Here is a 67,310-nt window from a genome sequence, read left to right as displayed (position 1 = left end):
GCTAACTGCAGGGGGTTGGAAGTTGATCCTTGAGGTCCTTTCCAACCCGAGCCATCCTACGCTCCTATGATGCTGACAGTGAGAGCAGTTGATGCTGTGTGAAAGCTTAGGGGCCGTGGCTTGGGCTGGGCCTTGTCTGCCTTCTGCAGTGTGCAAAGCCTGCTGAGATGATCAGCTGCCCCCAGAGAGCTCCCAGCCTGCAGAAATGATGCTTTTGTCGCTACTCCTGAGGCTGAATACTTCAACTAGCATTTTGATTACGCTCCATCTCGTTCCATCATGCGATGGAAGGTAAATCCAGGATTAAGTCTTTTGTGTCTCTAATTTGTAATTATGAATTTCTACAGATATTGCTCAGATCCTTTCCTGAACATTCCTTTAATCCCTTCTAGTTCCTGCAGTGTTTGTGGCTTGCAGCTCACATCAGGGCTGGCCTTCATGGGCACTGGATCTCCGTGTGTTGAACTCTTCAGGAGTCAAGGTTCCAAAGGCTGAAAATCCAGACCAAAGTCCCCAGCTGCCCTGTGTACTCTTCTACAGTTCACCATTTCTATGCTAGAAGAATGTTTGTTGGCTTGGGTTTAGTTGTTTTTTATTTCTTGCAAATCTTGTGCTCAAAGCGTGGCAGGGCTTAGTGTTTCCCATGATTTTGCACATTCTAGATTTGTTGTCCTCTGCCTTTCAAGCCCCATCTCCTTTGCAGCACATATTGTGGTGGGATGTTGCTGCCCTGGGGTTTTGTAGCAGGCAGGTGCTGCTGGAACCAACACTGCATGGCTCTGAGCTCAGGGATTCCTGCACACAGCGACCCAAGACTGGTGATCTGTTGAGATGAACCTTTTCCTGATAGGAATTAAGATAAGGAGATCATTACTCACACAGAAGAGTTAGAAAGCTGAAAAGTGTCTGTTGGGGGAAAAAAACAAAAAAAAAACAAAAACAAAAACAAAAAAAAATCAAAGAAAGAACTACAAGGATATGAAGCATGCCAACAGAGGAACGTTTTCATATGGAAGCAAAATAAATGCTGAGTAGATGTCACAGAACTACGTGGGTTAGCGCGTTTCATTCTGCTCCTCTTAACCACTTTCTCAGTTTTACTGTAGTGCAAGGATTCCCAAACTCGGATGTGCTCGGGGTTGGCCAGCAGTGGCAGCAGCAGTGAGTACCTGCAGCGTGAGCTCAGGGGCAGCCGCGCCAGCAGCAGGCTGGGCTGCAGGCAGCAGCGGTGCCCACAGGGGAGGGCTGTGCCCCGCAGGCTCCCCCTGGGCCAGGAGGGTCTCCCAGCTCAGCTGCCCTGGGAGGTGAGCTCCCCTGGAGAGCCGGGGCTGCGGGTTGGGGCCGAGCTGATCGCTAAGCGTGATGCACCCACTGCGCACGGTGCTGATGTGGCTGCGCTGCCTCTGTGCTGCCCTGCGGCTCTGCTCCCTGTCCTCCTCGTTCACGCTGCTGCAAGCCCTCTCTTCCATACGAAGGCAGCTCCTGTCTTTACACAGGGTGAGGAAAAAGTCAGCGGGGAAGTGCTGGGCACTGCGTGCCGTGCTCACTGCCCAGACATGCGTTCCCTGTTTCCTCCAGGTCAGCAGAGAATCAGGATCTGCCACCGCCATGTCCTTGGCAGAGAGCAGCACGTGTACCGCATTTAAGTGGTTTGCATATCACCAGTGGTACACCACAGTTTGGGAACCCCTGGTATAGTATAATTATATTTCTACAATCACGTGGCCTCTCATTTTTGTATAATACATAAGCAAAAGGGATCAAGTGGAGGTTTTCTGCTTTAACTTTCGCATTTCCTGACCTTTGAGTGCTTAGCTGTGCAACCGTAATATTGCATTAAAATGTCCTGAAGCTCTGAATTTCCAGGACAAAGAGCAGAAATAGAAGATTAGAGGGGACTGATACGTGGCTTATGGGAGAAAAAAAAGTAATGCAAAGCAAGATATAGCAGAAAATAATTGTTTCTTCTTACTCACATGCCAGAGGGTAGATTTAAGAGCGGGCAGGTGGTGGTGAGATACCCAGTTCAGTCAAGTCAGATGAGTTCAGGGTATGGAGTTGGCATAAAGTGGGTGAGAAGAGAACCGTAAATACTTAAAACTCGTGCACTGTTTTTACATTTGAAAACCACTGCAGTTAAGAGATGTTCATACCTGGAATTAAGGAATGATAAACCAAAATGTCAGTTCTGGAGCTAGAAGTGTGGGGCAGCCCAGCTGCGGAGGGTGGCCTGGGGAAGCACCAGCATGTCCTTGGCTCTGTTCTTGTCCTGGTCCACAGAAAGAGATTGAAATTAGCGCACGCACAGACGCTACTCCTGAAAGAAACCCTCGGACTTGGGGGGTTGCCAATGTGCTACTGCAGAGCCAGAAAAAAATAAAAGGATATTGGCACAGCTGAGGATATTGGATGTTGGAGCTGAGGGTGGCTGGGGTCAGGCTGGGCTGCGGGGAGGGGCTGCGCATCGCCCCGTGCTCCAGCAGTGCTGCCCTGCGTTCCAAGGGTTGACCTGAGTCCCCTGTGGAGGTGCTGGCCTAAACTTGCCTTGGGGCGGCGCCACGGCTGCCTGTTTGTGAGGGCAGTTCCCTGTAGGGATAAGTGAAGCACGTGGAACACGTAACGCTGCTTCTCCTGGCAGCCGTCACTGTGGTTGACTGTCAATTTGAATGCCTAAACGTTTCTTTCTGGCGGTTTTGATATCCGTGTAGAAAATATTCATTCTCAGTCGCTTCCCGTTCAAGTTGATTTGCTGAATTGAATTGAACTTTTACATGCAATATTGTGCTTTTTATTTGCTAGGTTCTCTCCTATGGGTGTAGATCACATGAGTGGGCTTTCTGGTGTAAATGTTCCAGGAAACGCATCTTCTGGCTGGTGTATCTTCATCTACAACCTTGGTCAAGATGCTGATGAGGGAATCCTCTGGCAGATGTTTGGCCCCTTTGGTGCGGTTACCAATGTGAAAGTTATTCGGGATTTCAACACCAACAAGTGCAAAGGTTTTGGTTTTGTGACCATGACAAACTATGAAGAAGCTGCAATGGCCATAGCAAGTCTTAATGGCTACCGCCTGGGGGACAAAATCTTACAGGTTTCCTTCAAAACCAACAAGTCCCACAAATAACTTGCTCGTGCTTTTTGTATGGAATAGATAATGGAGTGACAGAAGTTGAAACATTTTTGTTAGTGTAAAACTCATTTTGCGCCAATTTTCACAAGTGTTTGTCTTAGTCTAAATGAGAAGTGGAAAAGGTTTTATATTCTGGGATGCAACTGACATGTTCAAATGTTTGAAATCCCACAATGTTAGACCAATTTTAAGTTGCTTTAAGTTATTTCATTTAAAAACCTGTTAAAAAAAAATAATAATAATAACAACCCCCTGAAATCTGAAGTAGATTGCATTTAACTAGACCCTCTGGATGGTGGTAAAATTGAAGCATGCTTTCACTTATGAGACTAACATTTGTTCCATTGAATGTTGTCTGCAAAAACTGGAATCTCTTCTAAAAACTATCAGGCTGAATTAATGGATTTGCTTGTTTCTCATGTTGTTGTTTTTCTCACCCATTCTCCTGACCCCTCTGCCCCCCCCCGACTCGCTAGTATGGAAGAAAAGTTGAGAAATACTAATGTTTTAGTTGACAGTAAATTTGTTTTGCCGATTAATACTCATTGCTACGTGTCGTTGAGGATTACGCTTTATAAAGTCGAGGTCTTGTAAGTAGTAGCATGCCAGCATAACTTTTAACACCATTGATGAGGTAAGTTGCACACCGAGCAGTGGCCCAGCTGTCAAATTGAAAGGTTTTAGCAACATTTCCTTTTAAAGCCCAACATTTTTAATAGGAACGGACCAAAGAGTTTCAAAGAAACTCCGGGAAGATTTCAGAGTCAAAATGAAACTCCACAAAAGTGTGAATATGTGTCGCTACGTTATCAAACTGAATCTCTTCTGTCCAGATATTTAATGCATGGTGCACTACTTACTGGTACATTATAACGCAGCAAGATACTCGTTTTCAAAGATCATTATAGTCTGAATTCCTTTGGTAGTTCTATTTTGTAAAGAAAAAAAAATTGTAAACATTTGAGCATTGTATTTCTCGCATCCCTTCTAATGAGTGCTAGATTTTTCTATTTGAATAGGATTTTGTTTTGACAACTAGCTTTACTTATTGAACACTCAGCAGAAAAGTACTTACGACTTGCAAGTTAGATATTAACAAAGAAAACCCTTTGATTTGTAGATTTAAAGATTAATTCCCCAAGTTTTCTGCAGACTGCCTTGAAACTTTGAGTTGTTCTGTTTCTGTTAATTTTCTTTTGCTTTTTTGTGTTTTTTGTTTGTTTTTACTTTTGCATTTAAGAACATTAAATTTGATTTTGTTTTGCTCAAATTTTGTTTTGTTTTTTATTTTCTGTTATTTTTTTGCTTAAGTATTGCACGAAACGTCCAGCTTTCAAGAAAGTGTTGTTTTATAAAGAGCGTAGTTCCTCTTAAAGAGTCTTAATTTCGTCCTTTGACAGATGAGTAGAAGAAAAAGGGATGTGAAATGAGGGCACTGCAGTCCATCTGTCACATAGAGCCTGTGTTCCCCGGGCTGACGTAACCCTGCGGTGCTCCTTGGTAGGAGGCCGGGGACGGATTTGGGGTACAGGCTGTGTGAGGATGCTGTGCGTGGTAGAGACGTGCTCTGTGCGACCTCCAGGTAGGTTCAGTTGCCAAAAAATTAGGGCAGATGGGAAAGCTGGGTCAGTTCTGTTGCAGTGTCTCCTTTTCGTGTGAACCTCTGCCGGTCCCAAGCTGCGTTCCTGTGCCAGAGGCTGATCCTGGCTGCCTGCAGCGCTCCCATCCCCTGCTGACCTTGCCTTGCGCTGGAGAACCTCACTTTCCTTCTTGCAGCAGGACTAGCAGTCACCCCAGGAAACCTGCACTTCATCTCTGCACAGCGCAGCCTGAGAGCAGCTGAACGCACTGCCCAGCTCCAGTGCTTGCTCTCAGCACTGCCTGGGATCTGCTGCTGCTGGTAGCTGTGGGGTACAGATAGGGCGCAGCGAGCGTCTCCCGCTGCCTTTGAGCAACACAGGCAGTGTTTGCCCTTTGCACGTTCTGCCTCGCCAGTCCTGCCCGTCCTGCTTGCTCTCTTCTGAGAAGCCCAATACAAGGTACAGCGTTCCAGGACAGGGAATGGAAGCCCACTTTGGCACAGTGGTGCTTTGTAAGGCAGTGGCTGTGCCGGAGCAGTCCCCGTTCCCAAGCGTGCTGTCTGCCATCCACTTCTGGCTGTCTCTTCCGGCATCTATTCCAGATGTTTCTGTGTTTATCATCCATTTATCACTTCAACAAAACCTTTTCTGGTGTGCAGGAGGAGGTTTAGAAGTGCTGTTGGGATTTCTCCCAGATCACAGCTGCGCAGTGCAGAGCAGTCTTTGACTGTGTCCCGTCACCTCACTACTTCACTGTTCCACTGGAGCGAACCTCAAGTGGTTTCCAGTTTCCTCTGATTCTCTCTTGCCTTGTTTCATGTAAGATTTTTGTAAACAAAAGGCAGCTGCTGCTTTACCAGTGGATCATGCTGAGATCCACTCTTCCCAAATCCGACTTTGCATCCATTACCATTACAGGCATGCTGCTCTTCACACCACTGCTTGCTCACCAACAACCTCATTCTCTTTTAACTTTTCTTGGAGGCTTTTTGGCACAACTGTCATCCAACTGCTTCCTTATTTCCCCCTCTCCTATTCTTTACTAAATAAGAAGGAAATTCAGGATATTGTTTCAGTAGTGCTATGGAAGTTTCCCCTAAGAGGTGTCTGATCCTGGACTTGTGTGGTAGTTGCTCTGAGAACAGTTACTGGGCAGTTCAGCCAAGCAAAGCGTTGCCTCTTGAGTCAGGAAAGGAGGAAGAAAGTGTCCCACTAAAACACCAAGAGCTGATGGTGGCAGAAGCGCTTGGTCTGTTGGCTGTGCTGTTCTCACAGTCAGTGTTTGGCTTTAGCAGCTGAGCTCAAGAAATTAAGCATATGTATTCTTGATGCTTTTGGTCCTAAACTGTAACCTACACATCGCACTGGTAAAGGGCAAAAGGAAGCTGCTGGAAGTGGAAGCTGGCTTGTAAGGCCAGAAAGGTGCAAAGAGCTGGCCGTCCTTCCCACATCATCCACACCCCTCTCTTTCAGGCTGACCCCTGATTTCACCTCTTTCCAAAGCAGTCTTGGCCTCATAGCTCTCAGGGACTTGAAGGTAAGAAAGGTTATCTGCAGTTTTCATCCTTTCATTCGAGGTGTTGTGGTTCCTTTCAGGTGACCCTTCTGTCTCTGGGATCACAAGGTCTTACAAGAACATGACTGGAGCTTGGTCGTGTTGCTCAGCAGTCCCATCCTATTGCTGGTTAGGGTGTTAGGATGGGATTTTAAGGAACTGGGTTCGGTAGACCATCCAGGAGATGTTTTATATGGTGTCAGGACCCTGAATGTGGAACGCTCTCCTTTTCTTACTCAACACCCATCCATTTCTCTGCTGCTGCTTTTCCAACACCTGCTGTGCTTGGCAGCCCCAAGGGATGGCTGCGCTGTTTGGGACTGCCCCAGCCCTGCAGGGTGGGCTGTGTTCTTCAGGGACTGCAGGGTTTCACTCTAAAATGAGACAGTGCTGAGCAGAGAGCTGTCCTGAGGGTGGCTCAGAGCTGCCCCTAAACTTCTCTGAAAATGTTCTGGAGTTGAGCTGCGTTGTGCAGAACTTAAACAAACAAACCCACTAAAATGCAGGGGGTTTTTTAGGTTGAAAAATTAAAAAAAAAAAAAAAAAAAAAAAAAAAAAAGTTTTAACAGAGTTTCCTTGCAGGCTTTGTTCAGGCTGATCTTTTCTGATCTGTTGGTTTATTAATGAGCTTTTATTCCCACCCAGTACCTGACCTTTACTTACCAGATCCCTGGTAGGAATGGGCTGCAGCCCCTGCACAGGCATCCTGTTCACCATCTGCAGAGAGGGCCGTTGCACAGTAAATACAGAGCAGGGAGCTCCGATGTTGCTGTGTGCCGTATGCAAGCTGGCAGAGGCGAGTACAGCCCCTTCAGGAGAAGAAATCAGAACCATCAGGAGGGTTCTGACCAGGGGCAGAACCAAAGCAGCGTAGCGTTCTGTTTCCTCGTGGTTTCATTTTGGATTGTGTCTGGATGCTCAAGCGTTGAGTTTTTGTCCTTTGAGCCGCGCTGCTTTTCTGCAGTGTCTGTGCCGCACTCTGCTATGTAGAGGAGGGGAGCTGAGCCCCCCATTGCCCCCAGCCCCTTCCTATGCTGGGGGGGAGGTCTGTCCCGTAGGGTGGAAGGAGCAGGAGCTGTCATAGCACAGCTCTGACGCTGCCCTCTGGTGCTGGTGTCCTTTGAACCTCTGTGTCGCGATAGCATGGACCCCAGTGAACATGGAGAGGTACCCGAGTCGCTGAGGCAGGGTGAGCCATGCGGCTGTCAGGCTCCCGTCCTGGCAGAGGCACAGCGCGCTGTGGGCAGATTGGTACAAAGCAATTAAAAGTGGGCACAACGGCACCGATAGCAGGAGGGGTCTGCAGCTGCGAGGAGGTGATGGAGTAACTGGAGAGGTAATGCAGATTTCGGATGCTAAGTTTCGGAAGCGAGTGGTCCCTAGGGTCCTTAAATAGTTGTTCTCATGTTCTTTTGTTTTAATGTTTGGGTAAGATCAATAAAACGAAGATTCTTCACATATTTCAGGAATTTTTTTTTTTTTTTCCCCCAGTATATTCTAAACTGGAATAACTGAAGCTGTTTTTTAGGTTTAGTTTATCATTATGTATGTGCTTAAGAAACAAAAAAAAAAACCCCAACTGTTGAGAGCATCCCCTCGTGAGCTTTTCTACCCAAAGCAGCAGCTGAGTGGTAGAACAAACTGCTTATTGAAGCGAGGTCCTCCAGGAGACAAAACCCTCTGAGAACCGGTAGGATTTGGGGGTGGGTTTATTTTTCTATGTGAGACACGGCTTTTTGTGAACCACTGACGGCTCCCCGTGGCTCAGCTGCTGGAGCTCATAGGTGTATCTGTGTTTGTACAGATGGATGTGTTTGTCCATGCTGTGCAGGACGGGGCGCCTTGCACTGAAGCTCAGGGCACAAGTGCTGTGGAGAAGGGACCAAATTCACACCTGGCACAGGAGAACACCGCTCCCTTTTTGCTCACCTCGTGGTTTTGTCAGCCCCATGCTTTGGTACGATGTTGGGCAGCAGATCTCGTCTTATTCTGTGCCCTTTGCCGTAGCTCCGCACTTGGCAGTGCTGGTGCTGAGCACCGCGCGGATCCTTACAGCAACCAGAAGCTTAGCGCTCCTCTCACACGGTTATTGCACCCGATTTGTTTTCTACTTTAAAAAGAAAGCGGTGAAAGTAAATAGCAAAACTGAGCCCGGCCTTCCTGCTCCCAGCGCGGCCGCAGACCCGGCGCAGCATTCGACTCCAAGCATTTTTCTGTGCGGGTGGAATTTCCACCACAAACACCACAAAAGTTGGCGTTGGCCACGGGAGGTGGGTAGGAGTAGGGCTGCACGTGGGACCTGGAGAAATGGCCGCTGCCTTCGGAGCCTTGATTCTCCCTGTTCCTCATTTCCAAAGGGGTTGGGGCGGCTGCGCGGCCGAACGTCCTCAGTTGTTGGGAAGAACTCGAGAGCAGTCAGGACAAACCTTGGTCTGCCAGTATGAATCACACTGTACTCCTTTTCTTGATTTGGTTTCCCTTATCTTCTGTAATCTTTTGTTTATAAATTAACCTGTTTGTGGGACAGAAGGTTTTACCGATTGTTTTCCGTTCTGTACAGTACACGGTGAAACATTTTGTATATTTAGCGTGTTTTTAAGTTATTGGTTTGTTTTATATCAAATAATTTATTTTTCAGGTACCATTTTCATTTACGCTTTGTTTTTACATGGGTTTATTTTAAATAAAGTATGACACTGCTTTCCAAATGTCTGAAACGAAGTGCAATCCCATTGTGTTATTTTGAGAGTACTGATGTGAAAACCGTATTTTAGAAAGAGTTGCACAAATGCACCAATTCCTCCCCTTTGTCCTGCAGTTCGAGTGCTTGGGAATTCTCCGCTGTTCATTTCTTTTCTTTTCAAGTGGCTTGAAAATGTTGGGATTCTCATATTGAAACGGTTGAAAGGTGGGTTGAACGCAGCAGCGCTTTGGTGGAATCCTGTGGACGGAGTGTCGTTTTCTTATGGTGTTTTCAAAATTAAAGGAAACAAAGCCTCGATCCCTCATCCTCGTTTTAATATAAACTCTGATTTAATTTAATATGAAAAAGGCTTGGTTTTCTTTTTTGTTATTTGTTGGCCAACACGTTCCTTGCTGGTTTCGTTAGCTCCTTATTGATGTCGTGTTTGTCATGTGCTGAAATGAGCTGTGGTGGAAGCTGATGTGTCGCGGAACGGTCTCGAGCTTTTACTTAATGGTTCCTCCTTGGTTCTTCTCCTGCAGGAATTGGGGTTTCTTTGTGCAATTTGGAATTCTGATGTTTTTCTCAGAGCAATACAAACTGTGTTTGCAATTGGGTGGATCGAGCTCCGCTAAAGCTTTTGTTACGCGTAACACCATGAGAACGATGGGATTAAAAGGAGGCACAGGGCTGACGTTTTACCTTTCAGGAAGAGTTGTTCTCTCCGTCTTAGGACGCTTATCCCGCCTGATTAAAAAAAGTGAATAAAATAATAATTAAAAAAGAGCACCGACACCAAACCAGGCCCCAGCCATAGGCCATTGCTCAGAAATTTGGGGTTGGTTGGTTGGTTTGTTTGCAACTTTTGGAGAAAGCCCTTGGGATGCAGTGCTCCTCCATGAAAGGGCAGGACCCGGTTGCTCTGGTCTGGGAAGGGTTGGCCCAGTGGGGGTTTGCAAAGCGCTCATGGAGCTGCGCTGGAGGGGCTGCTGCTGTCCTGCCCACAGCTGTGTGCCCCATGCCTGGAGATGCACGAGGCCACACAGAGCCTGGGAGCCCTGAGCTGGTAGTGTGTCCCTGCCTGGGCTCAGAACTGAAGGGCCCCTCTCCTCCCTTCCACCCCAACCACCCTACGGACGGCGCAGTGCTGCCAGCTCAGCTCGGAGCTTTGCAGAGCTGTGTTTCCAGTTCTTGCTGCTACAGAAATGGCCTGGCCTCCCAGTGCTTACCACATTGAAATTGTTCTTCCTGCTAGATCTGAAAGAGCAGAAATGAGTATTTTTGGTTACTGCCTATCAAACAGGTTACGGGATGTGCAATATCTATTGCAAACAGGAGCTCAGAACCCCCAGCACAGAATTTTAGACCTTTCCTGGCTTCTTTGCGGCAGAACTGCAGCACCTCCAGTGTGATTCCTCCCAAAGGACATCACCCCAATGGGATTGCTTTGCCCTGGTTCATACCAGCCACCTTTGTATCTTTCAATTCCATGAGAAGCAATAAGAGAAAACACACACAGACAACCAGAAGGTTTTGCTGCGAGACGTGCCCATCAGGTTTGTCCCCCCTGTCAGAAATGCCCATTTTTACCAAGAGAAAAAAAATCCCAATTAGTCTGGCCACATTGAGCCTCGGGTGGAGATAACTCGGGGTGGAGGTTCCTGCAGCTCTCCTGTTGGCTGCGGGCTGTGCCAGAGGCTGTTGGTGGCTCATAGTGCTGTGCCTGTCTGCTGTCACCCCCAGATCTCCCAGGACAGTGATAGATGACACTGACTGCTGTCTCATTGGTACTCTGCTCTTTATAATATAAATATATTTTTTTCCACTTGAATGGTACCTCTGTTACATAATGCAGTTAATGTTATTTTTTTCGGATTGATTGACTTCTCTCTGCAGAGCTGCAGCTGGGTGCTCCTCACGTCCATGCAGGGGCTGACGCAGAGCTTCACCACCTGGCGTAAAGATAGCTGAGACTCTTCGTGCATTCTGAGTAACCAGCAGACTTCTGACACATCCTTTAACTCAACTTCTGTTTGAATGTGTTGGAACAGATCCTGCTCCCAAGCTCAGCCTGTGCTTGCTGCAGAGAGCAGAGGAGAGCAGAGCAGGAATGGTTTGGCTTGGGAGCAGTGTGGGGTCGGTGTGAGCGGTGCTGGGCTGCAGCTCATGTGCCACAGGAGGAGTGTGTGCTCACACTCTCCAGACCTCAGCGCGGTGCTGCAGTTCACGTTGGCTCTGGTAAGTCAGTCCCCGTGCTTTTTTGAAAGCAAACAGGTTTGGTCTTGGCCCAACCAGAAGTGTAAAATTGGGGTGAAGTGTTTCTGTGAGCACATATCCTACCTGACACCTCTTTGTCTCAGTTTGTTCCCTCTGTTTTGCATCTGTCAGGCGATGAGTCTTCATGTGTGTGTGTGTATGCATGTGTTGAAGTGTAGGCTGTAGTTATGGATGGTTTATTTATAACATGCATTTATCTCAGTTGCATATATTGATGTGTCCTGTGCTCTGTGTGCACACGTACACTGTTCCACATGCATACACACTGTGAAGGTAACTTGCAAATCATGTACATCATCCTTTTTTAACAGAAAACTTGAAGTAAAAATACTTGTTTTTTATACAGTGAACTCGTACGAAGATGTATCCCTAAAAATCTGAGCTTTTGCCAGACTTCAGTGTCACGAAGATGTTTTGTAACAGCAGTGCAGTAATGTGACAAGCAGGAGACAGAGCTTTAAGAGAACACGATATCCACATTTCTCTAAAACTCCCCGAAATACCTTCAGACACCTCCATCTCGTGCATCATCTGGTAACACAGCATCGCTGCTCTTCAGGGATTGCTTCCCATTTGCTTCTCCCTGGGATCAGAATGCTGTCACCTCTTTGTGAACTGGCAATTAGGAAATGATGCTTGCTTCTTTTTGGGCCAGCTTTTCTATTTTATTCCCTGTTATTACAATATTTTCTGGACCTTAATACTCTCATTCTTTCTTACTACAGGAATGGAAGAAGGAAGACGGCTCAGCTTCAAGAACATCTGTGAGTGGCAGGGATTGGCCTCGCACACCAGCGTGGTTTGGGATGCCTGGCTGGCCCTGCTCCCCATCCCTGGATTCTGGGATGGACACCCAGATGCTGCTGGTGGCCATGGGGAAGGGACATTGGGCCCGAGTTCAGCTCTTGGTGTCCATGTAATCAATACTGAGCTTGCCAGAGCAGCTCTGCTGTCCCCCTCCAATCTCCCAGTTCCTCTGTGAGCGTGCATTCTGGTCTGTGGGGAAGGAACAGCGTGAAGCTGATTTGTTTAAGGCCATGTCCAAGGAAGGAAGAAAGGGGAGAGGATAGGCTGGGTTGAATTGTTGAAATTTAGACAGCCTGACATCAGCTGAAGTTTGTGAAACCCACCTTCTGCAAAGCACCGCTGAGTGACGGTCCTGCAGCTGCTGGGGTATGGAGCAGCAAAAGAAAGGTGCTGGGTTGGGGGGCTGCGCAGGAGGGAGCTGAGTGAGTGGGAGAGCTCCTCCATTTTGCCTTTGCTTAGCGCTGAGGGTGTCACCCCTTCCTAAGCATTGTCTTGCAGAAACCGAAGGAGGAAGATGGGGTGATGCCCAGGGAGAAGCTCCTTGCAGCAGCTGCGGCTTCCTGCTGTTGGTGCTCATGGCTCTGTGGAAGCTCAGCGGCTCATTAAACACCACGTTGTCATACTGCTTCAATTTTTTCATTATTTTTTAAAGAGTGATGAGAGAATTCTTAGCAGTTCCTATCCTAATAAAACCCCCAAAGTGTTCAAGCATCGTTGGCTCAAATGAGAGGACATGGGTAGCCAGTAGGTGGTTGGGAGATTGGCTGGGGAGCAGGCTAGCCACAAAAGATGCAGAAGATGGGGAGGGGTGATGGTGCTGCAGGATGACATGCTGGGAGAACGTAGTGTATTTTGCAAAAGCAGAGGTGATAAGAATAAGGGTAAGAGCACGGAGCTGACTGCAATTGCAGATGCAAAGCAGGAAAGAGTCGTGTGCTGTGAGGTATGGGTGGTAAGTAATGAGCAGAAAATAGTGATAGGTGTATGGGTAATAGGGGATGTGGCACACGTAACTTTAACCTCATCCATCTTGTCTCTGCTCTGCAACATGTTTCCATAGGCTGAAGCCAGGAAACAAAGGCTGCATGCTGAGCTGAGCTGTGATGGCTCCATCCTTGGTCCCAGCGAGGGACAGCAGGGAAAAATGTTACCCGAGTGTTGGATAGCACGTTTAACAATGTGGAGGTAAAGGAAAAGGTCACAGGTTGTCACAGGGGTTTATCACAAATAGTATCATTAATTTGGTGGATTTCTTTGATGATTAGAAGTACTGGAAGTGGAAAGTGCTGTAAGAAAAATGGCAGTGGGAGAAGCTAAGGAGGAGATTCTCACCTGGGAGGACACAGCAGTTTGCTTACCTTCCAGGAACGCACCTTCAGTTTTTCTTTGCTTTGAAATATCACATGTGCTATGAAACCCTGAGCTAGAAGTTGCTTGGAGATCCCATAGCTCTGAACTTCCTGCCAGGAGAGGTGCTCAGGAGGATGAGAAGTGTTGGTGTTCTTGCACAGTTACCCAGAGGAGCTCACAGACAGGTGTGCATGTTCAGGAATTGGATGCACAGCTCTGACTGGTGATTACGTGGATGGAGAACCCCTCTCTTAAGAGCTGACCCAACTGGAAATTGCTGAGGGAGCCTTAGCAGTAGGAAAATCCACAGGGTGAATCAAACAGTTGTGCTTCACAGTGCCACAGGCATGCAGGAGTGAAGATGAGATAAAAAATGATGCAGTCCATGTCTATGTGCTGTGTCTGTGTGCTTTGGTTAGGGGATGTAGGAAGCTGGGGACTGGGGAGTTGTTCATGTGAAGGATGGACGTGGCAATCTGCAGCCTGCCGTGCCGTGTGCTCCATTGTGGGAGCACTGAGAGGATGTTGGTGGGGACCTGACAACCTTTATGCATTAGCTTGCTTCTGTGTCACCCTCAGGGCTTTGTTGTGCTGGCTGCGTGGAAGGGAGGCCAGAAACCACGAACCACCGGTGCAGTTGGGTGGCTTTGTAGCTGAAGATGAAACTGCAGTGGGAATGAGGATTGCTGCAGAAGGAGACGTTCTGTAGAACTGCCTGAGTGTTCAACCTCAGCTTGAAAGAGCTGCAGAGGGAATTCCACATCGCACTGCAGTGATGGTGGCAGTCAGCTGAGGACCTGTGGTGCTCGTGATGGGACTGAAGTTCTCAGAATTTCCTTTGCAATGTTGGCTTCCATTCATCTGTTCCTACGAGGTGGTTCTGGTTGGGCTTGCTGTGCTCTGTCCCATTTTCTACAGCGGTATCAGTGCTGTGCATTGGAAATTCACACTGATCTGCTGTTAAAAAAAAAAAAGGAAAAAGTATGGAGATTTTGAAAAAAAAACCGAGCTTCAACCAGAGCCAGGGGCTGAGTTTTGTTGGATTGTGCCATGCATATACGTAAGTCACTCTGAAAGTAATGCCTCCTGTTTATTTCCTTGAAAACTGCAACTGTACGCTGTAACACCATTTGATGGCACAAATTCTCAGCTACAAAAAATTCTGTGGTTTGAATTCAAAGGGGTCTTAAAGCCCGACATTGTTCAGTCTGTATGTGGACAAACATTCTTAACAGCTCCACGCGTGGATTGCTTGTACCTGGCTGGAAAAGCAAAGGTCTGAAGGAATACAGGCAGATAAGAGCTGCTTTTGTAACTTGTTATGAGCAAATGAATTGCTGTGCACAAAGTGTCTGTGTCAGTGTTTTATTTCCCACTGAAGCCTCTGTGTGTAGGAACCACGTGTGGGTGTCCACATTCTTGAAGAACAGCTGTTAGCGCTGAAGGTGAAGAAGAGGAGGAATCACCACCATGTGGGCAGGAGAGACTCACAGTCAAAGATGAGGATTGGCATTGGATTGCCGCTGGGAGCAGAGGGGGAGGAATTGTGCCTGGATCACTGGACACCTCGAGGATGGAAGTGCCAGCAGTGTTTGGTCTGTCACAGCAAATACCTGCAGCTGGGAAGTGGCGTTAGAAAGAGAGATGGAAGCGGACTTAGAACACCCAAAGACAAGGCAGTGTTCTTGAAACACGGGAGCATCGTGTTGCTGTTAACCATCTTGCACCAGAACGTGGTTTGGGGTAATGCTTTGCAGGCAGCTGCAGACTTCTGGAGACCAAGAGGAGGAGGGGGAATGGCCAAATAACCACATGGTTGTGGTTCTGCACGTGGAAGGACAGTGGGAGCAGGTTCTGAGGTGTGCTGGCCACAGGTAAGTGGAGCAGCAAGGTTGGACTGGGAGCCCTGTTCCAGCCCTGTGTTTTCTTTCCCATCTGCCCTAACGTCAGGGTGACCCATGTTCAGTTAGCAGCACGTCCATCTATCTGAGCTGCTCCTTTCAGGAGTGAGTGTGTGGTGAGAGTGGGGCGGGACCCGTCTGCCTTTGCCTCTTCCCCTCTTTTCATTTACTTCCTTATTTCGTTTCCCTGTAGAGCTTCTCATTTTCTCTGATGCAACCACAGCCTGAGAGCTGCAAACACCAACCACTGTCCTCGCTGCATACAGCAGAACATGGCTGTAATCCACCACCCGCACCCAAAGCTCCAAGGAAACATCTTTTCTGCTCCTTTCAGCGTGCAAGATAATTGAGGGATCAGCTAAGCTCCCTGAGAACATCTTGTGATGGATGTCTACAAACGTCACAACGAGCGCCCGCGATCTCTGCGCACAAAAGGAGCAATGCTTCTCGGCATGCAACCGATACAAAACACCATGGAGCAGATTCTCAGCTCCAAAATGCTGCTTTTCAACATAGCCACTGCTGTCAGCTGTGTGTTTACACCGGTGATGAACAAGAGGTGCATGAGCTGAGTGCTGGTCATAGAATCATAGAATCCTTGGTGGGTCGTCCTTAGGTCACCTCCTCCCCTTCACCAAACCTGCTGGTGGCATTCCGTTTCCCAAACGAGGCTCATTTGGCCAATGGTTGGGTTTTCTACCTGAATTTTGGGAGATGCCACAAAGCCAAGGGCTTCTGCTACCTTGGGTTAATAGTCACAGAAGCCATAAGTAGCTTCCATGGGGGTTTTATTGCGTAGAAGCAGCTTCTGGTGATTCTTCTCAGCGAGAATAATGTTCAGATAACAACCGTTGCCTTTGCCCAGTTGCTCTCCCAGCTTTATTAAGATATGGTGCACACTGTCTTTGAGGCTGGAGTAGTTTTCAGTGTGCTGAGCAGAATCTTTCAGTTCACCCCATTCCCACGTGTTGCACCCACAGTCCCAGAGGGGGACAGTGCTGCTCCTGGTGCTGCTCAGTGACTTTGAGCCCATTCTTAGTGGCTTTCATGGCTTTTGGAAACCTTCTGTCCCTCAACTTCTGGTGCTCTCATGTTACTCTGAGTGCAGAACACTGCTGACGTTTTGGGATGGATGCATTACTCTGCTGGTGCTGCTGGACTTATCCCAGTCCTCATCAGCTTATTAGCTGATCTCGTCTGCCTGCATCTGAGTAATAGGAATAACTCAGTTCATTTCCTTGTGGTTTGTGTCACCTTTTAGAGAAATTCAGTGATGTTGGTGTGAATTTAAGCTGCTTCTGTCAGCCTTGTGCTGTGGCAGTAATGACAACCCGGGGCAGGAGGGGGATGTGGTGGCGTTGCAAGAGGTAAATGCATCCAGCGACACACACAGCGTGTACAAAAGACTTCTGTGGAGAAGGCTGCCCTTAGGAGCAGTGTCTTGAGGCTTTCATTGGAATGGGAATTTGAACTTAGGAGCACAGCTGCAGTGGGGTAATGCTGATAAACTAATGCAGCGTGCTGATCACTGCTGCAGCATCCCGTTCTGCTCAGCCTTGGCTTTGGGCTCTGGGCAAAAGATACACTTTGTTTTTCAGTTGAGAACCTAAAAGATACGCGTGTATTAATATATACATATTAATATGTAATATATATTGGTATGTGTTAGTGTATATAAAAAGGTTTAAAAATAACTGTTAACACCTTATGGCATGCAGCCTGGGCAGCAGATAGAGGCTGCTGCCATAAGATGACAGCTTCAGTTCCACCTCTGCTGCTCTCTGCCATCACCTCGTAGCTGTTCCCCAATGCTCTGAGCAGCCTCATGGAAGGGGACAGGGCTGTGCCATAACCCCAGCTGCTGTGGGCAGGGCTGCCAGTGCGGTCATGTCCTCAGCTCCAGGCAGCAGGGTAGAAAGGATGGAGAGGGGTTTGCTGCCCCAGATAAGGCCTTTGTCTTGCGGAGCGGCCGTGTGTGGCGTTGGGAATGCTTAGCACCGAGGTCCCGTCCTGGGGTGGCAGAGCTGCAACCTACACCTGGCAGATGTTGTAGTGCCCTCCCATCTGCTCGAACAGAGTGTCCTCAAGGTGGATCACGTTGTCTTTGGGATGCAGAAGTGGGGGCTCTGCAGAAGGAAACTTGTCTGTGTCGCTCGCTGTGTCTTGCTGTGAGAAAAGATAAAGGTGCTGTTTCAGTTTCTTAACCAGCCGCGTTCTTTGTGTCTGCTGGCCTCAGAGTGCCCCGTGCTCCCAGAGTAACCAACCAGGCGTACCTTTGGGGGCTTTGGGGCAAAGTCTTTCTCACAGACATGTTGTATGATGCCAGCAGCCAGTGCATCCCCGAGGACATTGGTCATGGTCCGAAATCGGTCCCTGGAAGAGAGAAGCACTGAGGCTGCAGCCAGCGGTCCCACATGGCATTGCAGCGCGTGGCGTGCAGCCCTGCTGTCCCTGCTGCTGCCAGGATAACAGTAAGTGAACGCAGAGGGGTTCGGAGCTCCCAAACTTCTTGTCCTGAGATCATCCTGCTGCTCACCCGCCAGCACAAGGCTGCCCCGCGGGTTGGAGATGGTCCTTGGAAAGCACCATCTGTCTGTGTAGGAAGGCCAGTATCGTTTCCCTTCCGATGGCGTGCAGCTTGGAAGGTGGATGCTGCCTATTGGATGTGCCCATTTCCTGCTGCATGGTTTTATTCAGCACCTCATGCTTTTATCCTAAGCAGTGGCATTTTTCCACCTCTTTGGTGGCATCCCCATATCCTTCCTATCTATCTCTTGCACATGCATGATTTTTTTTCTTAACTTGTTTGTGATCTCTGGCAAAGATGTGGCGTGCAACAGTGATAGTGGTGAGCACTCCAATCAGGACCAATCAGGTAAGAAGTTTTTGCTGATTGTTATCATTTTGGGAAAAGAATAGGAAGAGGAACGAGCTGACGCTTGGCTTCTGGCCTTGTTCTGAGGTCAGTCCCCATTTCCTCTACTAGAGGGAAGTCCCAGTGTGTCCCCACTGCCGTGTGCCCAGAAAGGACTTACAGGGCCCAGTCCACTGCAATGATGAGCGTGATGTCAGCAGTGGGCAGCCCCACCGAGGTCAGCACGATGACCATCGTGACGAGTCCTGACTGTGGGATCCCGGCCGCCCCGATGCTGGCTGCAGTTGCTGTTATGCTGTGGAGAGAAGGGCTGCGGGATTAGCGTCCTCAAAAGGTGGTGTGGAAGTTCTCTATGGACCAGGGTGAGCTCTGGAAGGTTCCAGCACTGCAGACAGCCCAGCCATGGGCGCATCTGCCGGTGGAGACTGCGATGGGATGCACTGCCCACACCTCCCTGCCTGCTGCTGCACACGGGTACCTTATCGTCACGATCTGCCCCAAATCCAAGTCGTACTCGTTGACCTGGGCGATGAAGATGGCAGCGACTGCCTCGTACAGCGCCGTGCCGTCCATGTTGATGGTGGCACCGACAGGAAGGACAAAGCGTGCCACGCGCCGGTCTATGCCGTTGTTTTCCAGAAGACACTTAAGGGTGATGGGCAAGGTCGCTGAGCTGCAGAGCAAGGAGCGTTAAGTCATGGTTTGCCACAGCGTCACCAGTGCTGCCTGTGGAATTACTGGGCAAGCGCTGTAGAAATAAAAGTCCAGTAGAAAATTAAGCAGTCATGTTGTACGGATTGCTGTACCAACAGAAGCCGTTTCTCGTCGGCTTACAGCACCTGGAGGACACAGAGCACACTGTTGGCCGGCAGTAAGGCTGCGGTGCTGATGGGACAACCCAGAGCCCCGGCCCTGCTGGGTCCCGCAGGGAATGGCCACTCTTCCTTCTGCCCATCGCAAGACCAGGAGCTGTAATGCAGGGGCTGCTGGAACAGGGTGTGAAGGTGCCGTGACCAGGGCAGCGCTGAGATCCCACTTCCCACTGCTGCCAGGAGGGATCTCCTTTAATGTTTTATCTTTCTTGATGTCTGCAGCGCTTCTGCCATGCCCTACGTGCCTCTGCATCACCCACAAGCTACCCGCATCCTCTCCTAGCTGTACCCACATTTTTCAGCCACGTTTTCATACCTGGAAGATGTAGCTAAGGCAATCAGCAAAGCTTGCAGTATCCCCCTAATGAAAGCATAGGGGTTTTTCTTGGTGATGAGTGCAAAGAGCAGCGGTAAGAACACAAGCCCATGGATGGCCAGCCCCGACACCACGGTGACGGCATACAGCCCCAGCTTCTGGCCTGTAACCGATGGGTCTTCCATCTCCAGGATCTTCCCAGCAATGAGAAACACGATGCCGAAAGGGAAGTACCTACCAAGAATGAGGGCAAGCGTTCACGAAGACTAAGCAGTGCAGCAATGACTGCATTTGGGACGGCTGTGCTGCACTGAGTCCATTGCTCACAACAGATACTGCAGGACTGGCATCAGCACCAGCGAGCGGGTGGGGAAGGAGCAGAACTGATGACGACCCGACTCACCAGACAGCCATGGAGACGATTTTCATCACAGCTTCATTCAGACACTGGCACACGCTGACCAGCGGCGCTCCTCGCTCACCCATCTTTCCCAGGAGGAGCCCTGCAGCCCAACGCATGGACCTGTGCTACTGAGCAGCACCCAGCGCGCAGCGCCCTTGGGCTGTGGATGGAGGAATCTAGAGAGGGACGGACTGGCTTTTTGCTGACAGCTCCACCGCTGCCCCCAGTGCTGCCCTCAACACGCTCCCCCCGCCCCAAATCCTCGGATTGGCTCTTTGGTTCCTGATACGCTGAGCTCAAGCTCCTCGCCCTCACCTCTCCCCATAATCCGCCCCACGCTGATCCCATCGCCTCCCACTCCTTCCCCCCTCGCTCCCTCCTTTCCTCCTGCAGGTACCTATGGTCGCAGAGAAGATAACGATCCCGAGGACGTTCATCTCGTTGCTGGTCCCTGGCAGGGTCCTGTACGTCATTTCGGGAGATGGCGTTAGCTCAAGAAACACGGGTCGCTGGATTTCAGGGTTTTCCTCGTCCGGTGCAAAGTAAATAAAACTGAGGGATTTCCCTGGGATTGTTGGGAATCGTGGAGACTTCACCACTGGGACAATAACAGTTCGATACTGGGACAGAAACAAAGCAGAAGTTACTGTCCTGTGGGCAGCAGGCGCCAGTGAGCGGCCCTGCAGTGAAGTGAGAACCAGGGCAAGGAAACAGCAGCTGGCATTTGAGGCGGATCCGTGCTGGATCCCGATGTGGGATGAGAAAATGTTGTGATCCCTACAGAAGGGCCCCTCCAGTCCCGTCCTGGCACCCCACAGACTCCCAGTGCCATGAGCTTGCTGTTCTCCCTGCACCCTGCCCATCTCTGCCCCGTCTCCTTCAGCCCAAACCTCATCACTCATTCTCCTGCTCACACCCCTCTGCCCTGCTCCCCAACCTTCTCAGACTGGGGTGGGGATGGGAGGGAAATGCGGGTGAGTTTGGGGACGGGATGGGAATGGGATGGGAATGGGTTACGGACAGGGATGGGATGGGATGGGATGGGATGGGATGGGATGGGATGGGATGGGATGGGATGGGATAGGATGGGAATGGGTTATGGACAGGGATGGGATGGGATGGGATGGGGATGGGGATGGGATGGGATGGGGATTAGATGGGGATTAGATGGGGATGGTGGTGGGACCAGGAATGGGCTGGGACTGGGGTTGGAGGCAAAACTGGGACTGGGGCTGGCAATGGGGCTGGGCTGGAATAGGGACTGGAGGCTAGGACTGCGACTGGGAAGCCACCGCACGACAGCAGGGCCCAACTGTTGTGTTGCAGAGCAGGGAGGCCAAGGGCTGGTTGCTCACCTGCTGGAAGGATGCTTCCACCAAGTTGGAAGGGAACATGTTCCTGGAAGAGAGCAACAGCGTAGAGGTTAAAACTGGAGGGAAACTGGACACGGCTTTGTGGGGCAGGAGGCTGGGAGGAGGACTGATGTGCTGCCATATTCCCTGAAGTCGTGGCCCGCAGCCCCCACGCTGCTCCCAGACCCCACGACGCACCTGATCAAATCCAGCAGCGCATCGGCGGAGCTGAGCACCACCTTCCCTGCAGAGAAATCCTCCTTCTGCGCGGCCGCACCGGGGTGGATGCTGACTACCAGGATGATCCCCATCGTCACCGCCATGAAAGTGGTCCAAAGGTAATAGGTGATGGTGATCACCCCCATCTTCCCACAGGCCCTGGGCTCCATGGTGGCCAGCCCGGACATCAGGCTGTGCCAGGAAACACCAAACTCAGCACCCGCTCCCAAACCGCATGGGGTCGGCGTTGGGGATCCTGATTGGAGCCCCCATGTGCCACAGTTTTAAGAGGGAAAGAACCCCAAGCGAGCCCCAGCTCTGCTCCCCTGCCCTGATCTCAGGGCCTGGCACCCGCACTCGGGCAGCTGCGTGCCCCGTCTCATGGTCCTTCAGATGCAGACAGCGATATCTCACCTGGAGGTGATCAGTGGCAGGATCAGCATCTTCAGCATCCTCATGAGCAGCTCTCCAGGAAAGGAGAAGTACTGCTTCTCCTGCAGGGAGCAGAGCGTTGGGAAGGGTGGAAGTGGGGAGGTGGGCACTGATTGTGGGCGAAGGGCTCAAACTGGGCAGATTTCCTCTTTTTCCCAGTGGGATCCAGACATGAGCTCGGTTCCCAGATGCGATAATGTGGTTTCCCTGCCCATCCTAGGAGACCCCCAGAGCTGCTGGGGAGAAGAAATCCCACCCTATGGGGAAATCCATCCTGGAGCTGAGGAGGGGTGTTGAGTCAGTTCCCATCCCGAAGGTCCATCTCCCTATGGCCCCACGGCCACACTTTGTCGCTCCAGATGTTGCTGCACTTTTCCCTGGGAGCAGAGTGCAGAAATGCCCCCACCCCTCTGTGTGCCCACCTGCCCCCCTCCTCCTGGCCCCCACCAACAGCCCGTCCTTCCATCCCTCTACCCACGCACCCATCCTCCATCTGTCTGCCCCTCCATCCATCCATGTCCTTCCAGAGGCTCCTTCCATCCCTCCCTTCCTCCCTCCCTCCATTCCTCCCTTCCTCCCTCCATCTCTCCATCCCTCCATCCATCCCCTGCCCAACCTTCCCCAGTGCCATGTGGATTTGTCTGCCACTGTGGGGTAGGGGCAGGACCAGGGGCAGCGGGATGCTGCCACTCTCACGGCCACGTGCATTGGGGTGCAGTGGGATTACACCCCGCTTCGGTTAAGTCAGATCATCCTCGCTGCAGGCAGTAATGCTGCAGGGTGTAATTGAAGTGACAAATGCCAAATCCCCGCAGGTTATGTGGGGATGTGCCAGCAGCAGCTGAGCATCCCGCAGATTGGGGCTGAGTTAAAACCGCTGCGATTTTAGCATGATGACATTTAGTGGCCCTTTGGGAACAGGAGGGGACCCCTGGGAATCTGCTGTGCTTTGTGCTGGGACTCGCCTGGATGCTGAGCATCTGCAGCAGCAGTAGAGGAGCTGGGCTGTGGGATGCAGGCACTGCTGTGCCACGTTTGGCCCGGAGCAGTGAGCGCCCAGCCCGGGGCACAGGGCAGCAGCTGCCCTCCCCCCACCCCCCTGCAGCGCAGCGGGGTCCCCAACAGAGGGATGCAGGATTTGTCCAGCCACTCTGTGGCCAAAAGATGAAGAAAACCCACCTGTGGGAGGCTGTTCTCTCAGACAGCAGCTTGCGCATTCAGGGCTGAGCCCTTCCGTGCTCCCTTTGCTCCCACCCCATCCTTACCAGCTCCGTCAGCTCCAGCGCCCTCAGCAGGAAGCCCAGCAGGCAGCCGGTGGCCACCGACAGCATGGACAGGGTCAGGAGGCCGTTCTTGTGCCAGAAGGCCCGAATCTGCGCCCAGAGGCGCGCGGAGCCCATGGACAGCGAGCCCAGCAGCGCCGTGCAGACGCGCTCCCACATGGCCCCGCTCAGCAGCAGCTCCTCGCCCCGCACATCGCAGCGCTGGCTGTGCCAGCCGTAATCCTGGCCCCAGAGCTGCCCTGGGAGCCCTTCCCGTAATGGAAAGTGACGTCCTGCAGCGGTTAATCTGGGCTTGGCTTTCTGTGGGTGAGTGCAGTGGGGTTTTTAACCCTTCCCGTGGGGCCGCACGCTCCAGGAACGGAGATGGAGAGCCGTTCCCAGCACAGTTCCCGATCCAGAAGAATTCAGATCTGTTTCCAGATGTGGAGGCGGCATTTGGGCGCTGAGCACAACCCCATCCCACCCCACATCTGCACTGGTGGAAGTGCTTCATTGGGGCAAAACTCCCCCCCCCCCCCAAAAGAAAACCAACCAAAAACCACAGATGGACCACACAGATCAGTGCCACATTTCACGCAAATCAAACAAAGCGCCGCGGGGCTCCGTCCGAAGGACCTTCCCAAACCTCTGCTCTGCAGGGCCGACCCTCGCAGCCCCTCCAGCATCGGAGCTTCAGCCTTTGGGGCCTGGTGGTGCTCCAGGTCATTCTGTCGGTGGGAACAGATGTTCGCTCATCGGCGCTGCAGTGATGCAGCCGTCCCCATTTGGGCTGCAGAGCGCTCGGCAGGGCACGGTGGGTGTCTCAGAGGACATGGAAGGCTCTGCTTGAGGCACGTGGCACCAGCAGTGCTTTACTCACACCTACCGTACAGATCAACGTCGTCGTAGATGTCTCTGTCCCTGTGGGGGAAAAGCTGTGAGTGGTCCGGGCTCCCACAGCTCGCACTATGATGGGGCAGCTCTGCTGCTGCTCTGCTCCATCTCTGCCCCTGGTGCCCCCCCTGCAGAGGTGGGGTACATCTCCCTGCAGCCACCAGTTGGGGGGGTTTGGGCCGGGGGGAATTGATGCTGGGAGGAAGGGCTGGGGAAGGGATACTCACAGGTGCAGCATCACAGCCCGGGGCACGTAACCGTCTGCAACAGAGTGGGGAGAAGCGTGTGTGGGCTGCGCACCCCCAGGGGGGCTGGAAGGGAGCGGAGCAGCTCCAGGAGGGGAGCTGGGATCCCTCGGGAGCAATGCTGAGCGTGGGGCAGCGGCCGACTTACACCTCCGCTGGCTGTTCCTGCAGAGGATCTGCTCCTTGTTGGTGAACTGAATGACGTCCAGGATCTCGCCCCGTCGGAGCGGAAGGTTCTTCCCCCCACCCCTCTTCTCCGTCGTCGCAGGGTCGACCATCATCTGTGTCAGGACAGCGATGTTCCCTTCGAACTGAAACGAGCAGAGAAAGGCTGCCTGAGCTCCAACCGCTTCCTCGATGGAAACCGCGCACGTCTCCGAAGCGCAGCGCCGTGGGTCGGTCCGTCTTGGAGCCTCAGCGGGGCGGCCTGCTGGGCACCGCCTGCTCCTGGCCCACGCAGCCCCTCTGCACGGCGTCCTCCTGCACAGCGAGGGGGGAGATCAGAGGGAAAAGCGACCGCTCCTTTCTGCTCACCTTGAACTTCTTTTGAAACTCCCTGTCCGCTTTCTCTTCCTTCTTGCATTCCTTGAGTGTCATCGGCTTCACCTTTCGGGAGCTCTGAGCTCCTCTGCAGAGATGTTGTGAGTGCTGGGAAGGTTTGGCTCACCCCCTCCTGCTGCCCCCCCTCCCCCATCCCCCAGTGCCCTTGCTTGGGTTTCTCCCAGCACCCAGAGGTTCCCCCCCCTCCCCCAGGGCTGCTGGTGCTCTGTGGACAGGCCCTCATTGCAACTCCAACGGATGCCACCAAACAACAAAGCACTTTGGGGTCCCAGCAGACCCACAGGAAGCGCTCACCCCCCTCATTACCTTTGTGCAGCAACCAGCAGCGCAACCGTGCTGGGGGCGCGAGCAGCACCTCCCCCTGTAAAACCAAGCATGGAAAGGGCTACACGGGGTGATGGAGGCTGGGAGCATCGCTTCCCATGGCCCCCAGGGTGCCCACGCCCCTCAGGTGCCATCTGTGTCCCTGAAAGTGAGCTGATGTCACCGGCCCCACTGGCCGCCCTCCATCCTTCAGGGCATCCCGACCCCCTTTGCCCCACACCCACCCCCTCTGCCCCCACCTCCTCTGGGGTGGAGATGTGCTGGCGGCCGGAACGTGGGGGGCGGCGGAAAGCTTCGGTCTCTCCTGAGCAGCTCAACGCTCTCGACGTCATCATAAATCTCCTCCTCACCTCTGGGATGGAGCAGAGCACCGTCAGGGAGCCATTCAGCCACCCAGGATGATCTCCGCACCTCCGGGGTTGCATCACGGGGGGCCCCGACCCACCCTCCCACCATTCCTCCTTGTGTTCTTCCCACTCGGTCAGAGACCCCGAAAATAAAAGTGCTTCCTCAGTACTGACCCTGCTGTGCTCAGAGCATCCCGCGGTGGGAACGGCGCTGGGTAACCTGGGACAGAGGGAGCAACAAGGGGTTCTTTGGAGTCTGCCGCTCAGCTCGGGGCTCAGGAACCCCCAGGCCAGTGCTGGAGCACAGCAGGGTGGGGGTCAAAGCCAGCAGCACACCCAAAGAGCGGCACCAGAAAGCAGCTGGGGTGTGCGGTTCTCCTGAGGAAAGGAGGAGGTCGTACAGCACCCCAGTCCTGGTGTGAGATGGGCAATAAGGAAACATTGCACGATGGTGGAGAAGAACTTGGAGAAGTTGAGGGAGAAGCAGGATTTGAAAGAAGCTTAAAGCTGTTAGAAAGCAGCAAATGCGCTCAGCTCTGGAAGGCCATCACAGCTCAGCGGGGCCTGAGCCCAACGGACACCAGCACACCCCCATGGCACCAAGCCCTGCGTCATCGGGGAGGAAGACACCAAGCTGGCAGTGTGGTCCCGTCAGCCAGAGCTCTGCCTGCACCCCATGCCGTGCCCATTCCCATCCTAGACCCAGTCCTTCCCATACCCAGCCCAACCTGTATCCATCTCCAACTCATTTACGTCCCCATCCCCATGCTGCACCCAACACCCCACTGTACCCATCCCCATCCCATCCCCATCCCCACACCTTACCATCCTCACCCCTTCCCCACCTCATCCCCATCCCATCCCCATCCTCATCCTGTACCCATCCCATCCTTGCACCCATCTCCATGCCATACCCGGCTCCAACCCACCCCCATCCCCACACTCATCCTGTACCCATCCCCACCCCATCCCCATCCTCACCCCATCCTCACTCCATCCTCATCCCCACCTCGCACCCATCCCCATCCCCACGCCGTACCCAGCACAGCACTCCTTGACCCCACAGCAGTGCGGCCGGGCTCCCCGGGGGCTGCAGCCCTATGGAACTTCTCCAGATCCACCCCCGGAGGCCGCCGAGGTTTTGCCGGCCTCGATCCCAGCACCGCGACGTGCGGCAGCGGCTTCCTGCGCGGAGTTTGCCCCGAGCCCCGGATCCCACCGGCGGCGGCCGCGCCTGCAGCGGGGAGCGCCGGAGCGGCCGCGTCGTTGAGCAGCGGCCATTTGTGCGGGGCTGGGATCCTCGGGGGGGGATGGGAGGTGGCTCCGACCCCCTTATCGTCCGCCGCGTCCCGTCCTCCCGGCTTGGCCGCGGGGGGTTGGGAGGCGGCCCTCGGAGCGACGCCCTTCTTCAGCCGCGCCATCCACTCCGGGCTCTGGGGAACGGGCATCGGACGGGAGCCGGGCCCCTCACTCTGAGCTTTGCTGCGCGGCGGAGGGGCTCTGCCGACGCCCACCCTCCCGGCGAGGGGGGACGCGGGGGGCGGCTCCCCCTTGGAACCCGGCGTGAGCGCCCGGCCCGGCTCCGTCGCTGGGAAAGCTGAGGGGGGACCCCGTGCCCGTCCGCCCGCTGCGGGGGGAGGCTTCCTGCCGTCCTTCAGCTTCGCTCTCAGGTGTCTCCCCTCCGCCTCTTTCCCCTCCGGGTTTTCCTGCGGGGATGAAGGAAAGCTCCGATTCTGCCGTTACTGAAAAAAGCCGAGAACGCGGCGGTGCCTCCCCGAGCCTGAAAGGTGAGGAGCGCCCTGAGCTCCGGCCAGTCCCGCAGCTGCTCTGCCCGGCACGTCCCACCGCCGCCGGGGCCCCAATGCCGCGGGGTCGCGCACCGCTCTGCCCCGATCCGCCCCGAAGGAGCGCGGCTGCGCTCCCTCACAGCAAAGCCCCGACGGCGCTGCCGGAAGCCGTTTTGGCTGAGGGCAAAAAAAAAAACCAACAAACCAATAACAACAACAAAAAAAAGAGGCCGAGAAGCGGCGGATCTGCCCCACTTTTCTGAGCGTTTCCTGCGCTGCTCACCCCGCGATGGGCGCACAGAACTGGGGCGCACGGCTGCGACGCGGCGTTGTCCCACGAGCATCGCGGGTACCGACCCGGATCGACCCGACCCAGGGGGAGAGGTGATCTTCTCCCCTCCATCATGTTCTCCCCTCCTCCTCATCTCCCTTTTCCTTTCTATCCCCCCCGCGCTCCCGGTCGCAGCACTGCACACATCGGGGCTCTGCTCCACCCGCTCGGGTTCTGCAGTTCTCCTCCTCTCGGGATTTCGGTTCGGGCTGCGCTTGCATCACTTTGTTTTCTTTCACAACAGAAGGGCCGGAGCGCAGAGAAGCCAGCGCGACATTTTCAGCCGTGAGAGCTCAAATGTGGGGCATTAAATAGGTGTTAAATGGGGACGGGTGCCCCTCGTCCCTGGGCACAGCCCGCCAAGGGCTCAATAGCGCACATTGGCCGCGTCCTACAACGTAAGGCAGCGAAAAAAACGGTTATAAAAGGGGATTTCTGCAGTGCTCCGAGCACGCCGTGGGGTTTCGGATGTGAACCGTTCCGGTGTTCGTGACCGTCAGAGCCGTTCTGTGAACGGGGACACGGAGCTGCCCGCGGTGGCGCCGTCGAGGAACGGCACCGCTGTCACAGCGACCGGTGCAGCAGCTTTGGCACTGCGGTGCTTTCTCCTCTCTGATATATTTGAGCCCCGGTGCTGCCCCCTCCTTCACCCACCCCGGGAGCTGCTCATGGAGCTCCGGAGCTCTGACTGACCCCATCCCGGTGTGGCTGTGAGGACGTGAGGGTGCGGGTCGGACCCGGTTCTCCCGCACGCATCCCGGCAGCTCGCACTCACCATTTCCCATCCACGGCCGCTGCCCTATGAGCTCTCCTCCCTCCTGAACACCATCGCGGCCGTCCGAGCAGAAGGACCCGAGGGAGGTGAACACCTCCGGCGGCAGCGGAGCTCCCCGGCGCTGAAAGCAGAAGCACTTTCCTAACGCTGGCTTGGCAAGGAGCTGTGCGCAACGCCAGGAAGCGGCTGCGGCCTGACTGCACAGCGATGGAGGGGGGTGGCGGGGAGCGGCTCCGTGCCGTCGATGGGGACACCGAGTGCCGCTGCTGCCCCGCCCAGAAACGAACGTGGGCTCTGGGAGCGACCCGAGGCCGTAGGATCGGCACAGGACTACGGAACGGCTCAGATTCGGGGGGATCTTTACGCCCACCCCTGGGAACGGGGACACCCCCGGCAGGCCGGGTCGAGCAGAGCCCCGTCAGCGGCCCTGGGGACTTCCAGGGTGGTGAGCAGCACCAAACCCAACGGGAGCCAACGGGGCCGGGACACCACATCCTGGGGCCGTGAGTCCCCACCGCCTCCTGCCCGCAGAACTTTGGGGACGGTGGTGAGGAAGGAGCTCAGGGGATGCTGTGGGGTTGGTGAGCTGGAGGGACACGCATGGGAGGCTGAAAGGCTGAGTTTGAGGGTGGGGGTAGGAGGGGATTCGGGGACAGAGGTGATGAAAGGAACCTCAACGCTGTTTGGAGGGCTTGGAGGGCAGGGGGTGCCTGGGGGTGATGGCGGGCGCCAAGGATGTGTCTGGGTAATGGGGGGAGGGGGCTGCAGGGCTGTGTTTGGGGCACAGAGAGCATTGAGGGCCATGGCTGGGGCACAGGGAGAGTGAAGGGCTGAGTTTGGGTCATAGAGTGGAAGAATCATAGAATCATAGAATCACAGAATCATAGAATCACCAAGGTTGTAAAAGACCTAAAAGATCGTCCAGTCCAACCGTTCACCTCTTACCAACAGCTCCCACTAAACCACGTCCCTCAACACAACATCCAGCCTTTCCTTCAACACCCCCAGGCTCGGTGACTCCACCACCTCCCTGGGCATCCATTCCAGTGCCTGACCACCCTTTCTGAAAAGTAATACTTCCTAATGTCCAGCCTGAATCTCCCCTGCCGTAGCTTGAAGCCATTCCCTCTGCTCCTATCACTGATGACACGAGAGCAGAGGCCGACCCCCAGCTCACTACAACCTCCCTTCAGGCAGTCATAGAGAGCAATGAGGTCTCCCCTGAGCTCCTCTTCTCCAGGCTGAACATTCCCAGCTCCTTCAGCCTCTCCTCATCAGCCCTGTGTTCCAGACCCCTCACCAGCTTTGTTGCCCTCCTTTGAACACGTTCCAGGGTCTCGATGTCTTTCTTGCAGTGAGGGGCCCAAAACTGGACACAGTACTCGAGGTGCGGCCTCACCAGTGCTGAATATAGGGGAACAATCACCTCTCTGCTCCTGCTTGCAGCACTGTTTCTGATGCCAGAAATGAATGAAGCCAGGCTGCCATTGGCCTTCTTGGCCACCTGGGCACACTGTCGGCTCATATTCAGCTGAGCATCCATCAATACCCCCAGGTCCGTTTCCTCTACGCAGTCCTCCAGCCACACCGCCCCAAGCCTGCAGCGTCGCCTGGGGTTGTTGGAGCCGAAGTGCAGGACCCGGCATTTGGCCTTGTTGAAACTCATCCCGTTGGCTTCAGCCCAGCTCTCCAGCCTGTCCAGATCCCTCTGTAGGGCGTCGCTACCCCCAGGCAGATCCACACTTCCAGCCAATTTGGTGTCATCTGCGAATTTACTGAGGGTGCACTCGATGCCCTCATCGAGGTCATCAATAAAGATATTGAAGAGGACAGGCCCCAGCACCGACCCCTGGGGAACAACACTCACAACCGGTCGCCAGCTGGATTTGACTCCATTCACCACCACTCTCTGTACCCGGCCCTCCAGCCAGCTCTTCACCCAGCCAAGAGTGCAGCCATCCAAGCCTCTGACTGCCAGCTTCTGCAGGAGAATGCTGTGGGAGACAGTGCCAAAGGCTTTGCTGAAGTCTAGGTAGACCACATCAACAGCCTTTCCCTCATCCACCAGATGGGTCACTAGATCATAGAAGGAGATCAGGTTGGTCAAGCAGGACCTGCCCTTCATGAACCCATGCTGGCTAGGCCTGATCCCCCGCTCATCCCGCACATGCCGCATGATCTCCCTCAAGACAATCTGCTCCATAACCTTCCCTGGCACCGAGGTCAGGCTGACAGGCCTGTAGTTCCCCGGATCCTCCTTACGACCTTTCTTATAAATGGGAGTCACACTGGTAAGCCTCCAGTCTTCTGGGACCTCACCAGTGCACAAGGAGCGCTGACAGATGGTGGAAAGCGGCTCGGCTCTCACCTCCGCCAGTTCCCTCAGCACTCTCGGGTGGATCTCATCTGGCCCCATCGACTTGTGGCAGCCCAGTTGGAGCAGCAGGTCTCTGACTGTTTCTTTCAGAATCACTGGGGGATTCGTGTGCTCCCCAGCCGAGATTACCAGGTCAGAGAGAGGAGTGTCCTGAGGGTAACTGGTCTGACTTTTAAAGACAGACGTAAAGAAGGCATTCAGAACCTCCGCCTTTTCCTTATCCTCAGTGGTCACATTCCCAGCCTCATCCAGCAAAGAGTGGATATTCTCCTTTGTCCTCCTCTTACTGTTCATGTATTTATAAAAGAGTTTCTTATTCCTTTTCACCCCAGCGGCTAGGTTAAATTCAAGCTGGGCTTTTGCCTTTCTGATTTCACCTCTACACATCCTAACGACTTCCTTCTATTCATTCTGAGTGGCCTGTCCCTCTTTCCACAGGCGGTAGATTCTCTTTTTCTCCCGGAGCCTCAAGAATAGCTCCCTATTCATCCACGCCGGTCTTCTTCCCCGCCGGCTCATTTTGCAGCTCAGGGGGACTGCCTGCTCCTGCGCCCTTAAGACTTCCTTCTTGAAGAGCAACCAGCTCTCTTGGACCCCTTTACTCGCTAAGACTGAATGCCAGGGGACTCCCCCTATTAGTCCCTTGAACAATTCAAAGTCCGCCCTCCTGAAGTCCAAGGTAGCAATTTTACTATTCCCCCTCCAGGCTCCACCTGTGGGGCACAGGGATCATGGAGGTCTGGGTTTCAGGGCATAGAGTGGATGGAGGACCGTATCTGGGGCACAGGGAGGATGGAGGGCCATATTTGGGGTATTGGGTGGATGGAGTTTGGGGGCACAGAGTGAAAGGAGGGCCATGTTTGGGACAGGGAGGGTGGGGAGCTGTGTTTGGGGCACAGGGAGGATGGAGGGGGAGACTTCATTGTGGTCTTCCAGTACTTGAAGGGAGCTTATAAACAGGAGGGGGAACAGCTGTTTATGATGGTGGATGGTGATAGGAGAAGGGAATGGTTTTAAAGTGAGACAGGGGAGGTTTAGGTTGGATATGAGGAGGAAGTTTTTCACCCAGAGGGTGGTGAGGCACTGGAACAGGTTGCCCAAGGAGGCTGTGGATGCCCCATCCCTGCAGGCATTCAAGGGCAGGCTGGATGTGGCTCTGGGCAGCCTGGGCTGGAGCCCCCAGTTCAAGAAAGACAGGGAGCTGTTGGAGAAGGTCCAGAGGAGCCACGGAGATGAGCAGGGGCTGCAGCACCTCCCTACAAAGACAGGCTGAGGGAGCTGGGCTTGTTCAGCATGGAGAAAAGAAGGCTGGGGGTGACCTCAGTGCAGCCTGCAGTGCCTAAAGGGAGCCTGCAAACAGGAGGGGAATCAACTCTGTGCAAGGGGAGATGACAGCAGGACAAGGGGAAATGGTTTGAATGGAGGGAGGGCAGATGGAGGTTGGATGTCAGGGGAAGTTCTGTGCTGTGAGAGCGGTGAGGGGCTGAACAGCGGCCCAGAGAGGCTGTGATGCCCCGTCCATCCCTGGAGGTGTTCAAGGCCGGGTTGGATGGGGCCCTGGGCAGCCTGGGCTGCTGTGAAAGGGGGAGGTTGGTGGCCCTGAGTGTGGTGGATTCACGGCCCTTGGGGTCCCTTCCAACCCCGGCCATTCTGTGGTTCTGTGGTTCTGTGGTTGGCGGCCCTGCACACAGCAGGGCGTTGGAACCGATGATCATTGTGATCCTTTTCAGCCAAGCCGTTCTATGGTTCTGCGATTTGGGGCACAGAGCGGATGGAGGGACGCATTTGGGGACTGAAAGAGGAGCAGAGCCGCGCTGGGGACACGAGGAGCCCGGAGGACCGCGTTCGGGTTTCGGGAGCAGCGCCCCCCAGCGGCGGATCTCGGCGGTGCGGAAATGACCGCGGTGAGCGAGCTCCGCCCGGCGGCGCTGCGCTGCTCTGCGCATGCGCGGCGCGGGATGGCGGCGGCGGCGGGAGCGGAGGCGGTGGAAGATGCGGGCGGTGCGGTGCCGTGTGCGGGATCGGGCCGCGCTGCTCGGCTGCCGCTGTCCCGCGTGAAGGCGCTGGTGAAAGCCGACCCGGACGTCGGTCTGGCCAGCCAGGAAGCCGTGTTCGTGCTGGCGCGGGCCGCGGTGAGGAGTGGGGCCGGGCGCGGTGCGGGGCGCGGCGTTCCGTTCCGCTCCGTTCCTCCGTGCGACGCTGCGCGTTTTGTGCCCGCAGGAGCTGTTCGTGGAAACCATCGCTAAGGACGCCTTTGTGTACGCCCAGCAGGGCAAGAGGAAAACCCTGCAGAGGAAGGACCTGGGTACGGTGCGGGGTGCGGGGGTCCCGTCCGTCCCGGCGGCTTCGAAGGGAAGAGAAATGATGCAGAGCTCAGCTCTGCGTTTCGTCCTTATTGTCATTAAGTGCTGCGGATGCGCACAGAGCAGGGCTGGTTTTGTAGCGTTCCGTCCTTTCCCTTTGCAGATAACGCCATCGAGGCCGTGGATGAGTTTGCCTTTTTGGAAGGTGAGTTTCGCTTCCTTCCCGCATTTTTTCTATAATCCCTTTCTGCAGAGAGGAGCACAGAATGGTTTCCCCCCAGGGCTGTGTGCTCGCACAGCAGCAGTAGCCCCGTATCCTCCTGTAGCCCTCCTGCAGCCCCCTGTCGCTCCATAACCTCAGTATCTGTGCTTATATCTGGGCCTTCTAGCCCCACATCCCCCTATAGTCCCTCCTATAAGTCCATAGCCCCCTATTTCCCCCTAAACCCCCCCCTCAGCCCCCTATCTCCCCATATCCCCCCTATGGCCTCCCCATGGTTCCCTATAGCCCCATTTCCCCCCTGTAGTCCCTTTATCTGAGCCTTCTAGCCCCACACTCCCCTATAGCCCTCCTTATAGCCCCTCCACAGCCTGCCATCTCCCTATGGCCCCCCACCCTCCCATAAGTTCTATATCCTCCTCTATCAATCCTACAGCCCCCCATAGCCCCATAGTCTCTATATCTGGGCCTTCTAGCCCTACATCCCCCTATAGCCACCCCAATAAACCCATAACCCTCTGTAGCCCCCTCCCACAGTCCACTATCTCCCTATATCCTCCCCATATCCCCCCTACTGCTTCCTATAGCCCCATATCTCCCTATTTCCCCCCTGTAATCCCTTTATCTGGGCCTTCTAGCCCTATAGCCACCCCCATAACCCTCTGTAGCCCCCCCCACAGTCCACTATCTCCCTATATCCTCCCTATATCCCCCCTACTATAGCCCCATATTCCCCTATTCCCCCCCAGAGTCCCTATATCTGGACCTTCTAGCCCCACACCCCTCCTATAGCCCCTCCTATAAACCCATGGTCTCCTATAGCCCCCCCCCACTGCTCCCTGTAGCCACATATCCCCCTCTATTCCTCATACAGCCCCTATGGCCCCCTATTCCCCTATTTCCCCCACACACAGTCCCTTTATCTGGGCCTATATCTGGGCCTTCTAGCTGCACATCTCCCTATAGCCTCCCCCTATAAACTCATAGCCCCTGTGTCCCCCTATACTCCCTTTCACAGCATCCCTATCTCTCTATATCCCCCTTGTGCCCCCTCCCCACTGCTCCCTATAGCCCCTTATCCCCTTATATCCCTCCTACACACCCCTATGGCCCCATATCCCCGTATTCCCCCCTATAGTCCTATATCTGGGCCTTTATCCCCACATCCCCATATAGCCCCCCCCCCATAGACCCACATCTCCCCCTATGACCCCGAGTTGCAGTTGTTCTTGTAGCTGCATTTCTGTTTCCTTTCTGGTCTCTGAGGCTGTGTTGGTTTATCTTTGTTTTCATTTTTAGGTACTTTGGACTGAGTTGGCCAGAAATGGAGTTCTCTGCAGAAAGAGACTGCAGGCACCAGTGTGGGGTGGCAGGCAGGATGCCAAGGGTTGGCTGTAGTTCCTGGCACTGAGACACTGAAATGGGCAACCGTAATACTTTGTACCAAGTTTAAGTCGTCGTAAGTTCATTATTTAAAGCACATGGTTTGTTTCTCTGTAAGTATTTCATATGACTTTGAACCCCGTGTTCTGCTGCTGCAGTGCAGGCTGCTCCCCAGCCCTGCCTTCCAGGGCACCACAGAGCAGACAGCTCAGATCCCGAGGCACAAACCTGATGATTTATACGTATCTGGTGGTTTATAGATATGTTCTTAAAATGGAAATGTATTTTTCTTTGTATGTCTTTCGTTGGGCTTTTTGTTGTTGTTGTTGGTTTTTTTTACCAATGCAATTAAAGGCGGTTGCTGAGTTGCTGTCCTGAGTGCTCCTGAGTGCTGCTGTGCTGCTCCGTGGCACCAGTGTGCTTTGGCAGGGATGCTCTCCCGTGGCATTTTGCTTTACTGAGCATTTCCCCAGGGTTTCTGTCTGAGGAATCCCAGCTCTCCTCCAGGCACTACGTATGAGCTCCAGAGGCTTGGGTTGTTTTGGGGGCTGTGCAGCTTCCATGCAGTGACGTGATGGCTGCGCCCGCAATGATCACGGTTGGATAATAATAAATCCCTGGTTTTGAAGGCAATGTCTGATGTTACGCTGCTCTTCTTTGCTCTCATTGCTGAACCTGGCAAAACGCTTCCCCTGGGGGTGGATCTGCTGGGCTGGGCAGGTGGGGCTGAAGCTGATCTCTGAGCACGTTGCTGTCTGCTGCCAAAGAACCTCTCTGAGTTTTGGTGCTGCTGAGGAACAGATGTGAGTTGTTGTGGGTAAAACAGCCGCTGAATGCAGGCAGTGGGGGTGGAGGGTTTGTGTCCCTTTGGGATGAGACTTGGAGGCGGCCGAGCTCCCGTGGGCTTCGTTAGTTGGAAAGCAGTGGGAAGGACAGAGGTGTGGGGAGGGCTGTGAGCAAACCTGCTTGCTCTCCAGCATCCCTGGAGGTGTGTGCAGAGCCGAGATGTGGCTGCTGTGCTGGAGATGCCACCACTGTGCAGGCAGCAAGTGGGAGCTGTGTGCCAGTGACAGCAGCACCATTCGTCACTGAGATGCTCACCTTCTCACCTCCTGGACCAGGGAGGGCTGAGGTAAGAACCTGGGATGCTGCGGCCCTCCTTGCCCTTCCCAAAGCACAGCAAGTGGCCCCGTGAGGCATCGTGGTGTGGGGAGAGCTGCCCGGTGCCTTCTGTGCTGATTCGGGCTCATAGGGATGCGTGGTTTTGTGTCTGATGTTTCCCTGCTGTGCTTTTTTTGCTGGGCAGCTTTGCCCACAGCAGATCAGTCAGGGTTTGCCTTTGGGCCGAGCCCATGAGCTGCCTCAGGAAGACTGGGGTGATGTCCTGAAAGGAAGAAATGGATCCATTTGTTCACCAAGGGCCTTCAGGAGCAGCTCTGGTTTCAGTTCCCTGTGCAGCTGTAAAATGTCAGCACAGGTGGTGCCAAAATCACTTAGAAATGAGAACTGCAAACTCGATTGTCCCAACCAGAGCAAAACCTTCTGCTGGGGTAAAGCAGAATTGGGTCCCTTTGGTGCTGCCTTGCGAGTCTGCAGATCAGAGGGAATGGCATCCATCCAATCCAGTGTGTCTGCAGGGACACATTGCTGCTCCATAAGGCTGTCAGGCAGTGTGAAGTGCTGCTTTCCAGGGCTGGCAGAATCCTGTGCCCCACAGCTGTGCCAGGGAGGTGCATTTGTCCCCAGGCTGGTCGGTGGATGGTGCCTCATTCGGTGATAACGGCCCAGCTGGGAAATGCCCGCCGACCCCCAGGTTGGGTTTCCCACTGCCCTGCAGCATTTTCCTTCTGTGTTTCTGCTGTCAAAGCTGAACGTTCAGCCCTGGCACTGGAGAACGGGGGTCCTGGGGAAGGTTGTTACCATTCTCTTCCTGCACGCTGCTTGGAAACCCACGGGAGGTGATGGCAGCATGGGGAGCTGTGGGGTGAAGGAGCAATACCTGAGGTTGGTCCCTGCCTACAGCAGGGGGGCAGGGCAGCCCCTTGTTGCCCCTCAGCCACGAGGTATGGTGGTAAAAACGTCCCACGTTGCAGCAGCCTGGGGCTCTCAAGGATTTTTCCATCGGTGCCTGAAAGCAGCCAGCAGCCTTCGTTGGGGGCTGAGGGTTTCTTTCCGAAGCCGATTGAGGGAGCAGAGAGAGATTTATTTGAGAAGCAGTTTAATGGTTGGACTCCGCATCCCCAAAACCTCCTCCCTGTGGGTCTGCCTGCCCCGGGCTGTGGATTGGGGCCGTCCCCCGGGGTGTCCCAGCGAGGTGCTGAGGGGGATCTTCGTGCCTTTGTGTTGCAAATCTTTGCAGGAAATTGATGTGGGAAGGAGCTGCTGCTCCTCGGCGGATCCCCGCCTGCTTAGGTAAGCACAGCTGCCTGCTGCCCCATCCCACTGCCCTGCAGTGATGCCCTGCAGCTCCTGGGCTGATTTTGGGGATAACAGCTGTGCAGATCGAGGGCAGCAGCCTCTGCTTTGGCTGCATGCAGCCGTGCAGTGAAGCAGGCTGAAGAGTAACTCAATGGAGACGATGGGGCCCCACGGCAGCAGATGCGGATGGGAAGGAGATGCTGAGAGATGCTGCCCTGACATCAAAGCTGCTCTGATGCCTGTGGGGTGGGATGGGGACAAGAGAGGGATGCTCCACTGGTTGGTTGAGGAGGGAGGGGGGTGCAGGTCAACCCCCCAAAGACAGAAATCCCAGCTCTGTATGGGCGCTTTGAGCTGCGCTGAGAGGAAGGGACAGGCGGCCCTTGGGTGATGAAGCAAAGCTGGGGCACAGGGGATGGGGGGATGTACAGCCCTGCACTGAAACGGCTGCTCTGGGCCCATCTGGCAGCACAGGGGTGGGGGGGTCTGCAGGTGGGGCCACTGTGAGACCCCCGCCAGACTGTCTGTGCTGTATGTAAATGGCAGAAGGTGACTTTTGTCAATGAGAGCCGCTGGTTTAAGCAGGGCTCGTTAGAAATGAACCCTCTGCAAAATGGTTGGCAGCTCGTAAGGTAAACATTGCAGGCAATTGGCAGCTCTGCCCCAACGTCCCGGGATGCTGCCCTGCACGTGTGCCGTCTGGCACTGCAAGGCCAGCTGCTCTGTGCACAGCATGGGCAGAATTGGGGTGGGAGGGGGAGCAGCCCCAGTCCTATGGGATGTACTGCTGCTGGCGGGCAGGGAAGGGGAAGGAAAGGATGTGGAGGATGTGATGTTTCCTCTGCCAATTAACCCAAGCCTGTCGTTGCCTCTTTGTGTATTCTGGGTAATTAATGGCCCTTTCACCATCAGAATGTGGGGTTGGGGTAAATGACAGATGCCAGCTGGCCATGCAGCTCTGGATGCACTGCGTTAACAGCTGCCTTCACCCGCCGCTTTCGCTCTGCCGGAGGGGGGGGGGGGGGGGCGGCACGGGATGGGCTCTGATACCGTCACACCGATCCCACAGCCACGAGAGCATGGGGACAGGAGGGGATGCGGCCCGGTCCAGCCTGGCTGCGGTGCTCTGGACCCATGAGTGCTGCCGTTAAAATCCAGTCGGTTTACTTTGGAGAGCAGAGGCAGTCGGGGCCGCAGCGCCGAGGCTCGCAGCCGGATCCGCGTCCCCCCAGAGCGCTGCTGCCAGCCCTCCCCTCCCGTTGTGTACTGGGGCTAATTGGTGCAGGGTGCCCATCTTTGCACCTTGTTAGCACGGCGATTAGCTCTCTTTACCCTCCTGATCGCCCATGTGCATATTTGACTCCAATCCATCTTTCCAGCGAGTTATAAATGCGGCGCCGGGTTTGCAGAGGGGAGTGAAGCCGGGACAGCAGAGCCATGCTGGGCGCCGTGCTGCTGCTGCTGGCTTTGGCACGGCCGGCATCCACGGAAAGCCGCAGGGCCGAGGCTCTCAAAAAGCTGCTGGAAGTTTTTGGCATGGAGGACCCCCCGCCCCCCCCGGCCCACGTCAAACAGCCGCCGCAGTTCATGGTGGATCTGTTCAACGCGGTGGCCAACGCCGACGGGGTCACCAAAAACCCCGACGTCCTGGAGGGGAACACGGTGCGCAGCTTCCTGGATAGAAGTAAGGGGAGGGGGTCCCTGCGGTGCTGGGGCTGGGGGGGTAGGGGGGGGGAGGGGGGAGAGCTGTGGGATGGGGCCGTTTGGTTTCACTTCCCGATCCGTCCCTCCCCGCAGCTCAAGGTGAGAAGATGCGGTTCCTCTTTGTCCTCTCCAGCGTGGCCAAGAATGAGAAGATCCTGACGGCGGAGCTGCACCTCTTCCGTCTGTGGCCGAGAGCCGCCGAGGGGCCCAGGAGGCATCACTTCTGCCAGGTGAGGGGGGGGGAGCCCAAAAGGACCATTTCTGCCAGGTGAGGGGGGATGGGGTGCGGATGGGGGCAGGGACGTGCCCCGCTGTGCCCAGCAGCGCTGCCGCCGCCGCTTTCTCCCCGTCTCCATCCTTTCCCCGCCCTCCCCCCAATACCCACTTCCACCCCCCCCCCACGCCATGGCTGCTCACCTCCCTTTGCCTCCATCCCCAGGTCAGCGTGTACCAAATTCTGGACAAGGCTGAGCCGGACTCCCCCAAAGGACAGAAGCTGCTGGCAAGCAGGCTGCTCTCACTGCAGGGCTCGGGCTGGGAGGTCTTTGCCATCACGCAGGCTGTGAGTGCTCTTACACCGGGTGTATGGATGGCACAGAGAGAAAAATGGTCATTTTGCATCCGAGAGCCTTTTTAACCTATTTCACCCCGTTCTGGGCCTGCAGTGCCCACCTGAGGTTGGGGTGCGCAGCCTGTGGGGAGGGGTGGGAGTGTGGGTGGGCGCCCCGTTGTGGTGCTGGTACTGCTGCTGTCCACTGTGACACATTTTGGGGACATGGGGACACTGCCACAGCCCCATCCCACCGTGGTGACACTGTGTTTGCTTCCCCAGGTTCGGGATTGGACCCAAGATGAGAGCAGCAACCGAGGTTTGCTGGTGACGGTCCACAGCCTGGGTGGCAGCACACTCGAAGCCCCCGCCGTGCAGTTCGCATCCAGCGGGGACCACCATGAGAGCAAAAAGCCCATGCTGGTCCTGTTCACAGATGATGGGCGCCGAGGAGCATCCCTGCCCATGGCCGGGGTCCCAGGTGGGTGCCACACAGCAGGGGGCCGTGCCCAGGTCCCTGCATGCAGGCTTCAGCTCTGCCTTAGCCTGAACACAGCCGTGCTCAGAGCTGTGGCCACGCTGATGACCACCGTGGGGCTGCAGAGCTGTCACCTCCTGGTGGCTCTGCACTGACTGTGCAGAGGGGTGGCCAGCACCGCTGCTCCGCTTCCTCCCTCCTTTCAGGCTCGTGCAATCACTGATGGAATCGTTTTCTTATTTCTGACAGCCTCACAGCCTCGGGATTTCCCTGCCAAGCTGACCGGGCCGCGCAGCGCACGCTCTCTGGACCGCCTGCAGCCGTGCCAGAGGCACCCCCTGTCCGTGGACTTCGAGGAGATCGGCTGGTCTGGGTGGATCATCTCCCCCCGGGGTTACAACGCCTACCACTGCAGAGGCTCCTGCCCCTTCCCCCTGGGTGAGAACATGAGGCCGACCAACCACGCCACCGTGCAGTCCATCATCAACGCCCTGAAGCTGAGCGAGGGCGTCAGCAGCCCCTGCTGCGTGCCTGACAAGCTCTACTCCATCAACCTCCTCTACTTTGATGACGATGAGAACGTGGTCCTCAAGCAGTATGATGACATGGTGGCCGGGAGTTGCGGCTGCCACTGAAGTAGAGATTCCCCCCCCCATTGCAGAGCAGCTCTGCAGGGTCTCTCTTTGGCACCGCTGTGGGTTTTTGCAGAACAAAGCAAAGGGGTGCACAGCTGTGACCCCGTTGGTGCTGGGAAGGCTCAGGGTTGGACTCAGGGCTGATTGTGTGCAGGGTTGTGTGGGTTTTCCCACCTGTAGTGGCTGTACCATATGTATATAGTGAGAGCACTAATATATGACTGAAATCGGTGTCCTGTAAATGTCTGTACAGCGCTGTGTTTTGTAAAGTGAACTCAGAGGAACTATTAAACGTGCTGTTGTCAGTGGGGCTCCCTTTGTGGTGATGCTGCCCGTGGGGTGGGTGATGGATGCAGTGGGTGCTGCTGTGCTGGCTGTGCTCTCCAAGCAGCACAAAGGGGGGGTGAGAGCACGATGCCATATGTGTGCCACGCTTTGAGAGAACAGCAAAGCTCCTGCTTGGACACAGCAGAATCACAGAATGGCCAGGGTTGGAAGGGACCTCAAGGATTGTGAATCTCCAACCCCCTGCCACATGCAGGGCCACCAACCTCCCCATTCAATACCAGACCAGGCTGCCCAGGGCCCCATCCAACCTGGCCTTGAACACCTCCAAGGATGGGGCATCCACAACCTCCCTGGGCAGCCTGTTCCAGTACCTCACCACTCTCTGGGTAAAGAACTTCCCCTTGATGTCCGACCTAAATCTCCCCTCCCTCAACTTAAAACCATTTCCCCTCATCCTACACATATCAACCCCTTCAAAGAGTTGATTCCCCTCCCCTCTGTAGGCTCCCTTTAGGTATTGAAAGGCAGCAATGAGGTCACCCCGCAGCCTTCTTTTCTCCAGGCTGAACAAGCCCAGCTCCCTCAGCCTGTCCCCATAGGGGAGGTGCTCCAGCCCCCTGATCATCCTAGTGGCCCTGCACAGCAGCGTGCAGGAGCTGGTGAGCAGGGGGAATGTTTGACTCCCTGCTGTCACCACGCTTGCTGCGCTGTGCCAAAACCTGAGACAAAGCACGGTTTGGGGCTGCTTTATTAAACCTTGCTGCTGGGGCTGCTCCCCAGCTCAGCACCCCACATGCCTGGGGTCGGGGCAGCAGCACTGCGACAGCTTCTGCAGGATGCGCTGCTTCAGATGGAGCCGCCTGGAGAGCTTCAGGGAGAGGCTGCTCTCGTTCTCATGTGCCTTCAGCTTGGCGTAGTAGTCTGAAAACTTGTTGTAGAGGATGGAGATGGGCATGCCGTTGAGGATGATGCCAAAGGAGATGCAGCCAAATGCCACAATCCGGCCCAGAACCGTGTCGGGCACTGTGTCCCCATAGCCCACGGTGGAGAGGCTGACCTGGGGGGGAAACACAGAATCACAGAATGGCCTGGGTTGCAAAGGACCACAGTGCTCATCAGTTCCAACCCCTGCTGTGTGCAGGTCGCCAACCAGCAGCCCAGGCTGCCCAGAGCCACATCCAGCCTGGCCTCCAATGCCTGCAGGGATGGGGCATCCACAGCCTCCTTGGGCAACCTGTGCCAGTGCCTCACCACCCTCTGGGTGAAAAACTTCCTCCTGATATCCAACCTAAACCTCCGCTGTCTCACTTTAAAGCCATCCCCCCTTGTCCTATCACCATCCACCCTCATAAACAGCCATTCTCCCCCCTGTTTATAAGCTCCCTTCAGGTATTGGCAGGCCACAATGAGGTCTCTCCAGAGCCTTCTCCTCTCCAAGCCAAACATAGGAGAGGTGCTCCAGACCATTTTAGTGGTCCTCCTTGAAGAAGGAATGGAGAGGATGAAGCGCTGTGTGTTTGACATTGCTGCTGCCCCACGAGCTGCTCTGCAGCCTGAGCTGCTCCCCCCTGCACGTCCATCACCCACCCACACTGCAGCTCCAGTACGGGGCGACGCACCAACACAAAGCTGTGCAGACTGGGGTGCTGCAGCCCAGAGCTTGGGCAGGAGATGAGGTTTGAGCGTGGGTTTGCTTGGGAAAAGGAGCACAAGGAGGTGGGACAAGGGAAGGGCTGGCATCCTCAGCTCTGCTCCTCGCTGCCTCCACCCCATCCCACAGCCACACCGCAGCCCTCTGCCCGCTCCTTACCGCTGCCCACCACCACGCGTAGGGGATGCTGGTGAAGTTGGTGCCTGGCACGTCGTGCTCCACCGAGTGCATGAGAGCAGAGAAAGTGAAGACCCCCATGGCGATGAAGAGGAAGAGGCAGCAGACCTGCTGGTAGCACTGCCTCATGGTGAAGCCGAAGGCGCGGAGCCCCGTGGAGTGCCGTGCCAGCTTGAGGATGCGGAAGATCCGCATCAGCTTGATGAGTTTGAGCACTTTGCCCAGCTTGCTCACGTTCTCCACTTTGTGCAGCTCCTCGTGGTACAGCGTCTCTCCTTCGTCCAGGTTTTCAAAGAGGATCTGGATGTAGAAGGGCAGGATGGCCACCAGGTCGATGGCATTGAGCGCCGCCCGCAGGAAGTTCTTGAAGCTGGAGGAGGAGATGAGCCGCATGAGGTACTCGGAGGTGAAGAAGATGGCGCAGATCATCTCCGTCTGCTCCATCCACTTCTTCCCCGTCTTGTGCTTCATCTCCTCCACCGTGCTCAGCGTCATGCCCACGATGGAGATGAGCACAAAGAAGCTGGACATGACAGCGATGATCTTGGCCGGGACGGATGAATACGGGTTCTCAATGAGGTTCCAGATGGCCCTGCGGAACTTCCCCAAGCATTTGCCCTCAAACTGCCCTGCCGAGTCCACGGGCTCCAGCTCCGCCTCCAGCTCCTTCTGGATCTTCAGGTACTCGCTGAGCTCGTCCTGCTTCTCCTCAAACAGGATCCGGCAGCAGCGCTGGGAGTGCTTCAGGTGGATCCCCCAGTACTCGATTTCCTCCACGAAGTTGCTGGGGCACATCTCGTCCATTATCCACAGCACCCCGCTGCAGTAGAAGTGGAAGATGTAGTGGAAGATGGAAGGGTCTCTGTCAAAGAAGTACTCGTTCCTCTGCACGCAGTAGTCATCACAGAGCTTCAGCTTCTTCGTAGGGTCGGTGCAGGTGGCCAGCTTCCCCAGCCTGGTGACGGGGTACCGGGCCACCACTCTGCAGGCGATGTGGAACAGCTTGCCACCCACATTGATATTGAGGAAGTACTTGTTCCTCCGGACTGGGACCTTGCTCTCCTCCTGGCTCCGGTCTGCCACGTTCTGCATGGAGCGCCATTGCTTCACCAGGCTGTCCTGTGCAAACGGGATGTGCAGCTCCTCCTCCTCGGCCGTCCGGCCGCCCCGCCGTGCCGCAGGCTTCAGGCTGGCACACAGACTCGCGCGTCTCCTCCCCAGCTGCCCCATTGCTATGCTATCCCAGCTATGGCGTGTGGGATGGCAGCCGTGGCTTCATGGCCGTGCTGCCCCACACACCGACAGCTGGGACACTGCCCCGAGCTGCTGCCCACGGGCCCTGGCTGTGTGGAGGCACCTGCTGGGTTCCCAAAGCTGATTGCTGAGCAGATTGCACTGCAGGAGCTGCGGGCAGCTGAGCGTCCGCTCCTTAAGACGCTAATGAGATTGGAGCACGAACCCTTTATATAAGGAACTAATTCCAGCCCTGCACTTTTCCCTTATTCTGTTTTCGTTACTTGTGTGTGCTTGGTGCACGTCACAGCATTGCCCAGCAGGACACCCTTGGTGTTGGAGGCATGAGGTCGGTACCAGCTTTGTAAACCCACAGCAGATGCAGCTCTTGGCCCCAGCTGTTGGTTCAGCATGTGAGCACTAATGCAGCTGCCCTGTCCCATCTCTTCCATCACCCAGAGGAGGGAAGCACTCAGCACCTCCCCAGCTCAGCCCTCAGAACCCCACAAAGCTGCCACGAGGCTGAAAAGCAGCTCCAGCCCTCAACAATCGAAGCCATTGAGCCCAGAGAACAGAAGAGAAACGCTTCTGGCACAGAACAGAGGAAGGGAAATCACTGTCACAGATGCATTCCAAGTTTTGTCTGAAACCCAAAACACCGGCTTGCTTTCAAGCCTGAAACACTCAGGGGTCAGTGAGCAAAGTCAAAAGCCTGCAGAGGGAAGAAGCTGCCCGTCCCACGTTCACACTGCAGCCTCACTGCTGAGCACAGAGCCCAGCAGAGCAGCACAGCACGGCTCAGCTCAGCAGCTCAAGCTAAGAGGATGATCCAGGACAGGCTGCTGACAGCTGACCTCTGCCATACGGCCCCGACACCACCAGCAGCCCTCCCTCAGTCCTGTTGGGACAACTGAAGCACCCCCTGCTCCGCCGGGCGCCCCACGCCTATCATTTGCTCTAAAGCAGAAGGAATGAGCTCAGGCAGTTTTTCTCCACCTTATTCTCAGGCTAAGAGCTCCATTTGTCACCTGTTCAGCTGCAGCAGCTCACTGTAAGCGCCAGCTGCACACCTGCACCCACTGCTCCGTTCACCCTGCTCCCCAAATTTCACTTTCCCCAGTTCAGCCACTGCGCACTGCAGTCACAGAACAGCCTGGGTTGCAAAGGAGCACAACGCTCATCAGTTCCAACCCCTGCTGTGTGCAGGTCGCCAACCAGCAGCCCAGGCTGCCCAGAGCCACATCCAGCCTGGCCTCCAATGCCTGCAGGGATGGGGCATCCACAGCCTCCTTGGGCAACCTGTGCCAGTGCCTCACCACCCTGTGTGAAAAACTTCCTCCTAACATCCACCCTAAACCTCCCCTTTGCTCCAGCTCAGACCCGGCTCCTGCTGTCCCCATCTGCCCACAGAGACAAAAGAAATGCAAAAAAACAGGCAAATTCAGAAGTCATTCCAGCTTCCCATTCTTTATTCTCCCATATCCTTCCCCAACAGCCACCTCTGCTTGTCCCCATGGGAACAGGGGCAAGGTCACGCACACAACCTCTTGGTGCAACAAATACTGATGCTGCAACGTGCCCAGCTGCTCTGTGGGTGACAGCTGCACACTTACATGCTACAACAAGAGCAGAATGCCCTGCTCTGGGACCGACGGGCAGCTTTGCTCAGCCCAGCAGCACAGAGCAGCTCTGTGTCTTCTGTGCACTCACTGAGCCCTTGGCAAGGAGCACACGGAACAGAGATCAGCACTGAATTAGAGGCACAGGTCAGTGATCTCTTGTCCTGTTTTCAGCTGGGACAGGGCGGCTTTCTCAGCGTCTGGTCTGGTGCTGTGCTTTGGGGAACAAAGGACATAAAGAACACTGCTAACACTCCGTGCTCCAGCTGGGCACCAGCCAGCAGGTGCTGAGCAACTCATCGTGCAGCATTTGTTTTGTAAATATATATAAATTAATTACTTTTTTTTCTTTTTTTTTTTTTTCCTTTTCCTGCTGGGAAGGAGGGGCTGCGTGGTGCTGAGCTGCTGTTGGGTGACACAACACAACTCCAACACTGTCAGTTACACAAAGAGCACAGCACAGAGCCATGCAGAAACAACCACAAAGCAGAGCTCACAGAGCAGAGCTCTCACAGCATTTGACCCAAGGAACTCGTTATTTCAAGCTGAAAGCAGGACACCAAACACTCAAAACCTCTGGTAAAAGGAGGCTCAGGGAGCGTACAGCTGATGTGTGTGGGTTCAGTGAGCTCTGCTGAGAGGGGTGGCAGAGCAGCACCTGGCACTGCACCTTCATGGAGAATTAAACCTACAGGTTGAAGGCCACGGTGATGAGAAGCAGCATTAATAATCCTTGCAGGCAAAAAGAGGGAATTTCTGTGATCTGCAGGAGGGGTGATTTCACAGCACTGGGGAAGGTCCTGTCCTATTTCGAGTCCCATAGTGCTACCATCTAAGACTCATTTCCAATGGGAGATCCGAGTACAACAGCAAATCAGATTCACGTCCAAATTCAGCCAGCTTCCATGGTGAGCAGCAGGGAGAGCAGGTCAGTCCCATCTTACCACCTCACAGAGAAAGATCCCTGTTACAGGAAACAAGACCATGGTTGTTGGCAGCCCTTTTGCCGTGAAATCCAGTTTTATTCAGTTTGTAAGTTTGGGAAATCAACCCACAGCAGGAAATCTGCCCTAGCATGAGTGCTGAGAGCCCTCAGCAGCACAGGAAGGACATAAGAGCGCCAAAAGAAGGCAGCACCTTCTCACAGGAGGTCATGCAGGGATCCTGCAGCCAAACAAGAGCTCTCATGTCTGATAGAGAGGAAGCAAGAGCTCTGCTGCTTCAGGGCAAACTGAGACAATGGGTGTGTGGCTGAGCAGCAGCTCAGAGAGCTGGGAAAAGCTACCCAAGGGAAAGCTCTAGTGCTAGAAACACAGGGCAGGAAGCAGTGCTCCCTCACGTGGGGGCAAAGAACTTACCTGTCAGGAGAACAAGTCTGCCTGGCTCTTGTCAGGCACCAACTGCTCCCTGGAGGCATTTTCGAGACTGAAGATGTCAGACCTGCTTTTTGCTTTGGACTTCCCCCATGCAGCGATACCACCCACAGCTACCAGGCAGCTCAGGAGCACTAAAGAGAAGAGTGCATAAGCAGAGAACCACTCACTGTGCCTGGATATCTGCACCAGGCACTGCTGCTCGATAGCATTAATGAGAGACCAGCAGCCTGAAGAATAATGGACAAAGAGCACGGCAGTGTTAGTGCCAGACTGCATGGAGCGGGGCGCCTTAGGGGAGGATCTCTGAGGTTTTGACACTCCCTCAGGATAATTAAGGTGAAACCCTGCCAAACAAATGTTGATTTGTATTACACTATAATACCAAGCACAAAATGCAGATATATATTTCATAGAATCATGGAATGGCCTGGGTTGAAAAGGACCACAGTGCTCATCCAGTTCCAAGCCCTTGCTGTGTGCAGGGTCACCAACCACCAGACCAGGCTGCCCAGAGCCACATCCAGCCTGGCCTTGAATGCCTGCAGGGATGAAGATATTTATGTATCCGTACATTACTGGTGATTAGGTGTGATGATATGCATTGTGTTACATCCTAATTTAGCTTGAAAAGTGAGAGAAGAAGAGAGAAAAGAGATAAGGAGAGAGAAAAAGAGATTGGATTGGAGGGGGGAAAGAAAATCCACATCATCACCCTCAGCTCCAGTATAGTTTCCAACCCAACAATATTTGTGTGGTGGGTGCACGCCAGTGAGTCACAGTCCTTACCCTTATTGCCAAAAGGTGCATTTCACATACATAGGAGTGGATTACAAGTGAGGGGGGAATAGGTGGGACTTTGCATTTGTGCATATGCAGAAGGGAGCATCAGCTCCTTCCTCCAGCTGAGACAGAGGACACAGAGACCCAGTCTCTTACCATACCAGTCACGTAGGCACCTCTTGCAATGGGGAAACCTGCCCACATTTGTGCTCTGAGTCTCACATACCTGCAACGATCACCATCCACATGCGGCCGTGATTCCTGGATGGCAGAGCACGCCCGGGTGCAGGGACAGATGAAGCCTCTGAGATGGAAAAAAGCAAAAAGTCCAGCAGGCTCCCAGCACCGTGCACAGCAGCCTCCAGCCCAAACCCAAACAGGTGCCCAGCTCACTCAGGAGTGCCAGCAGGACTGTATCAGCTGAAGCAAAGCCTTATGCTCTGTTACTATCATTAGCCCACGCCAGCAGCTGGGAGCCGGGAAACTTTCCTCACCTCTCTTAGACTGGGAGAACTGTTAGGGTAGGAGGAGAAAAAGCCAATGAGCAAACCAAGCAAGCAGGAAAGCTTGATTAAAAGTGGCTCCTGAAGCAAGACGGCTGCACCCATTCTGCCCATAGGGCCAGGGAGCACAAAGCCCAAGGACAAGTTCTTTCCTATGAGAGTGGTGAGGTGCTGAACAGCTGCCCAGAGAGGCTGTGATGCCCCGTCCATCCCTGGAGGTGTTCAAGGCTGGGTTGGATGGGGCCCTGGGCAGCCTGGGCTGCTGTGAAATGGGGAGGTTGGTGGCCCTGCGTGTGGCGGGGGTTGGAGATTCACGGCCCTTGGGGTCCCTTCCAACTCAGGCCATTCTGTGATGACCAAGGGCAGCCAGCACAGCAGGCAGGGAAGCAGACCCTTCAAAGCTCTTCCTGAGGAAGCCCTGCGGCGCCTGAATGCTGCACAGGAGGTGGGGCTGCTCAGCATTTCCTCTGCTCAGCTGGGCGAGCTCAGCCCAGGGCGAGGTGTGATGGATGAGGCTGCTTCAAAAGGGCTGAAAACACGGAGGGAAGGCTCTGCCAGTCAGCCACAGCTCTTATCTTTATAACAACACTGCAAAGCCGTTCCACTGCACTCTGGGCTTTATGGCAGCTGTGGGGCATTGCTGGGAGGAGATACCGAACTGCAGGAACTGCTGGAGGTGCCCCAGCCACGGCAGCTCCTTGCAGCAGGTGCACAGCAAAGCATCCCGGAGGTATTTGGGGATCCCCTGAGAAGCAGAGCGCCCCACCGCTCCGGGCAGTTCGTGCCGGGGCTCCGCATCTCTCAGCACGACGTTCTGCTCCCCGTTCATACGGAACTCCCCCCAGGCTGCATCGTGAAGCCGGTGCCCCGCCACACCGCCCCGTCTGACTCCGCACCGCAAGCATTGAGCAGAGGGGCTCCCTGCCCATCCCGGAGACCAAGGCCAGCCCCCCCAGAAAGGCCCGGCCGTACCCGTATCGCCGGCGGTGGGCACCGCGGTGCTCCCGATCGCTCCGCAGTCCAGTTCGTCCCGTTCATCATCGCAGTCGGGATGACCGTCGCAGAGCCACTCCAGGGGGTAGCAGTCGGTTTGGGGGTCGCGCAGAACCGAACAGTGGAACATCGCGGGGGGGCATCGAACCAGGGAACCTGCGGGGCGGGGCGAGCGGAGAGGAACCCCGTCATTGGGGGAACCCCGTCACTGGGGGAACCCCGCCGCCCGTTCCCGGGGTGCTCGTGAGCCGCGCGCAGCGCCAGCCAATGAAAGCGAGAGAGCCGCGGACGGCGTCGGCCAATGAGAGAGAAGGGCGTGCGCAGGGATCCAATGGAGAGAGAGGACGGCGGGAGACGCGGCCGCCCGCACTCACCGTTGCCGGACGCAGAGGAGGGCAGCGGGCGGAGCGCGCGCAGCAGCACGACCAGCACCGCCAGCAGCCGCGCCATGCCGACCCCCGGCCCACCGCCGCGCGTCTATAAAGCGGGCCGCGGGAGGGCAGGGCGCATGCGCGACGCCCCGCCCCTCGGCCAATAGACGGCCTCGAGCTGGCCCGCGACCTTCAGGAGGCCCCGCCTCCTCCGCGAGGCCCCGCCCCCTCGGCTGACCTCGCGGCCCCGCGGGCTGCACGCGCCGCGTCGTGTGCGCGAGCTCGGCTGCGCCCGCCGGTGCGGGGTGCGGATCTGCGGCACCTCGCGAGGTTCTGCCGGGCGGCATCCCGTCCCTCAGGCGCGTCTCACTGCCAGCGTCATCGATGGAGATACTAAGCAGCGTTTGCCCCGCTGCTCGTAGAACGGCCTGGGTTGAAAAGGACCGCGGTGATCATCTCATTTCGACTTCAGGGTCGCCAAACAGATCAAAGCCCAGCCCCCCAAAAAACAAAAAATCAACGCCCTCAAATAACTGTGAACTAGTTTTCAAAGGGATGACACGGTCGTTGTATCGGTGAGGCTGCAGTAACTCAGCAGTCCCACTGTGATGCGATGCTGGCCAAGGTTTTGAGTCAATGTCTTTTCCCCTGAGAACGTGGCATCTTTGAGGCTGCTATCCTGAGTTAAAGTGAGCACCAGGAGGCATTCATTGGTATTGAAGGTGCCCCCCAGCACAGGGAGGACGTGGAGCACTTGGAATGGGTCCAGAGGGTCTCTAAGGTGATCAGAGGGCTGGAGCAGCTCTCCTATGAGGAAAGGTTGAGGGAACTGGACTTGTTTGGCTTGGAGAAGAGAAGGTTCCATGGAGCCCTCATTGTGGCCTTCCAGTACTTGAATGGAGCGTATAAACAGGAGGGGGAACGGCTGTTTGTGAGGGTGGATGGTGATAGGATAAGGGGAATGGTTTTAAACTGAGACAGGACAGGTTTAGTGTGGATGTTAGGAGGAAGTTTTTCACCCAGAGGTTGGTGAAGCACTGGCACAGGTTGCCCAAGGAGGCTGTGAATGCCCCATCCCTGCAGGCATTCAAGGCCAGGCTGGATGTGGCTCTGGGCAGCCTGGGCTGCTGGTTGGCGACTTGCACACAGCAGGGGGTTGGAACTGATGATCTTTGTGGTCCTTTGCAACCCAGGCTGTTCTGTCATTCTATGTTATGGGGCTGGGGGTGGACAGCTGCCCAGATGGATAACAGATTTGACAAATTGGGGAAGCAGAGTAGGCAAATGAGCTCATACTCTTACAGAGATATGCCAGCAAAACTATAATACTCATCGCCAACAGACATCACTCACCACTGGAACTCACTGGAAGAGCACAGGGCTGGGTGCTGGGCTGTGGGACCTGCAGCTGGCAGGGTGAGCCTGGAGGGGCCTCTATCCCAACTGACTGCTCTGCTCTTAACAGTTGTCCTGGGAAGTGTTGGTAAGGGCTGGATTCCTCCCAGCCATGCCAAATGTCTCAAGGTGCTTGGTGTGCTACGAGCCAGAGCAAAATCTATACCAACCATTCAAGTCACAGCTTTATGGGTGTGAAGGCACAATGAACTGATGGATGCTAAGCCCATCAGACAGGACTCTGAGGCTACTGAGAGCTAAGCAGTGCCACAGTTAATGGATATCTCTTACCAGAACATAAGAGTGCCAGGTGTGTTGTTCAGCTCTGTCCATTAGGGATATCCCAGCTGTGTTTCTGGGTCTCCTCTTGCAGGAGTTTACATCACAAGCAGCTCATAAACATGCCAAGCCCAAGCTTGTACATCATCCTATTATCCTCTTGAAATAACTTCACATCCAAAACAGCACTGAAGAATAATTTCAGTAACTCCAACAGAACAGACAAAAGGGGAGAACAATCACAACTTTAAATATATTTATTAGTTGTGCGTGCAAATATGTTCTGTATAACATCTCCATAGCTAAATCCACTGCAGGCTTACCATTAAAGTGCTGCTTTTTAATGAACCAAGACCTGTACATCCAGATTTATCACACTTATTTCTCACAAGTAGGGCTGGTCTTTTGAGATTTCCCACTTCTTAAGCACCGGCCCCGGCGTCACTGGCTTTTTGTCAGTTGCTGTCACTGCAGAGCTTGAGCTGGGGTAGAAAAAGAGAAGATGCTGTACTAGAGAAAAGCACAGACAATCAGTTCAGCATTCTTTTAAGCTATGAAAGCTGCCAGCACTGCTTGTTATCACAGAATCATAGAACAGCCTGGATTGAAACAGACGTCAAAGATCCAGCTTCAACCCCCCTGCTATATGCAGGGTCGCCAGCCACCAAACCAGGCTGCTCAGAGCCACATCCAGCCTGGCCTTGAATACCTGCAGGGATGGGGCATCCACAGCTGTAAGAAGAGCAACATTTTGGTGCAAACCACGAGGCTCACACCAGCTCTGGGCAGAGGGGCTCCCACCTACCTGCTGCCCTCAGCCCCCGCTGCGAGGGTTTTCAGCCCCGAGGCGACCACGATGGGCGGGCCCGCCTCCCGGCGCCCATCCCGGGTGCAGTAATAGTTGTTAGCGAGTTTGTGGCTGGGGCCCACCGGGAGCCGGGGCGGCGGCTGCGTCCTGCAAAGGTGTGAAAGCTCCAGCACAAGGGCTGCTGCCAGAAGGCCTCAGCGCCGCCGGGTTAAAAGGGAGCAGCGCCGCCCCCCCATACAGCGGTACCTCTTGGAGATCTCCGTGTAGCGCAGCGCCAGCTTGGCCTGGAGGTCCCGCTGCAAGGCAAGGCGAGAGAACCTCAGGCGGAGGCCACCACAGCGCGGCCGCCGAAGCTCGCCAGCAGCAAGCAGGACGCGCGGTACCGCGGGACGGAGCCGCCCTTACCCCCGCCAGGAAGTTACGGAGCCGCTGGATGAGCCGGGTGGCTGTCGCCATCTTGGCTGTTGTGAAGGGCAGCGAGGGGCGGGGCGGGAGGGCGCGGTGCATGTTGGATCTCGCGAGACTTGGGGAGACATAAAGCGGGGGGGGAGGAGGGTGTTTATGCTGAACGTCGCGAGATTTGGATGTGCGCAAGGTGAGGCTGTGCAGCGGGAACGCACGAGGTTTGCTAAGTCTCGTGAGATTTACTGAGTCGCGCGCGATTTACTGGATCTCGCGAGCTTTGTCGCTATATAAAGCAGCGCAGGGAGGCCCCTCCCTCTTCCTGCCGCCAGAGCCGCCATGGACACGAGCCGCGTGCAGCCCATCAAGCTGGCCAGGGTGGGGGCGAGGGGCCGCGAGGGGCTCCGGGGGGCGGGGCGATGTCCCGGTTCTGACGCGCCGCTCTGTGTCCGCAGGTCACCAAGGTGCTGGGCCGGACCGGCTCCCAGGGGCAGTGCACGCAGGTGAGCGGGCCGCTGGGCCGGGCCGCGGGACCGCTGGGCCGCGATGACGCTTTGCTTCGCCTCAGGTACGCGTGGAGTTCATGGACGACACGAGCCGCTCCATCATCCGCAACGTGAAGGGACCGGTGCGAGAGGGAGACGTCCTCACCCTGCTCGAGTCGGAACGCGAGGCACGGCGGCTGCGCTGAGCTCTGCGGGCCGCCCCAGCTGCACGGCTGGGCCCGCACTGCGCTGCTGATGGGCGCTGCGTGCGTTTGGAGCGGCCTGCAGCGAGATGGAGAGCAGCGCGGCGTTGGTGGTTGCGCAATAAAAGTTTTTTTTCCAGTAGTTTTTTGCCCGCTTATTGACTATTTTAGCTTTATAGGTGCCTTTGTGTGTGGGTCAGCCTTTGGTTTGGGGCTCAGTAGGGGGACCAAAGCCTGCTCTTGGAACTGTGCTTGTACATGATGCCTTCATCCTGATGTTGTTCTGTTCCTGTATTTTTGGTTAACTTGTTACTTGCAACAAAGCTAACTTTATTTTGGTTACAGCAACCTCGTTTCTGACTGTTCTGCTAGCTCTGTATGTAACCAGCAGTGAGGTACTGCTATGCTTGCAGTTCCTCTATAGAGTTCTAATTTGGGAGGCAACTTACCAGCCTGCAAAGTAACTGCCTGCTGCCTCAGCCTTTCTGTCCTCAGTAAGCAATTCCATCAGTGCTGCTATAAATACAGCTCCTTGCTGTCTTTCCTGGCAGTCACCCACAGAGAGCAAGTGTTACCTTTCCTCTTTGAGGTGTCAGTAAATCAACATCAGTGCCTGCAGCTTTCGCTTCTGCCACAAGATCAGCCAGAAGAGTTTATTTTAGGCCACTAAATAAAGGTAGAGGTAGGACAAAATATGAAGAGTCGGTCTGAAAACTGTCACAGTTCAGGTGGGAATCTTTGTCTTCCTTCAATGCCCTGAACCTCATTAAAGCACTTCAGGGACCGGGAAGAAAGCTTGAGCTTCCAAAAGCTGAGGAGAGCATTTGCAGAACTGAATGTTCCAATCACTGAGCTTAGGATTGTCAGGTATGTGCATGTGCTGTTGCTTTATCTGATTCTTGTTTCCTCTTTGATGTCCCTTTAACTTCAGATCATAGAGTGAGCCTGCCTTTCCTTGGTTCTTGTGGCACAGCAGAGCTCTCCAGGCCTGGCTCAGTGCAAGGAGAGGCCTGCTGTGGAGTTCTCTTATCTGGCTGCTTTTCATTCCCAGCATAGCATTGGCCGTGACCAAAGAATGTGGTGTGCTGAGGACAGGCAACAGAACAGAGCTGCCTGCTGTGCTGCTGAGTGGCACAAGGCATCAGCTGTGAGCAGTGACCAGGTGGGCATGCATTTGTAGTGAGTGGGGTGGCTTGGAGCAGCTGTAGCCCTCCCCACTTGTCTCTGTGTGGTCACTGCACACTCCTGCCCTGCAAGGATCTTCGCAGCCTGGTTCTGCTCTGTAGCAATACAGCTGTACAGCGTTAGCAGCAGGGAGCGAAGGGCTGCACCTGGTCTCGGTGTTACATTTGCTTCTGTGAAGTGAGACAAACCAGAAGCCATCAGCTCACAAGACCTGAATCCAGGCTTCGGGTTTTCTGCTCTGAAATAAAAAGCACCACGGATGGATTTAGGCAGTTCAATAAACCTGTGGGGTTGGAGTGCAGAGGGCCAGAGCTGTAACCAGACAAAGAGGCAGGAGAGTGTCGATGGTGGCTGTAATATTTCAAAATAAGTTTAAATTTTATTTGTCTTAAAAATAAACACCAGTATAAAAATGTCAGTAAACAGATGTGTGAAACAAAAGCGGTGAGTATGGAGTACATACAGAGCGGTGTACTGGAGAGTGGCTGCAAGCATCGTGTAGTAACTTCAGTGCAAAGCCGAAACAAGGCGAGAACAGCGCTGTGCTGCCCGGAGCAGCTCTCCTGGGAGCATTTCCCAGCCGGTGAGCTGGCTCAGAGCCGGCCTTGTGTGCCTCAGTGGGGGAAGAGGAGCCAAGGGGCAGCGGTGGGGGCTGCAGCATCGCTTACCTTAGAGCCGGGCCTGCTTCGCATGCAAAAGCCTTCTTGTTCTGTTTGCTGCCAGTCCTCGTCCTCACCTTGTCTGTTCCCACCCTGCCTGGCGCGCGCACACTTACACAGACACACTTTCCTACGTCCGTGTCCATCTCTGCAGGCCCTAGGCTCTCTCTGAGCTCTTCTTGCTGCTCTATTTCTGGAGCTAGCAGCCCCGCTCCTCCCCTCGGGGAGGGCAAGCAGGCTTGTGAAGGCAGCGACGGCCCCCGGATGGTTGGTGGCTGTGGGACTTTCAAAATGGGAAATGCTTGTGGGCTGACTCTCATCTCTGTGGCTCCTGGCGCAGGCTGGGCAGTCTCAGTCCCTAAATGCAGCTGTGGCTCTCATCTCTTCTGTCAGCTCGGCTGCAACCCTGAGCACCCAGAAGTTTTGGCTCCCATTGAGCAAATCAAATCATGGAGTGATTTGATGTTCAACTTTTTATATATATATATATATATATTGCTTAGTGTGTGTATATATATATATAATTTTTTCTTTTGTGTGCATGTGTTAGAGAAGAGCCAGGTTTCTGTTGGGAAAGGAAATGCCAGGAAAGACGAGCGCATATTTCAGTCTGGAAATGCTCCTGTGGCCGCGAGGCAGCTGCTCTGTGTCCCCTCTCCCACTGCTGCTGCTGCCTGCCCTCCCACAGCCCCGCAGAGCTCCTGCAGCTGCAGCGGGACACTTCCTGCACTGAGGCCCAGGACAGTGCCTGCTCTGTCGAGCGGAGATGGAAAACATCCGCAGCCTCAGGGAGCGATTCAGCACGCGAAGGAGCAGCAGGAAGGGGGACAAGTGACAGCCTGGCTCTGATGGCGGCCCGCTGGCACGCAGCCGGATCCAAAGGTCACTCTAATTTGGTTTCTTTGGGCTCACAGGGCTCTTGGTGCCCGCTGTTGACGTCCCCTGCTGCGAAGAAGGAGTAGAGTCAATGAATGGCACCACAGACCCTTCCTGTGGCTCCTGGTTGGGGCCGGCCAGGCTGATCCCCTGCCACCAAGGCTGTGCTGAGCATCTGCCACCCATGGGACGCTGCTGTTGCCTCCACAGCACCTTCCTTGGGTACCTTCAGCTGCTCTCACTTGAGCCACAGCCCCCTTTCCCTCCCGCTGTGTCAGCTGCCCGCTGGGCAGCCCTACTGGCGGTGTGGTGCCACCTCCGTGTCCCTTACAAGGGCTGAGGGGGCTGCAGCACTCACCTGAGGCTGTGCCTTTGTCCCGTTGAGGTGGGCATACAGGAGCACTGCAATGTTGCTGTGCCCTGCCTCCAGCGCGATGGTGACAGCGTTGTTACCATCCTAAGGACGACAGGAGAGCAGTTGGGAGAGGTTTGGGTCTGGGTCTGGGGGTGGGTGCGTGTGCTCAGGCCCTGGCAGAGAAGCCTTACACTGTCCACGATGGAAACGTCGCAGGTGGGCTGAGCCAGCAGCAGCTTCACAGTCTCCACGCGGCCGTGCTCGCAGGCACACATGAGTGCAGTCGAGCCTTCCTCATCCTGCAGGTTCACGTCGGCCCCACAGGCCAGCAGGGCTTCCACCATCTCTTGCCGCCCGTGGCTGACGGCCAACATCAGTGCTGTCTGGCCGGCCTGTGACACGAGGAACACTGCCAGGATGGTTCGACCCCAGCTGGGCCACCTGCTCATCCCGCAGCTGTCCCCAGTGCCCACGTGGGCTCTGAGCACCTCCTTGCCTGATGCTGGGTGGAAGGAGCTTCCTGATATGATGCCCTCCCCAAATACCGGCCCCTCAGGGTGAACTCAAGTGAGCACGGAGCCAGGAGCTGCTTGCAGGGGGTCAGGACGTAGTGGCCCCCAGCTTACACCAACCTGGCTGGCCTTGGCGTTGACGTTGCCCATGCTGAAGAGCCTCCTGACCACATTCATGTCGTCTTCCTGCTCCACGGCCGCCAGAGCTGCCAGCATGAGGGCTGTGTAACCAGCTTTGTTCTGGTGGTCCACATTGCAGACCCCTGTGGGAAAGGGCAGAGGAGGGGTTTGGGGGCGCTGCTCCCAGGGCATCCCAGCAGCGGGATGTTTATGGGGCTGTGCAGACTCGGGGGCACCCACCTGTGTCCAGCAGCAGCTTCACAATGTGGAAGTTGGAGTGGGAGACGCTGTAGTGCAGGGCTGTGTTGCCATTCCCATCGGCCAGGTTGACCACGTGGGCCAGGAGGGCCGGTGAGAGCTCAGCAAAGGCCAGGAGGTGGTTGGCAACCGTGTCGGGGATGGATGACTTCTGGCTGGACAGACGGAACCACTCCTGCAGGACCAGGCTGCTGCTGGCGAGCTGCAGGCAGTGAGTGGGGCTGAGCCCCTGCACGGGACAGAGGCAGGACCCCTCATCCCAGCCCCATGGAGGGACAGCCCAGAGTCTACGTGGGATTTGGGGATATCAGGGCCGTGCTTTGGGAAGAAAAGTGCTGCTGCGAGCATTGCTGCCCATCTCAGGGGAGGGCTGGCCTGGTGGTACCCACCCCACCCGCAGCACCCAACTCACCGCCTCCTTGCTCTTGGTGGCTGTGGGGTGGCCCAGGTGAGTCTTAACAATGAGGCAGGCCTCCCGCATCCTGGGGCTCAGCTCGAACCTGGGGGCACAAGGTGGTTATGGCCCCAAGGGCACGGAGCCCTCGCCTCCCAGCCCTGAGGTTTCACTCCTCTCCCCGATTCCTTGCACCCCCCCCAGGGAACATCCCCATCGCTGGAGCCCTCCCCCCAGTTCTGTGGCCATGCCCCTGGGGGGGGTCCAGCCTGCCAAACACAGCCTTATACGGACATGCTCAGACACTGATCTGCCCATTTTTAGGCTGAATTTTTTCCTTTGTTAAAAAATGCCTTTTTTTTTTTTTTTTTTCCATCACTCCTGTAGAAAAGACACAGCTGCAGCCTTGTTCTCAGGGTTTCCTTAGCAGACCAGTGACGCTGGAACTACTTTTCCTGCCCGATGCTTTCTGCAGGACATGAGTATGTTTTTCCCATCAGCAGGACCGCAGCACGGTGCAGGCGCAGCACTTACTTCTCCTTCACCTCGGGGGACTCTGGGGGGGCCGTGCTGGCCCCCTCACCCTCCTGCTGCCTGCTCAGCTCGCTTTGTCCGTCTCCATCCTCAGCATCCTCTTCTTCCTCCTCCGAGGTGTCGGTGCCCCCCGGCTCCTCACTGTCAGAGCTGTCAGCTGAAGCCTTCTCGGAGGAGCTGTCTCCTTCCTCTTCTTCCTCCTCCTCCTCCTCACTGGATGTGCTCTCGTACCTGCACAGAGAGGGGCTCAATGGCTGCACCCACCTGGTCCCCCCCATTGCCCCGTGGCTGGGGGAAGGGGCAGCCCCCCGGGACCACAGGGACCCTGAGCACGTACTCCCCGTTCAGCACGCCCACAAACTGCAGGCTCTTCTTGCTGCCCTCAGCCTCGCTCCGAGGAGGTCCGTCCCGCTTCTTCATGATAGATTTCAGGGCTCCTGCAGCACAGAGATGGGATCAGGGCCCGGTGAGTCGGGGGGCACCCCGAGCCCCCACCCAACTCACTGGCTGCAGGGCTGGGTGCCGCTCTGCCGTCCCGTGCCGGCTCCTGGCCGCCGTCCTCCACCTCCGCTGAGAGGACTGTGGGATGTGAGGCAGCCCCTATGGCTCCCAGCACTGCTGCACGCTGCGGGGTGGGGGCACTGGGGCTGCCTGGGGGGGGCTGCTGGCATCCGGCGTCACACACGGCGGGCTCCGTCCGCTCACAGGGTGGGACGGCGGGGCCCACGCTGGTGGGACGTGGGTCGGCAGCGCCTGTATCGGCAGAGCCTGCGCTGGTGGGGCCCACGTGGTCAGGGCTGGGGTCAGCAGGGCCGGCACCGACAGGGTCTGCAGCGGGGGGGCTCACGTCGGCCTGGCTGCCTTTATCTTCACGGCCCACGGCCGCATCGGGCCCCACAGCCACGTCCCGCCCGTGGGGCCGGCAGCCCACCCCGACGCAGGCGGTCTGCGGGGCGCAGCCCACGGCCACGTCCGCCGTCTCCACGCTCTCTCCGGCCGCCCGGCTCTGCGTGGCCACCGCCGCCTCCACCACAGCCTCGGCCACCTGCGGCCTGGCCGTCACCTCCTTGTCCACACGGCCGCGCGGCTGCCGGGCGCACACCTCCATGCGCAGCTCCTCCAGCTCGCGCGTGGCCTCCTGCAGGTGCCCCTCCATCATGGCGATCACGTCCTTCTGGTGCCCCACCGTCTGCTGCAGCAGCTCCAGCTCCCTCTCTGCCTCCGGGGCCAGGCCCAGCGAGGACTCCAGCACCCACACGGCTGCGTCCCGGCGCTCCCTGCCATCCGGCACATCGCCGCCCTGCTGCTGTGATCGGTAGTAGAAGACGGCGTCGCTCATGGCCCGCTCTTCGCCCACCGCCACGGAGCGGCACTGCCTCTCTGCAGCCCTGGGCCTGGCCGCCACGCTCTTGCCCTGCACGCTGCGGCCGCCCCGCTCCGGCACGGCCAGCTTCTCCGTCAGCTTCCTCAGCTCTGCTATCTTGCTCGCTCGTCCCTTCGCCGGCTCCACGTCTCCCTCCGGCTCTGCGTGGGGCTGCTCCTCGCTCCCATCAGGATGATCCAACAACACCTTGCCGGGCTCCGCCACCAGCTTCTCCATCAGCTTCGCCTTCTCCTGCTGCAGCTCGCAGATCTGCATCTCCAGCAGCGGGATGGTTTTCACCTGCTCCTCCAGCTCCCTCAGCTGCCGCAGGGCCGCGGCCATCTGCTCCCTCACGTGCTGCAGTGGGGCCGTCCCGAGCCCCGCGGCCGGAGTGCTGCGCCCTGAGCTGCCGGGGCTCATCCGCACGGAGCCCGGCTGGCCCTCGGACCCTGCCGGCACCCATGGGTGCACCTGGCTCGGGGCGCCCGGCTGCGAGCGGCTCTGCTCCTGCTCCAGCCTCCTGCTCGTCTCCAGCAAGGTCTTCTCCACCTGCGGGTTTCGCGCCAGGCACTTGCGGGCAGGAGGTGGGAGCAGCCGCACCGCAGGCGGTGGGGACGTGGGGAGCGAGGTTTGCTTGCTGGGGGGCTCGGGGACCACCCGGCCGTGCGGGGACAGCAGCAGTGCACCCCTCCCATCCTCGCTGAATGTGGAGGCCAGGGACTCGGTGGAGGTCCAGGCGCTGGGGTGGCTGCTGGGGCTGCGCAGTGAGCCGGGCTGTGGCCGCGTCCCTTTCGCCCTGCGCGGCAGCGGCACCTTCTTGAGCGTTTGGCCACTTTCGATGTCATCAACATATTTCAGGAAATCCAGGTCCAAGAGGAAACCATAGGGGGTTTCCACCGAGTACGAGCTCTTCTCGCCATCGTCCTGGTCCCTGTACAAGAACGGGCCCCCGAGATCTGCAAGGCAAGCAGAGATGCTCAGGCAGTGGCCTGGTGGAGGCGGGAGGACATTTCTGCTGCGCTGTACAGGGATGCTGCTGGAGGTGACATGGTGGACGGCCACCCCGGCACCTGCGTGCCATCAGGTGCTGCAAAGCATCTGCCCTGCTTTGAACTCAGTGCTGGGATGAGGAAACCCATCGGGATGGCTCAGTTCAATCCTGCATCCAGTGGTGCCCCCCACCCCCAATTGCCACATGCAGCTCTGGTCCCTTTACCTGGCAGGTTCTGGTTCAGGTGTGCAGGCTGAGCCATCTTCTCCCCGCAGTGCTGCCGAGCAGGGGACCATCAACCTGAAACGACAGCAGGGCCCCATGCTGCAAAACGCTGCAAAACACTGCAATCCAGCCCCACACCGCTCCCCCAGCTGGGGTACCCCAACCCCAAAGCTGGGCCACATCCCTGCAGCCATGCCCCGACTCTGCCTGGCTCCTTCCTGGTGCCTGACAGCTGGAGCTGCTCCCAGGGATTGTTTGTACATTTAAGGAATGCTTTGCAGCCTGGGCCGACCGACCGCGCTGCCAGCTCTGAGGGTGCAAAAAGCCATGAGTCAAGAGTGGGGAGAAGGAGCAGGGCACCGAGCCTCCAGGCAGTGAGAAATCTGCCCAGGATCACACAAACTGATGCTTCCCAAAGCCACACGACCACCAGCAGCTTCCAGCACCCATCACTGCTTTGCACCATGTCTCCCACCCCGCCGGGGCTGCTCAGTGTTCCCAGGAGGAACCTGGCTGCTTTTCCTGATGAAAGCACAGGAGAAGGAGTGGTGGTGGGGGGGGGGGGTGAAATGGGAGCCTGGCTTTCCCAGGAGCCAGGCACGCGCAGGCTGGGTGGGAGCCAGCGGGATGCCCGCCCAACCACGAGCCTGGCACTCAGTGTAAGGAGCAATGAGAATTAGTGCTTCCCTTCCCTGCAGGAGAAAGGCACAGAAAGGGGCTGGGCCGTTCCTATGAACCCAACAAGAGGCGAAGGAAGGGAAATGGCAGCGTGGGCCGCGCTCCAGGGGTGAGCTCACAGCCCAAGGAGCTGCGCTGCTCAGCCCCAACCTGCCGCAGCATCTCTGCATGGGGCAGCGGGAACAGTGCTGCCAGGTGGGAAACAGCCGCACCACAGCGATCCCTGCGCTGGAACGGCCCATCTCAGCTTCCCCAACCCAAGGCAGGCAGCTCTCAACCCTCAGCGATGTCCCCGGAGCTCAGGGGCTGCCTGCATCCACCCTCACAGCTCTGGGGCTGCGCTCTGGGCACTTTGTTCCCCATACCCCATGGAAGCCACGCAGAGAGGAGCCCTAAGCCCCTAAATTGAAGCGCATCCCCTCCTCGCTGAGCCGGGGAAGTGCTCGGTTTCCTCCCTGCGGGTCATTAAGCAGCGCCGAGGCCAGGATAAACTTCCCCTGAGCACCGCTGTGAATCGAGCGGGAGGAAAAGGGAGAGCAACAGGAACGGCTGCACGGCCCCGGCGCTCCCTTCCGCCTCGCGACCGGGAATTGTCCTGCCTGGGGCCGCGCCAGGAACAGCTCTGGCCCCGCTCCAGCCCCGCTCCGGCCCCATAAGAGCCGGGCATCACGATGCTTCCTGCACGGCTCGGGCCACGGCGCCCTTTCTCAGCGCTGCTCCACGCTGCTGGCCATGCGTGCGCACCCACCTGCGCCAGAGGACAGGAGAGCATCAGCTCTGCTCTGAGGATGAGAAGCGGAGGCGGACAGAGGTGGCACACCGTAGTGAGAGGGTTAAGTCTCTGCCGTCACCTGCTGGGTTTGGCTGCACAAGGCCAGCCTTGTCCCCTCGCCCCAGCAGCCTCCAGCGCCGTGGCACGGCTTCAAAGAGCGGCCGCTCTCCGTGTCCCGGCAGGAGGAGCACGGCGGCTTTGTTGCTGCAGGTGGAGCACAGGGCTGGGCAATGCCGGCTGTGCCCACACCCCACCTTGCACCCCCTGCCCCCCGATGCTCTGCTCGAGGCACCGCTCCAGCAGGCAGGAGGACCCCGCGCCGACCCCGCTGATGCTGAAGCTTCTGGCACCGGCGTTTCCCCACGCAGGGGCAGAGCGGTGCCAGGCCCGGCCCGGCTGTGCCATCCATGGGGCTGCAACGGGGCAACGGCAGTCGTGGGTGGACACACTGACAGCACTCAACAACCTTCCTCGGAGCCAAACACTGAGGTCATGAGGAATGTGAGAAGAACAGAGTCCAGAGCAGCCCTGGCCACTGCAGCTTGATTTATCTCAGCAGGCACGTTTCCCTCGAAGCTGCGTGCAGCGATAAGCCCCAAAACCCAAAGTTAAAGGGAAAGCACTGAGCACAGACAGCTTCCTCCACAGCGGGAGGGCCGGAGCTGCCAGCACCCTGCTGTGATTCGGGATCCTTGCATGGAGCCATTGTGGTGACACGTCCGCACGTCCCCTGCGATGCCACAGCAGTGCAGCAGGATGCGTACGGCTGGGTGATGCTCAGCACCCCTCCCCCTGCCCCTAAGGAAGGGGACAACCAGCTCCACTCACACCCCGTGCCACCATGCTGTCCCCACCGCCCGCCTGGCCGCACTGCCAGCCCAGCACCCATAGTGCAGCCCAGCAGCACATCCCACCAACAGCTCCCAGCCCCTTTGGGGCTAGTGACAACAGCTGTGGGTTCCCTGAGGGCTGAGCCCTCTCCATCTGAGAGCATCTCCACTGCACGCCATGTGCCTACAGCAGCCCAGGGGTCCCACGGCCCCCCCAGATCCCCACCACCATGGGGTTCCTCAAAAAACTCCCAGCACCCCAGGGAGATCCACAGCTCCCCCAGTTCTCCAGGACCCCATTGCTATGGGGCTCCCCACAGCACCCCCAGGTCCCCATCACCACAGGGAGCCCTGCAGCACCCCCAGCTCTCTGTGTCTCCAGCACCACGGTGTGTCACATTTCTGGGGGTCTCCATCACCATGAGGTTCCCCACAGCACCCCCATGTCCCCATCACCATGACGTGTCACGTAGCACCCTACTTCTGTGGGTCTCCAATACCACGAGGCTTCCCACAGCACCCCCAGGTTCTCAGCACCCCAGGGAATGCACCGTGTCCCCAGCACCATGGGGTGCCCCACAACATCCCCAGGTCTCCATCACCATGAGGTGCCCCACAACACCCCACTTCTCTGGGTCCCCAGACCACGGGGAGCCCCCACAGCACCCCCAGATTCCCATCACCACGGGGTGCCCCGCATCACCCCACATCCGTGGGTCCCCACCACGCCGGGGAGCCGCGCAGCACCCCCATCCTAAGACCCCCCAGGACTTCCCTTTTCCCATGCAGAGCCGCAGAGCCCGGCCCGACCCGACGGAACGCAGCCCCCTCTCCGGCCCCGCTCCGCGTCCCGCCCGCCCGCGATGCCCGGGGCCGCCCCACCCCTCCGCGGTCCCGGCAGCTCCGACGCGGCCCCTCCGCGGGCCCCGAGCGGCGGCCCCGTCCCGCAGCCCTCACCGAGCTCCCCCCGCCCGCCGCTCCCGCATCCCCCTCACCTCGGGTCCGGGCCGGGCGCGGGGCTGCAGCCCAACGCGGGGCCGCTCGGGGCCCGGCGGCTGTAGGTCGGAGCCCGGCGGGGCGGGCCGGCAGCGGGGCCGGGCCGGGCCGGGGCGGGGCGGGGGGGGGGGGCGGGAGCCCTTTTCTTTTCCCTCCCAGCGCGATCCATCCCGAGCCCTCGGGTGTTTTTCCAGCGCTCTTCCGTAACGCGGCTCGCGGGAAGAGCGGCACTGTTGGAAAGGGCGTTTGTGCCAAAAATGGTGGATTTCGGAGCCGGGAGCTGCGGCTGAGCCGTGCGGGGCTCTGCGGTCCGCAGTCCCGACTTCGCGTTCCCGGGAGCGGCCGTCGGGGCGAGAAGTTCTGCAACCCGACGGGTTTTCGGTTCATAGGAAACATCGAACCACTTTTTTTTTTTTTTTTTTTTAAGTCAGAAGAGCGTCTCGTAGGGCTCCTTTCCCTGCGAGCCCACTTCTCTGCTCCCTGCCAGCCCCGCCTGTGCCCGTACACGCGGCCGTGCCTCAGTTTCCCCATCGCGACGGCAGCAGTGCTCCCAAATCCGCCGTGTCCCCACCGAGCGCTGCGTGCCGCTCTCTCCATCTCCGTGTCCCCCGCCGTGTCCCGCGCTTTGTGTCACCCCGTGTGCTCTCCCGTCCCCGGGCAGCCCCGCCAACCCCCCCGCAGATGCTCGCTCTGATCTCGCCGGCCGCAGGTGCCAACCGTCGGGTTCCGGCTCTTATCTCAGGCGACGCCTTTGGCAAGGCCGGGCGGCTTTTTTTGTGCCCGGCCTGTTGGGAGAACGCTTCGCAGTTCTGCCGTGCCGGGGTTTGCTTTGGCCGCAGTCCAGCGGTACCGGGGGGGATCGGCCCCTTCCTGCCGTTGCACGGCCATAAACGCGTCCCAAAGGTGCCGCAGGCAGAACTTCCCAGCGCCTCCGGCCATCCCTGCCCCTGTCCCTGCCCTGCAGTTTTCGGCCGGACCTGGGCGCGGTGATGGGGTGGGAGCAGAAGCCTGGAGCCCTTCCCAGGCTCGGGGAACGCCTTCCATCGCCGAGCAGCACCAGAAGCGAGAGGCCGTGTGCTCAGCGGTGGGACGGCAGCCCCATGGCAGCCCCAGCGGGTGACGCCAGCTCAGCTTTACCCACCATTTCCCGTCACCCCGCAGAGTGGGATTGGGGCGGGTTGATGTGCTCCAGGGCCACAACGCGGCCCCAGAACGCCTGCGGGCCCTCAGCAGCCTAAATGATCCCAGCCGGGTCCTCGGGACGAGGGAGCCAGCAAACATCTCTCCGTCCCTCCATCCGGAACCATTCCCGGCTGCCTCCCCCACCTCCGCCCTCGGGCTCTCAGCATCCGCCCCTCGTTTGACATTTCCAGCGGCGCTCTCCCAGAGCCTCCCCTGCCCTCCGCGGGGCCGCACAGCCCCTCCATTGACGGCGGCAGAAAAGCCGCATCTGTTCCCGGCGCACAATCGGATCATTGACGGCAGCGCTGCCGCGGGGCCGGCGATCCTTTCCGCACCGCTTCCCCTCCGTGGGCTGTTCCGCATCCCGCGTTAAGGGACCGCATCCCTCCTTCCGCGTGGGGCGGATGCGGGAAAGGAGCGGGTCGATCTCGGGCCGCCCCTCCCGGCCCCGCGGCCCCCGGGGGCGGCACCGAACCGAGCTCCGGGCGCGGCCGGGAGGGGGCGGCGGAGGGCCGGGGAGAGCGGAGACGGCGGGGGGAGCGGGGCGGAGGAGCGGGTGGGAGGGGGAGCGCGGGGGGGTGGTGATACAAGGGGGTGCATGGGGCGCTTGCATGGGGTGGGTGCGTGGGGTGGGAGCTGCAGGGGGGTGCATGGGGTGCTGAGGGTACGTGCATAGGGTGGGTGAATGGGGTGGGTGCTGCAGGGGGTGATGAACGGGCTACACTGGATGGGTGCATGGGGTGGGTGCTGTAGAGGGGTGCATGGGGTGCATGCATGGGGTGAGTCCTGCAGAGGGGTGATACACTGGGGTGTGTGGAGTGCATGCAAGGGGCACGTGCATGGGGTGGGTGCTGCAGAGGAGTGCATGGGGTGCTGAGGGTACATGCATAGGGTGGGTGAATGGGGTGGGTGCTGCAGGGGGTGCATGAGGTGCTTGTGTGGGGTACCGAGAGTGCTTGTGTGGGGTGCACGCATAGGGTGGGTGCTGTAGAAGGGTGCATGGGGTGTTGAGGGTGCTTGCATGGGGTGGGTGCATAGGGTCGGTGCTGCAGGGGAGTGATGAAGGGGGGTACACTGGGTGGGTGCATGGGGTGAGTTCATGGGATGGGTGCTGCAGGGGGTGCATGGGGCGCATGCATGGGGTGCTGAGAGTGCTTTCATGGGATGAATGCATGGTGTGGGTGTTGCAGAGGGGTGGTGATAGAGGGGAGTGCGTGGGGTGCATGCGTGGGGCGGTGCTGAGGGTGTATGCATGGGGTGTGTGGTGCGTGCATGGGGTGGGTGCATAGAGTGGGTGCTAGGGGTGGGTGCATAGGGATGAGTGCTGCAGAGGGATGCCTGGGGTGCCTGCGTGGGGTGCTGAGGGTGCTTGCATGGGGTGGGCGCTGCAGGGAGGGTGCTGCGAAGGGGTACGTTGGGTGGGTGCATGGGATGGTTGCTGCATGAGGGGTGTGTGGGGTGCTGAGGGTGCTTGCATGGAGTGAGTGCATGGGGTGGGTGCTTCAAGGGTGCGTGGGGTGGGTGCATGGGGGATGTGCATGGGGTGGGTGCTGCAGGAGGGTACGTGGAGATGGGTGGATGGAGGGAATGCGAGAGGTGGGTGCCCCGGGTCAGTGCTGCAGGGGGGTGCATGGGGTTCGTGCATGGATGGGTGCTGCAGGGAGTGTGTGGGGTGAATGCATGGGGTGGGTGCTTCTGGGGGGGTGACGCAGAAGGGTGTGTGGGGTGCTAAGGGTTTGTGCATGGGGTGGTGGCTGCAGGTGGTTGTACAGAGTGGGTGCTACAGGTGGACACCTGGAGAAAGTGCACAGGGTGTACGCATGAGGGGGGTGCTGCAGCTGGGTGCACAAGATGGGTGCATGAGGTGGGTGCACGGGCTGGGTGCTGCACAGACCTACGTGGTCATGAGAGGGTTAACCCTAACTCTACCCTAGCCCTAACCCTAAAGATAGGTGCTGGAGTGGGTGCTGGGTTGGTAGAGGTGAGAAGGGTGCATTGCATGGGAATCTGGGATGGGTGCTGAGGGTGTGCGAGAGGAACGGGTGCTGGAAGTGGGCACTGGAGGTGGCAAAGGAGAAAGTATATTGTGCAGGAACCTAGGATGGGTTCTGGAAGGGGTGAGCTGAAAATGGGCACCCATGGTGGATGCTGGGGGTGGATGCATGGGGTTGGTGCTGGGTGGGTACTGAGGGTGCACAGGATGGGAGCCCAGGACAGGTGCAGGGGGTGGGTGAGGGCTGGGTGCTGGATGCCTGTGTTGGGTGCCTGGGGTGGATGCTGGGGGGCTGTGGGTAGCAGCTGGGTCGCGCTGGGGGGTGGGGGCAGCCCCTCTGTGCAGGTGTTGGGATGGTGACAGTAGGGATGAGCCAAAGAAGCTCTCTGTCCCCCACCCTGATCTGTGCATCCCCTCAGCGCTCCCAAATGCCAGTGCACAGCATGGAGCAATGTGGAGAGATGCAGATAATGGGGAG

At 56.7% G+C, this 67,310-nt stretch overlaps 8 protein-coding genes and 1 pseudogene across 9 annotated transcripts in view; 4 read left to right on the top strand and 5 right to left on the bottom strand.

The window, feature by feature from the left end:
- ELAVL1 (ELAV like RNA binding protein 1) overlaps window positions 1-3,124 on the top strand; it is a gene marked incomplete at both ends in the record, with an annotated part of 17,158 nt that extends 14,034 nt beyond the window's left edge. Inside the window, one exon of the mRNA XM_079546611.1 lies at window positions 2,800-3,124. Coding sequence (XP_079402737.1) covers window positions 2,800-3,124 — 325 coding nt within the window. The remainder of the gene's footprint in view (window positions 1-2,799) is intronic.
- A 14,190-nt stretch (window positions 3,125-17,314) lies between these two features.
- Window positions 17,315-23,191, bottom strand: LOC306955588 (excitatory amino acid transporter 5-like; the record flags this gene model as incomplete). The annotated part of the gene is made up of 11 exons (XM_079546907.1): window positions 23,018-23,191; window positions 21,735-21,814; window positions 21,300-21,512; window positions 21,105-21,147; window positions 20,147-20,369; window positions 19,750-19,849; window positions 19,347-19,580; window positions 18,637-18,831; window positions 18,319-18,453; window positions 17,557-17,656; window positions 17,315-17,449 (listed from the first exon to the last, which is right to left on the bottom strand). Exons 1-11 carry the CDS (start codon window positions 23,150-23,152, stop codon window positions 17,315-17,317), a joined length of 1,593 nt encoding a protein of 530 aa, XP_079403033.1. The 5' UTR covers window positions 23,153-23,191.
- A 9,359-nt stretch (window positions 23,192-32,550) lies between these two features.
- On the top strand, window positions 32,551-33,824 carry LOC306955433 (DNA polymerase epsilon subunit 4-like; the record flags this gene model as incomplete). Its single annotated transcript, XM_079546728.1, has 4 exons — window positions 32,551-32,787; window positions 32,876-32,960; window positions 33,122-33,163; window positions 33,817-33,824. The coding sequence occupies 4 exons, from the start codon at window positions 32,551-32,553 to the stop codon at window positions 33,822-33,824; spliced, it is 372 nt and encodes a 123-aa protein (XP_079402854.1).
- A 4,592-nt stretch (window positions 33,825-38,416) lies between these two features.
- Window positions 38,417-40,346, top strand: LOC306955339 (bone morphogenetic protein 2-like; the record flags this gene model as incomplete). Its single annotated transcript, XM_079546607.1, has 5 exons — window positions 38,417-38,663; window positions 38,777-38,913; window positions 39,123-39,245; window positions 39,516-39,714; window positions 39,961-40,346. The coding sequence occupies 5 exons, from the start codon at window positions 38,417-38,419 to the stop codon at window positions 40,344-40,346; spliced, it is 1,092 nt and encodes a 363-aa protein (XP_079402733.1).
- A 1,069-nt stretch (window positions 40,347-41,415) lies between these two features.
- LOC306955432 (potassium voltage-gated channel subfamily V member 2 pseudogene) lies at window positions 41,416-43,692 on the bottom strand (annotated as a pseudogene). The gene is made up of 2 exons: window positions 42,445-43,692; window positions 41,416-41,691 (listed from the first exon to the last, which is right to left on the bottom strand). The product of its transcript is annotated as a potassium voltage-gated channel subfamily V member 2 pseudogene (transcript).
- A 2,983-nt stretch (window positions 43,693-46,675) lies between these two features.
- CD320 (CD320 molecule) lies at window positions 46,676-49,416 on the bottom strand (the record flags this gene model as incomplete). Its single annotated transcript, XM_079546937.1, has 4 exons — window positions 46,676-46,821; window positions 47,697-47,774; window positions 48,946-49,122; window positions 49,341-49,416. 4 exons carry the CDS (start codon window positions 49,414-49,416, stop codon window positions 46,676-46,678), a joined length of 477 nt encoding a protein of 158 aa, XP_079403063.1.
- Window positions 49,417-51,312: 1,896 nt separating this feature from the next.
- On the bottom strand, window positions 51,313-52,275 carry NDUFA7 (NADH:ubiquinone oxidoreductase subunit A7; the record flags this gene model as incomplete). The annotated part of the gene is made up of 4 exons (XM_079546680.1): window positions 51,313-51,493; window positions 51,817-51,966; window positions 52,066-52,115; window positions 52,225-52,275. The coding sequence occupies 4 exons, from the start codon at window positions 52,273-52,275 to the stop codon at window positions 51,397-51,399; spliced, it is 348 nt and encodes a 115-aa protein (XP_079402806.1). The 3' UTR covers window positions 51,313-51,396.
- A 279-nt stretch (window positions 52,276-52,554) lies between these two features.
- On the top strand, window positions 52,555-53,051 carry RPS28 (ribosomal protein S28). Its single transcript, XM_079546913.1, has 3 exons — window positions 52,555-52,599; window positions 52,677-52,724; window positions 52,790-53,051. The coding sequence occupies exons 1-3, from the start codon at window positions 52,561-52,563 to the stop codon at window positions 52,910-52,912; spliced, it is 210 nt and encodes a 69-aa protein (XP_079403039.1). The 5' UTR covers window positions 52,555-52,560; the 3' UTR covers window positions 52,913-53,051.
- A 2,590-nt stretch (window positions 53,052-55,641) lies between these two features.
- KANK3 (KN motif and ankyrin repeat domains 3) lies at window positions 55,642-64,188 on the bottom strand (the record flags this gene model as incomplete). Its single annotated transcript, XM_079546946.1, is given in 12 exon segments — window positions 55,642-55,698; window positions 55,988-56,086; window positions 56,176-56,376; window positions 56,617-56,759; window positions 56,857-57,076; window positions 57,287-57,374; window positions 57,803-58,033; window positions 58,140-58,239; window positions 58,307-60,121; window positions 63,657-63,781; window positions 63,783-64,081; window positions 64,084-64,188. Coding segments are annotated over 12 exon segments (3,483 nt in total).
- Between the last annotated feature and the right edge of the window lie 3,122 nt (window positions 64,189-67,310).

Source organism: Tetrao urogallus, assembly GCF_951394365.1.
Source record: "Tetrao urogallus genome assembly, chromosome: 25".
Taxonomy (NCBI): Eukaryota; Metazoa; Chordata; class Aves; order Galliformes; family Phasianidae; genus Tetrao; species Tetrao urogallus.
This window is presented reverse-complemented; position numbering and strand designations above follow the sequence as displayed.

What these genes read in the sequence shown, in the direction of transcription:
- RPS28 (XM_079546913.1), top strand. Translation starts at nt 52,561, where the DNA reads ATGGACACGAGCCGCGTGCAGCCCATCAAGCTGGCCAGG. An exon ending in AGCCCATCAAGCTGGCCAGG is followed by an intron (nt 52,600 to 52,676) that starts GTGGGGGCGAGG and finishes CTGTGTCCGCAG; the next exon opens with GTCACCAAGGTGCTGGGCCG. An exon ending in CCCAGGGGCAGTGCACGCAG is followed by an intron (nt 52,725 to 52,789) that starts GTGAGCGGGCCG and finishes GCTTCGCCTCAG; the next exon opens with GTACGCGTGGAGTTCATGGA.